Genomic DNA, 52827 nt, shown 5'->3' with positions numbered 1-52827 from the left:
GTATGAATCTACACCATGTACAACCATAGAAACAAAATGATGTACCCCATTTATGTACAATGAATCACAATGCAGTCTTTAAAAAATTAAAAGATAAATTAAAAAAGAGAATGGCAAGTTTGCTGAATAGAAAATCTGCATATAAACATTATACCTGTATATACTAGCTCTTGCATATTCAGATTCAAATATAAAAGTTCAAAAATGATACAATTTTCAATAGTATCAAATACCTAGGGAAAAATTTAACAATGCACAAAGCATCATTGGAGAAATCTGTAAGTTTACTGAGAATGTGAAGTTCAATATTCAATATAACAATAACCTGACTGGCTTCTGCTTATCTTCACTTATACCTCTGGTTGCCCTTTGCCTATAATATAAACATAGCAGTTGCAAATATTACTTCTCAGAACTTTATTTACATGAAATTAAAGGCATAGAAACAACACCAGAGATTTGGTTCTCTAAAGCAGACTCAATCAAGAACTCAATCACTGTTTTGCTAGGCCTCTGTAGGGACTTTGAAGGAAAACTTCCATGCACATATATTACTGCTATTCTTACAAAACACCATAATTTTTATTGATAGAGGAAAGCAAGAGACTGGGTTGTAAATGCATTAAGTGAGATGAACTTGTCTTCATAAATGAAGGTAATTTTGAATAGAGAGCAAAATTTTAGATACCTCTACTAAAAATTTCATGTAGCAAAAAAAAATCTGTGAAACAAAAGGAATTAACCAAAAAAAAATCATGTAACACAAATGCTTTACCTGGAAATAATAGTTTGAATATAAGGTAGCTAAATCAGTTAATGTCACATTTGGAACTGCATAACTGATGTGAAGAGACGTTCAGTATTGCATTTGTCTTTCTCTACTGTGGAAAATAGTTCATTTCTGTTAGTTTACCTCCAAGTGGTTTTTAAGTAAGGTAACATGATTCTTCAGTTTTCACCTGCACAGTCCACCTTGTAACTATGAATAGAGACTCTTTACATTTGAAAACATTCTAGTTTGTAAAATAAATTATATGTACATAATTGTTTTCAGGACTTACCATTTAACTATCAAAATGTGAAGAAGACATAAACCATATCTTATAGTAGGGCACATAATAAAAGAATGACTATACAGTTCCATAAATAAGAAAGAAATAGAAGGAATAAACTGAGGAGGAGGGAGAGGGAGAGAATGATACTTGGAAATCCCAAACCTTTGTATGTAAAAATGCTTTAGAGGGACGACTGACAAAATTCAGAAGTTCTTTCATTATATTTGCTATGTTTAGATTCAGGTTCTACTGGGATATAACATATAATGCATATTTTCTCCAGCATCAAACATTTCATTCAAACTTTGAGAACTCAGATTTCAAAATGTAGTCCCTTTCAATGACATAATATAATTAACATATGTTAATATTAATCATTGTTGGAATTATTCCATTTTATTTAATGTTATATACTCAGCATAAATTTCTTTATTCAAAAGCTATGTTGTTGGACAGCAATCTTGTCATTGATTATTTGGATTTACTATTCAATTTACTAAAAAATAAACATACAGTTCTTTTATTAAGCACCATTTCTCTTTCCTTGGGTTTATTCTTTTGCTGTTATATAAATTTTTACACTGAAGTTTCACATGATATGTTATCAATTTTAACAATATTCATTTAAAAATAATAGTCCATGGATTATATTTTAGTCATGTTCAGAAATGTCTGGGAAGTGATCAGAGAACAATTTCCCAATGGAAGGATTCTAACAGAATGGTTCAACACTGTAGAGAAAAAGCATTCGAAAGACCAACTCAAGGTAATTTCTTCCTTAAATTTCTTCATTAAATTCAGAAGCCAGTGAAAGTAATGATCATCAGTTTGTAAGATATTTTTTTATACAAACATAACGAAAGCCAGTAAGAATCACCCACAATGCTACAACCCAGAAAGACCCACTGATGTAACGAGATACAGGAATTCTGCTTCCAGTCTTATTTCTACACATCTTATTTTATAAAGTCACATTGTACTGCAACTGTTTTGTAATTCAAAGAACACACCCATGTGTAGTGAGCAGTTTTTCTTGCTAGTTGCTGTTCTTCCACATTACCTTTTTAAAGAGCTTCATAGTATATCATCACATGCATACTAAAATTTCAACAGCAATTCTGAGACTTGCAGGCTGCAGTGGCCAGTGGCAAATGATGGGGTCTGAAGGCTCTTGCTTCCCTGGAGCTGTTACCTTTGCTGATTTGCTCTGGATTCCTTAGATGGTTAAACTGTTTTGTTTTTTCTCTGTTCCACATGCAAGCCCTCATTGCCCAGTTTTATATCTACCTACTGTGTGCATCTCAATTTCCCACCAGGACTCAACACCCTTGGTACAGAATGTTCAAGAAGTAAGGACAATATTAAAGGATTGTAAAATAATCAAAAAGGACTTTCTTGGGAAGTTAGATGCAGTTTAAGTGGGAGCTACTTTTTTCCATTCAGAAGCACAGTGTTTCGTCCCTTGTAATGCATGATTTTGTTCACTGTGGTTTCAAGATCTGTGGAGAACATAAGAATAAACATGATGCGTATCATGATATTATATGTATCATTTATGTGGATACGCACGTGTTTTGGTACTAACCATGATTTGGGCACCCACTAGGAATCTGGGAATGTGTCCCCCATGAATAAGGTGGGATTACTGTACATGTGCTGTTTTGAAAGAAAAGAGGAGAAAGTGAATTGTGAAGGCTTGGGCTTAGTTCTCTTGGCAGCACTTTACCTAGAAATTGCTGTTTCTGTTAGCCCCGGGCAGCAGAGATCAAGAGATCAAGGTTTGGTAACAAATTAACCTTGAAGTCTCTGTGGTTCAACAACAACAAAAAGTGTCATTTATTGTTCACCCACAAACAGATAGGGACTCCACTTTATCCCAAGATTGAACAATGGAGCCTCCCTCCACCTGGGCTGGTGCCATTTCAACATGTGGCTTCTGCAGTTGCTGCCAGGGGGAAAGAGACGGCTGTAGTGTCACATCAGATCTTAATGATCTCTGCCTCCTAGAAGTGACACTTACTTCTTCAGTCTCTAGGCCAGAACTAGTACCGTGGGGTACGGAGATGCCAGAGGTTCTGAGTTTCAAGTTCTGAATGTCAGAACTCCTCCGATCTCAGTGTGGTCCTCTCTTCTCTTTTGACACGTTCTTTCTTCAGCACTCATCAAGGTCTAGTGTTTTAAATGCCATGTGTAGGTCACAACAAACCCACTGCTTCTTTAATCAAGCTCTTCTTCTGGCCTTCAATGGGAACTACCTCTGTGGCCATCCATCTGGATATTTTATGAATATTTCAAACTTGATACATGAAAAATATAACTACTGATTCTCTTTTCATCACCTCCTGCCCCAAAGGCTTACTGTCCCTGATCTGCTCTTGTATGGTCAATGGCACCACCATCTGTCTACCTGTTACTTAGCCCCAAACTCCTGGCCTCCTTCGACCTCACATCAGTTGCTCCAGACTTGGATAAGGAACATAAGTGTTTCATCCATTGGCCTTTCTCAAATCACTGGCACATAGAAAATGCTTCCTAAATACTTGATAAATGAATGAATGATGCAGAATGATCACCTGGGAGAAATACCAATGACCCACATAATTTACTTAGCATTCACCAAGTGCTAGGTATTTTAAATATTAACTGTATTCCTAAGAACCACCCCTCAAGGTAGCTAGCCAGGGAGACAGGCTCATAGAGCTCAGAGTTTTGTATGATTTTGTTTTTATTTATTTATTTTCGTCACTTCATATGGCTAATTGATTTTTTATGGTACATATAGTTAGTGCTAAGTGTTTTATATATGTTATCTCATGCAAATTTTACTGATAACCTATAGAGTAGTTTTTTTGTTGTATTTAGTTATACATGACAGCAGACTGCATTTCAATTCATTGTATACAAATGAGTACAACTTTTCATTTCTCTGATTGTACATGATGTAGAGTCACATCATTTGTGAAATCATACATGTATATAGGGTAATACTATCTCTCTTGTCCCCATCCCTGCCCCTTACCTCATTCCCCTCTGCACAATAAAAAGTTCCTCCATTCTTCCCTCACCACCCCCTCAGTTAAGTATCAGTGCCCACTTATTAGAGAAAACATTTGGCCTTTAGTTTTTGGGGATTGGCTTATCTCACTTAGTAAGATATTCTCCAACTCCATCTATTTACCTGCAAATGCCATAATTTTATTCTTCCCCCTTTACAGCTGAGTTATATTCCACTGTGTATATGTACCACAGATTCTTTATCCATTCATCTATTGAAGGGCATCTAGGTTGGTTCCATAATTAAACTATTGTGAATTAAGCTGCTATAAATATTGATATGGCTGTGTCACTGTAGTATACTGATTTTACGTCTTTTGGGTATAGGCCAAGGAGTTGGATAGCTGGGTCAAATGGTGGGTCCATTTAAAGTTTTATGAGGAATCTCCATACTGGTTTCCAGAGTGATTGCACCAATTTGCAGTCCCACCAGAAATGTATAGATGTACCTTTTTCCCCACATCCTTGCCAACATTTATTGTTGCTTGTATTCTTTTTTTTCATTGTAAACAAATGGGATACATGTTGTCTCTCTGTTTGTACAAGGAGTCAAGGCATTCCATTTGTGTAATAATAATTTACATAGGGTAATGTTGTTTGATTCATTGTTATTTTTTTCCTTCCCCCTCAACTCTCCCACCCCACTTTTCCCTCTATACAGTCCTTCCTTCCTCCATTCTTGCCCCCCTCCTTAACCCTAACCCTAACCCTAATGCTAACCCCTCCCACCCTCCATTATATGTCATCATCCGCTTATCAGCGAGATCATTTGTCCTTTGGTTTTCTGAGATTGGCTTATCTCACTTAGTATGATATTCTCCAATTTCATTCATTTCCCTGCAAATGCCATAATTTTATCATTCTTTATGGCAGAGTAATAGTCCATTATATATATATGCCACAGTTTCTTTATCCATTCATCAATTGAGGGGCATCTAGGTTGGTTCCACAATCTGGCTATGGTGAATTGAGCAGCAAGGAACATTGATGTGGCCGTATCTCTGTAGTATGCTGATTTTAAGTCTTTTGGGTATAGGCCAAGGAGTGGGATAGCTGGGTCAAACGGTGGTTCCATTCCAAGCTTTCTGAGGAATCTCCATACTGCATTCCAGAGTGGCTGCACTAATCTGCAACCCCACCTGCAATGTATGAGTGTACCTGTTTCCCCACATCCTCGCCAACACCTATTGTTGCTTGTGTTCTTGATAATCGCCATTCTAATTGGGGTGAGATGGAATTTTAGGGCAGTTTTGATTAACATTTCTCTTATTACTAGAGATGTTGAACATTTTTTCATATATCTGTTGATTGCTTGCAGATCTTCTGTGAAGTGTCTGTTCATTTCCTTAGCCCATTTGTTCATTGGATTATTTGTATTCTTGGTGTAGAGTTTTTTGAGTTCTTTATAGATTCTGAAAATTAACACTCTATCTGAAGTATGATTGGCAAAGATATTCTCCCACTCTGTAGGCTCTCTCTTCACATTGCTGATAGTTTCCTTTGCTGAGAGAAAGCTTTGTAGTTTGAATCTATCCCAGTTGTTGATTCTTGCTTTTATTTCTTGTGCTATGGGAGTCCTGTTAAGGAAGTCTGATCTTAAGCCAATAAGTTGAAGATTTGGACCTACATTTTCTTCTGTAAGATGCAGGGTCTCTGGTCTGATTCTGAGGTCCTTGATCCATTTTGAGGTGAGTTTTGTGCAGGGTGAGAGATAGGAGTTTAATTTCATTCTGTTGCATATGGTTTTGCAGTTTTCCCAGTACCATTTGTTGAAGAGGCTATCTTTTCTCCATTGCATATTTTTGGCACCTTTGTCTAGTATGAGAAAATTGTTTTTATTTCGGTTTGTGTCCATATCCTCTATTCTGTACCATTGATCTACCTGTCTATTTTGGTGCCAATACCATGCCGTTTTTGTTACTATTGCTTTGTAGTAGAGGTGAAGATCTGGTATTGCAATACCCCCTGCTTCGCTCTTTCTAATGAGGATTGCTTTAGCTATTCTGGGTTTTTTTTCTTCCAGATGAATTTCATGATTGTTTTCTCTATTTCTGTAAGGTACATCATTGGGATTTTAATTGGAATTGCATTGAATCTGTATAGCACTTTTGGTAGTATGGCCATTTTGACAATATTAATTCTGCCTATCCAAGAAGAGGGGAGTTCTTTCCATCTTCTAAGGTTTTCTTTAATTTCTTTGTTTAGTGTTCTGTAGTTCTCATTGTAGAGGTCTTTCACCTCTTTTGTGAGATTGATTCCCAAGTATTTTATTTTTTTCAATGTTATTGTGAATGGGGTAGTTTTTCTAACTTCTCTTTCGGAAGATTCATCACTTATGTATAAAAGTGCATTAGATTTATGAGCATTGATCTTGTAACCTGCTATTTTACTGAATTCACTTATGAGTTCTAAAAGTTTTCTGATGGAACGTCCAGGTTCCTCTGAATATATAATCATGTCATCAGCTAACAGGGATAGTTTGAGTTCTTCATTTCCAATTCGTATCCCTTTAATTTCTTTGGTTTGTCTAATTGCTCTGGCTAGAGTTTCAAGGACGATGTTGAAGAGAAGTGGTGAAAGAGGGCATCCCTGCCTTCTTCCAGTTTTTAGGGGGAATGCTTTCAGGTTTTCACCATTTAGAATGATATTTGCCATGGGCTTAGCGTAGATGGGCTTTACAATGTTAAGGAATGTTCCCACTACCCCAATTTTTTCTAGCGTTTTGAGCATGAAGGGATGCTGTATTTTATCAAATGCTTTTTCTGCATCTATTGAAATAATCATGTGATTCTTAACTTTAAGTCTGTTGATATGGTGAATTACATTTATTGATTTCCAGATGTTTTACCAACCTTGCATCCCTGCAATAAAACCGACTTGATCATGGTGCACTACCTTTTTAATATATATTTTGTATGCAATTTGCTAAAATTTTGTTGAGAATTTTTGCATTGATGTTCATTAAGGATCTTGGTCTGAAATTTTCTTTCCTTGATGTGTCTCTGTCTGGTTTAGGTATCAGGGTGATATTGGCTTCATAGAAGGAGTTTGGGAGGGTTCCATCCTCTTCTATTTCATGGAATACTTGAGGAGTATTGGAATGAGCTCTTCTTTAAAGTTTTTGTAGAACTCAGCTTAGAACCCATCTGGTCCCGGACTTTTCTTTGTTGGTAGGCTTTCGATGACCTCTTCTATTTCATTGCTTGAAATTGATTTAATTAAGTTGTGTATGTCCTCCTCGTTCAGGTTAGTTAATTCATATGTCTCTAGAAACTTGTTGATGTCTTCAAGGTTTTCTGTTTTGTTGGAGTATAGATTTTCAAAATTGCTTCTAATTATGTTTTGTATTTCACTCGTGTCTGTTGTGATATTTCCTTGTTCATTCCAAATTTTAGTAATTTGAGTTTTCTCCCTCTTTCTCTTTGTTCGTGTGGCTAACACACTATCAAATTTTTAACAATTTTGTTTATTTTCTCAAAGAACCAACTACTTATTTTGTTAATTTTTCTGATTGTTTCTTTTGTTTCAATTTCATTGATTTTGGCTCTGATTTTAACTATTTCCTGTCTTCTACTACTTTTGGTGTTGGTCTGCTCTTCTTTTTCTAGGGCTTTGAGCTGTAGTGTTAGGTTGTTTGTTTGTTGATTTCTACTTCTTTTGTTGAATGCGCCCCATGAAATATATCTTCCTCTAAGTACTGCTTTCATAGTGTCCCAGAGATTTTCATGTGATGTGTCTTGGTTCTCGTTTACTACTAAGAATTTTTTTATTTCCCTCCTGATGTCTTCTGTTATCCATTCATCATATAATAGTGTATTATTTAATCTCCAGGTATTGGGGAAGCTTCTGTTTTTTATTTTGTCATTTTTTTCTAACTTCAATCCATTATGATCTAATAGAATACAAGGTAGTATCTCTATCTTCTTGCATTTGCTAACAGTAGCTTTGTGGCATAAAATATGGTCTATTTTAGAGGATCCGTGTGCTGCTGAGAAGAAAGTGTATTCGTTCTTTGATGGATGGTATATTCTATATATGTCCGTTAAGTCCAAATTGTTGATTGTGTTATTGAGTTCTGTGGTTTCTTTATTCAATTTTTGTTTGGAAGATCTGTCCAGTGGTGAGAGAGGTGTGTTAAAATCGCCTCGTATTACTGCATTGTGGTCTATTTGATTTCTGGAATTGAGAAGGATTTGTTTGACATACATGGATGAGCCAATGTTCAGGGAATTGATATTTATGATTGTTATGTCTTGCTGATTTATGCTTCCCTTAAGCAATATGTAATGTCCTTCTTTCTCCCTTCTGACTAGTTTTGGCTTGAAGTCCATATTATCTGAAATGAGGATGGATACTCCAGCTTTTTTGCTGTGTCCATATGCATGGTATGTTTTTACCCATCGTTTCACCTTTCGTCTATGGGTATCTCTTTCTATGGGATGAGTCTCTTGCTGGCAGCATATTGTTGGATTTTTATTTTTAATCCAATCTTCCAGTCTATGTCTTTTGATTGATAAGTTCAGGCCATTAACATTCCGGATTATTATTGTGATATGATTTGTATTCCCAGTCATTTGACTCATTTTTTTTTTTACATGATTTGGTTTCTCCTTTATATGGCTATTCCTTTAGGCTAGTTCCTCCCATTGCTGATTTGCATTGTTGGTTTTCATCTTTTCCTCATGGAATATTTTGCTGAGAATATTTTGTAATGCCAGCTTTCTTTTTGTTAATTCCTTTAGCTTTTGTTTATCGTGGAAGGATCTTATTTCATCGTCAAATCTGAAAATACGTTTTGCTGAGTATAAGATGCTTGGTTTGCATCAGTTTTCTTTCAGGGCTTGGTAAATGTTGTTCCAGGCCCTTCTAACTTAGAGGGTCTGGATTGAAAAATCTGCTGATATTCTTATTGGTTTCCCCCTGAATATAATTTGATTCTTTTCTCTCACGGCCTTTAAAGTTCTGTCTTTATTTTGTATGTTAGGTATTTTCATTATAATTTGCCTTGTTGTGGGTCTGTTGTAATTTTGTATATTTGAAGTCCTATAAGCCTCTTGTACTTGTTTTTCCATTTCATTCTTCAGATTTGGGAAATTTTGTGATATTATTTCATTGAATAGATTGTTAATTCCTTTGGTTTGTTTCTCTAAGCCTTCCTCAATCCCACTAATTCTTAAATTTGGCCTTTTCATGATATCCCATAATTCTTGTAGATTCTGTTCATAATTTCTTATCATCTTTTCTGTTTGTTCAACTTTGTTTTCAAGGTTAAGTATTTTGTCTTCAATGTCTGAGGTTCTGTCTTCCAGGTGTTCTATCCTATTGGTTATGCTTTATTTGGAGTTTTTAACTTGGTTTTTTTGTTTCCTTTATTTCAAGGATTTCTGCTTGTTTTTTTTTTTTCAGTATCTCTAACTCTTTATTGAAATGATCTCTTGCTTCCCACATTTGCTCTTTTAACTGTTGATTGGTGCGATCATTTAATGCCTGCATTTGCTCTTTCATCTCCTTGTTTGCTTCCCTGATTGTTTTAATTATGTACATTCTGAATTCCCTTTGTGACATTTCTTCTGCTGTGCTGTTATAGAGTTTTATTGACATAGTGTCTAGGTTTCTTTGGGACATATTCTTCCCTTGTTTTCCCATACTGGTCAGATGTCAGTGGGACTCTGAGATATTGCAGATTTCCTCTATTGGCTTATAGTGTCCCTGTAGATTTCCAGTGTATCACCTCCCAGCCTTCAGTAGCCTGAAGTCTTGGAGTAACTTGATAATGCAGTGCTTCCAAAGAAAGCTGCCCCTAGCCCACTACTGGTTCCACAGCTTGGAGCTGGCTCTGTGTAGAAAGGCTCTCACTGGGTACCTGCTCTGAGAAGCTGGCCGTGTGGGAGGAGCCCACCGCCGGACTGCCCAGGGCTGCCTAGAGAAGACTCTAGATGCCCTGCCCTACTCTATTAAGCCTACCGAATCTGGGCCTGCCGCCCGGGCCGAGCTTCACCTGGTGGGGGAGACTCACCCCATGGCTCTATTTTAATCCAAGTCTAACGTAGTCTAAATGCCTCCCCTTCTTGAATCCTGGAGTGACAGGTGATGCAGTCACCCTCTAGTCCGCCATCTTGGATCACCACGTGGAAGGAGCCTTGTAAGATATTTTCATAAAACATAATGATATTGATGACACAGGTGGTCATATAGTATCTGAACTTCAATTGTCTCCACTATTATCTCAATGCAGTAGATTTTAATAAAGAATACACGCTATGGGGGACATGATTAACTCATATGCTGACCCCTGCCTTACTAGAAAACAGAACTTCATTACCTGCCTGAGTTTCCCTTCTTCTTTTTGTGGCCCTGGAGCACAGGATACACATCTGACTCACCTTCACTATTCTCTGCAAATATTATGACTGCTTTATACAATATGTGTTAATAAATGTTCCTATATGTGAACTGAATAAATTCATGATCCAGGCCAAGAAAGTGGCACATATGTGACATTGCAGCTACTCTTTGGATGAGTTAGGAGGATTACAAGTTCCAGATCAGCCTGAGCAGCTCAGGGAGATCAAGTCTCAAAGTTGAAAAAAAAATGAACATCTAGGGATGTTGTTCAGCAACCCCAGGTTCAATCCCCAGTACTACAGAACAACAGCATCAACAACAGCAACTCCTGATCAGTTGCCCACAGAAAAAAAATTTAAGAAACTGTACCTCTAGAAGTCTGAGAATTGGGCCAGAAATGTACATCACACACCTCTTTCTGATACCCTGCTTGAGCATCTCTGATCTCCATATACTCTTCCTGCATCATAGGCCACAGAAACTATAAACTCTACTGCCTTGCCATGTTATTATTCTGTCATTCAAGTATTGCTGTTATCACTACACTATTAAGATAAAATATTATGGAATATTATTCTCCATAAGTTTGCAACATAACAGGTTGCATATCTGCTTCTGGCACTCGAGTGGGCTCTAAACTGTTTACAAAAATCCCCTTTGACATCAAGATCATCTCTTTTTTTTACCTCCAGTATTTATTAAAGATAGTTCCTGGACATCACCTTCCAGAGCATCCCCTTAAAAGTAGAGTTTCTTGAGTGAATTCAGCAAGATGGAGGTACAAGAGTCTCAGTTATTTATTTGTTCCCTTCCATGCAGTGAATAAACATCTAGAGACATGTCAATTCCCCTTCAGAGAAATCCAGAGACTAATTGAGAGAGTCCCACATACTAGAACATAGTGAAAATAACCACTTATGAATGGATAGGATAACTGGAAACATTCTCATCATAAACTCCACCCAAGGTTCAGCACCTTAGAGTCAGGAGGAAACACCCAAATCTCACCTTTTCCCAAAGGAGATCACAAATATAACCCCTTTATTTTACTCTTCCCACTCAGGGACTGGCTTTCTAACTCACATCTTGAAATACAATGGTTCAGAGTTCCCTGAGATAAATATGTAAAACAGTGTTTCAATCAGGCATAGAAGTACACATCCCATGTCCCCAAACATAGTGCAGAGTAGGCAGGCAATAATGGCCAGCTCGCTGTTGCTCTCTTGTTGATATTCTCCTATTCATTTTCCCACCTGCTGCTATAGAATTGGACTACTGAATTTAGCCTCCATCTAGGATCCAGTGGGTCAGAGAAACAATAGATGACCAAGAGCCTGAATGGGCATGTAGGTACTGCCCTTGCCTTCCTCACCAATCCCTATTCTGGGGATTAAAATGATTTCAAACTTCTCCCAGGACAGAGTTTGTACATGTATCAAGTGCCCCAGGTTTTGCAAATCTTAACCAGGGAAGAAGCTCCAGAATCACCCTTGTGTGGGAGTTGACAGTGCTCTGCATTCATAGTCCCCTGACCGCAGGGAATAAAATACCTCCTTGCCAATGAATGGTGTAATGTGTTAGACACTATTTGTCCTCCCAAAGCTCATATGTCAGAGAATGTTAAGAAGCTCAGAGGTAAAATTATTAGATTATGAGCATTGTAACCTAATCAGTAGTTTAAACCTCTCATGTGGGTTATCTGGGTGTTAATTTTAGGCAGGCAGTGTGTGGCTGGAGAAAATAGGGGCATGCTTTGGAGTTTATATTTTATCCCTGGTGAGTGGAACTGCGTATGCTTCCTGAATGTCATGTCTTGAGTTGCTTTCCTCCTCCAAGCCATTCTGCAATGATGTGCTCTGGGCCAAAGATATGGTGTTGGACAACTATGAATGAAATGTCTGAAACTGTGAGCCAAAATAAACTTTTGTTCCTCTCAGATTTTGGCTGCAATCATGCAAAAGTTGACTAAAACAAATAGGCAAAGAAATTGTGGTGGATACATATGGGTACTAATGAACCTAGTCTCCATTATGCTAAAAGAAATTAGGCACATAGACACAGGAAAATACTACCTAATCTAACTTGTAAGTGGATTCCAAAAAGAGTTGAATGCATAGTAGCAAAATAAAACAGGATTACCAGGAGTGGGGATGAGGGGGAGAGAAAATGTTAGTCAAAGGGTTCTAAATTGTATTTATGTAGAATGAATGAATCAGTCAAGATACTGAAAGTACAACATGATGATTACTTAACATTTTCTTGTAAACGGAAATTTTCAGAAATTATAGGTTTCATGTGCTCTTAGACACACTCATTCAAATTATAAAAAATAACTGTGTGAAGAGATTAATCAGTTAATTTGAATGACTACAGTAATCATTTCACTGTTTATGTTCATCAAAACATCTTTTTTATTTCAAATTTACACAATCAAAACAAAAGGATAATAAGGTTTACAAAGTACAGAGTTAAACATGTAATGTGAATTCAGGAATGATACTGTTCACCACATGTGGTGAATTAAAACCTGTAGGCTGATGTAGTAGTGTATTATTTGCCCTATATGCATTACCTAAGAGCATAACAAGAGGACTCTGTAAGAAGTAAAGCAGTATTTTGCAAATACTACCCTTTTCCTTTTTCCAGCACTGCAGACAACATAGTTGCCTCCTTTGTACTTACCTGTTATTTTATGGAACATGTTAATTCAGAGATTTGGAGGTCTCTCTGACTAGATTTTGAATCCAAGTTGAAAATATTTCTCTTAATACTCAAGCTCTCACTGCCTAATATGTAACATGTTACTAGTAAGCACCAATAAATGCTGAGTGAAAAAAATCTTAATGCCTAAATTTCAATAAATAATATCAAGAATCAATAAGTGGCATGACAACCAAATAAAAAGTTTCTGCAGAGTGAAGAAAACAAGAGTGTGAAAAGAGTCTGTAGAATGGGAGAAAATCTTTTGCCAGGTACTATTCTGACAAGGGATATTAATCCAGAATATATAAAGAGCGCAAGAGAGTTATCACCCAAGCAAACAACAACAACAAAAAAACCCAATAAATAAATGGGCAAATGAAGTAAACAGACATTTCTGAAAAGAAGGAGTACAAGTGACTGACAAATATATGAAAAATATGTTCAACATCCCCAGAGAAATGCACATCAAAACTACATTAGGATTTCATCTCACTTCAGTCACAATACAAGAATTCACTCAATAATAATATATGAATGATAAGTGCCAAAGAGGAGAAGAAAATGATACACTTATACATTGTTGGTGGGAGTTCAAATTAGTACAATCATTATATGGAAATCAGTATGTAAGGTCCATAAAAACCTAGGAATTTTAGTTGCATGTGACCCAGCTATCCCACTCCTTGATATTCATCCAAAAGAATCAATACTATTGGTCAGCATTCTACAGAAATTCATGCATATCAATGTTTATAGAATCAAAACTCTCAATAGCCAAGTTCTGTAATGAGCCTATATAGCCATCAACAGACATGGTGAAAGAAAATATGTGTGTATGCATATATAATGGAGTTTTACTCAGCCATAAAGATAAATGAAATTCTCTTATTTGCTGATGAGTCAATGGAACTGGAGAGCATAATGGTGACTGAAAGAAGCCAGACTCAGAAAGTGAAGGGCAAATGTTTTCTCTCATACAGAGATACTAGAGAGAACAAAGGAACAAAAACAGAATATCATGAAAATAAAAGGGAGACCATTATTACAGTAGAGTAAGGGGATTGAGAGAGGGAGCGTGAGGGTAAAGGTAGGTACTAGGTAATAAAATAGATCAAATTATAGTATGTCCATGTATGAATATGCCAAAACTAATACACATTTGTTCCTGAATGCTTGGTGCTTATCCCTGATGCCAATTCAATAAAGAGGATATCATTTTGAGAAAAAGAAAAACAGGTTTTTACTTTTCTAACAAAGGAGAAGCAGAGGGTCTCCTGTCCCAGAGGCTGTGATTCTTCCCATCAGGGAGAACAGAGGTTGCCAATTTGTTACCAAAAGCTTGGTCTTTGACCCTGATGCCAATTCAATAATGATGAAAAGGTTTTGAGAAAAAGGAAAAAGAAGTTTTATTGCTCTGCTAGGAAAGTAGAAGCACAGGTGACTCCTGTGCCAGAGGCCATTATTCTCCCCATCAGGGATAACCAAGCATTTTGAAAAAAGAGATTCACTCAAAATCGTGTATATTCACAAGACTGGGATCCTAATTAGAGTGAAATGTATTCCATGTTTGCATAAATATGAAAAAAATTGATTATACTGTCATTTATAACTAAAAAGAACAAATATTCTTTAAATGATCAAAGAAGAAGGAAGAGGAGGAGAAGAGAGTCATACCATGTTAAGGGTTGTGATTGTCTTGTTAAATTGGGAGACAGTCATTCCTTAGATCTTCTGTGCCATCCTTGAAGTCTGAATTACCTGGTTCCTGTGGTGATTTGTGTACTCAAAGACAGAAAGCTTGGCCTAGGATTGGGAAAAGGTAATTCTGTTTCCCCGCCCCATGGAGGGGAGAAGGAGAAGAGGAAAAAACATGTGTCCATTTTAAAATAAGCCTCACTCATACAGCAGTAATGGCTAAATACAAAACATGAGGTGAACCACTGTGGCATTTCCTCACTGTGAATTCTACATTCCATTTCTATAGAAAAATGGGTGACAGCATCTCCAAGCTGCTTCCTGCTGAGAGATGGTGAAATTAGGGTGAAATGACCTGAAGTCCTTGTTCGCCATTAGGTGGGGCATGGACAGTAAAAGGTATTTAGCATCAATTCTGTCCAGAGGCCCAAGGTGGCAGTCGGTGGGTGATTAGACAAGGCATGAATACAGCAAGGATCATGCTAGGAGAACAACAACAAAAAGGTGTCAAACCATTACTTTTTTGTAAACAATTAGCACAAAAGCAATTAGTACTTTGCCTGTGAAATTAAAGACAAATCCATGACTCTACAGTGTTATGTGACAGTAATTATTAAGCACTCCCACATAATAATTCTTACTTTACAGTCTCCAGTTTTACTTGCTTTTTGTAGAGCAGACATAAGTGTACATCTCAAGTTACTCTTAAATGTCCATGTAGGACTGTACTTGGTTATATTCTCCTGCCAGGTGTTTAAGATGAAGTTGATCAAAACTGACCTTGTTCCTATCTACTACTTACTAAGAGTCAGCTTAGAATTTTTAGGATTACTCTTGGGGACTTAGAAGAAGTCTCTTGGCTCCCTTTCCTTTGCCAGTCATGCCATCTGCCAGGATGGGTCATAGTCTTTCTTACTACATATGGCTTCCTTTGGAAGCATCAGGGACATTTCCCTGTCCAGTGAAGGCCACATTGAAGATGCAAAGACTCTTAGGGACCTCTCACTGCAAAAATCAGCAGGGCCAAGACATAGGCACCTGCATACATGGGGAGTCCAGAGTTGTATTTAACTCTGTGGGTAACAGGCAGGACTGCACACAGAAGTGTTCTCTGTAAGATCTTAAAAGTGGAGATCATTTTGTCCCCAGGTTATAATCTGACAGTGCTGGAACCCACTGCCATGTCTTTCGTGACTGGCAGCTTTCATTCCTGAATAATAGTCAAGTAATCAGGGTAATGAGCCCTAATTAAGTATTTTTTTTTAAACTATAAAGACAACCTGGTGAGGTTAAACATTCCAGTCAACTCCTTTATCCTGGAGCTGTGGGAAAATGGAAGTGGGGGTGGACCCCAATGGAGGTTACAGAAAAATTTACTCAAGGCACAGCCATTAGTAAGTCATAGGCCAATCCAATATACTTGGTACACTCCAAGCACCTTTAACACAAATTCTAACCATTAGCCTTAATACTTTTTATTGTCTGTTCAGCATGGACTCTGATCAGTGCCTTTATCCAGAAGCTATAAATCCCCAGGTTAGTACCCAAGTGAAAAAGCCTCCTGCCACTTTCCCCCTCACATCATGGGAGATCCATCTTTTTCTCTCAAATTTAAACACATTTTGTATTTTTACTTGAGTTCTCTGTCACAATTCATGTATTTCATTATTTGAAACCATGAGACAGGGACCCAGAAAGGAATCAGTGAGGCCTGCAGCCCACAAAGACCCCCACGTGCCAGGAGAAGAGGTGAAATGAAGCCTGATCTCAAATTCTAGTTATATTCTTATTATTACAGAATTCATGCTCACATAGACAGGGCAGGGGGCATTCAACAGGAAGAAGTGTTTATTTTGTGCCAGCAGAGACTCAGTGGATCCTCATCCACAGTCCAAGCCCTGAATGCAGTGGAGCTTCACCTTTTATAGCCCCTGCCAGTTCCCTCCTCCCTCTGCCTCCAGTTACATATTAGTTCCTTTTTCTTCCCTATATGGAAAAATACATTTTCCATGGGTATTCTCTACCATAAAATCATAAGAAGTTACCATAGAAGTGTGCAGGGATGCTGAGGGGGAGTTGGCAGGATTGTGCCTGCTCCTTGCCTGTCAGAGAAGTTGTGCATGGGTGCTGAGTGTGCCACATCACCCTTCATTTGTCTGAGAAACACACATTTATGGTTACTGAAGGCACCACATTGTCCAACATAGTGGTGCATGTGTGCACAGATTCTGGCCACACTATGTTGTTGGACAGAGTTGTGCATGTACACAGATACTAGCCACATTGTGCCGTTTGTCTTTATTTGAAGAGGGCTCCAACCACTTGCCCCTTTTGATGCTCTGATTCCTTCAGGATCAAAGAGCATCATACTGACTTAATGGCTTATATTTCTATATCATCATGACATGCACTACCATCTTTTTTTCAACCATAGCTTCCATGAGGCTGGAGACAAATCTTATGACCAGGGGCAACAGGCAAGGCAGGAGTAGGCAGGCCCCCACATTAAAACTGTAACACTTATGAGATTTTTGAATCCTCCAAAAGTTGAAAACCATTCTCCAAATAATTCCCTGGTGTTCCAGCCTTTCCAGGTCTGTACTGGGACATGGGTGATCTTTCTCACACAATCTGTAATTTCTTCTATGATCTTGCCTTCATCAATCTTTAAGCAATAGTTGCTCAGGTTAAATTTCCTACATACTCCACCTTCAGAAGCAAGCAAGTAGTGATAGCATGATAGTAGTGATAAAGTCAAGCAGTTGTGATAGCATTGCAAATTTGAGTACTTTGGCCAATAAACTGAGGGCTTGCATGGTCTCATTAGTTATAATTTCAACAGCTTGTTGCCTAATGATAGAATTTAACACGTAGAGGGAGTTTGATACCCCCAGGACCTGTCCTCTTACTGGTGATTGAATCATAATAGTGAATTTTCTGCTCAGGGGACCATTTGTCATCTTTCTAGTTACCTTTTGCCAGGGCTTGCCACTCTCTTTGGGCCCTCAGAATTGATGTACTGGGACCCCCAATCTCTCCCCTTTGGCTAATGGAAGGAGGAAAAAGGAGGAGAAATTGTCCTAAGTCCTTGTGTCCTTGTGTCATACACAAGATATGAACCAGAATCAGGAAAGTTTAGCATAGATGGCCCTTCCACATATCCAGTATAGTCTGGTTGAGGTTTGACATTTAATTTCTAAGGCAGCATTATCCCAGGCCTGTTCAAGTTTAGAAAATTTGATAAGGGGTGGGGATTCAGTTGTGTGTGACTAAAGGTTGACCACCACAGGTTTTCTGGGTAGTTATAGAATTTTTGCCCCAGACATGTTAGTGTCCCAACTGAAATGTTTGACACTTTAGCCTCTGGAGCAAGACAATATTTTCCAATAACTGAGGTTTTGAGGAATCAAACACCACTAGTTGACTGGGGAGACATGGTCCCACTATAGGGCTCATGGGTATCTACCTCTTTAGTCTCCCATGGCCACTGGTTCCCCATATTAGTTCCTCCACACACATAACAAGCAGAGATATTCAGAGATTGAACTAGACTCTGTCAAGGTTAGGAATAGGTTTCCAAATGTGGTATAGATAGAAGGTGGGCTTTTCTCTACTTCCTCATAAAAGGAATGAAATACCTGGTGGGAGGAAAATTTAAGTGAAGTTGCGAACCTTTTGAAGTATAGTTCCTGGGTCAGTATCTCATCCAGCTACATGTATGCCAATTCGGCAGCCTGTGAAATTAACAGTTATAGGCTCCCAGTATACATTCAGGTGCAATGACAGTCTTTTGAAGTATGGCAATTTTGCTCTCACTCTGCTAAGTGGCCCATGTAACACAACTCTAAGAGGGACAAAACAACTCAGCATAATCAGTACACATGGACTATATACAATTTACAGGCTGTTTGCACATATACTTTTCATTGAGCCTTTCCCAGATAAGTGTCCATATGATATGGTGAACATACATATGGTGGCTCACAGCAAGTGCCCAAGTCTCGATTATGACCCCACATGCATCAAAATGTGCTGACACTGGTTGCTTTATATTAGTAAACTGAACTTTGTAAATTAATGAGCCCTATTACAAAATTGCCTTTCTGTGACCTTTGGACTTCCAGCCATTCCTCAGTTGGGGAATACTGTGGATCCATACAAGTATATTGATTCCCCTGTTGGCAGATTTTAAAAAAAGGTGGCTTTATTATACCTGCATATCCCTGAGATTGTACCCTGGCAAGAGAAATGGGTATGATAAAGTAGGGTTGTGGCAAAACCTTGGCCTGATTGAGTTATGTGAAAGCATGGGTCATAGGAAGAGGGGATTAAGTCTGCAAATGGGAGCCATATCAGACACAGCCAATAGCAATGAAACTCCCTATCAAATGGAGGCAAAAGACTGCTAGTAGAAATTTTTCAATCCAGTGCCAGTCAGCCAGAGCAGTCTCTGCTGATCCTACAGTGAAAATTCAGGCTAAATCATGACAACAGAGAGGTAAGGATTGAACAGTGTCAAAGCATTACAGTAAAAAGACTAATATAGGAAAGAAAAATAGTCTATTTATTTTGGCAGGCAGTCGATTCCTCAAGCTCTGCATGAGTAGATTAGTCAGCTTTTGGGGTAGCTAAAGCAGGGCTGTTGTCCTCAGGAGTCTCTCGGGTTGCAGCTCGCTTGTTTCGAATGGTCAACTTGCATGGTGCAGCTGGATCAGGAATGCACTCCCAGTCATGAGAAACTGGTTTCACTCTGCTGTGCTGAATCCAGGGGACCACCTCGGCCTCTTTCGCTGCAGTAGGGGTGAATAAAATGACAGTGAACAGACCCCTCCAAAGAGGCATTAGGGGTTGTACATTCCAATATTTAACCCAAACAGGATCTCCTGCTTTAAAGGGTGGGAATCAGTGGTCAGGCTATACACCTTGATGGTATATATTGTCAGGGTTGAACCAAGAACCTGTGTTTGCCGCCTCATTGTAATGTTGCCCAATTCTTTTTTGTTTTAAGTTCATACAAATTTATAAAACAACAAAGTTAATAATCACTTGGTACACTTGTGTGCTATTTTGCTTACATATTCAAATCTAGATGAACTTCCTTCATTTTGTAAACTTTCATACAACATGTCCTTAAACAAAAATTCTTGAAAACACACATCGGTATGTTTCAGTTAGAGCCAACACAAAAGTTAAGACAAGACCACAAACTCAAAAATCAAGTTTAGAAGATTACTTCTATCTCCCTCCCCTAGAAAGAAGTCATTATTTTAACAGATTGTATATGCCGTTATCACACAAGTAACCATGAAGACAAAAAAATGATGTTCCCATAATCGGAAAGAAAATGACAACCAAATCATACTGTTTTCAGTTATCTACAACTATATGGTTTAAAATGAGAAACAGGACAATGCTTAGATTAAAACAAGGGAGATTAGAAAATAGTAAATGATTTTAGAGAGAACTATTCCCCCTCAAAGCTGCAAAGATCTGACTCTCGAGAACTCAAAATAATTGTCTAAGGCAAATAAAACTGATGAAACCTTCAAAAACATTCTAATCATGTTCAATATCTAGTTATAAAAGCTGAAAATGACACCAAGAGGATATTTATTATACAAAATCAACAAGGACATCAAAAATAATGAAATAAATGCACATTTATTTCTATAAAAGCAGTGTATGATACAGAATTAGAAGGGAACAGACTAAGATTTACCTATTAAAATATACAGATTCTTACTGAAGAGTATAGGGTATTTAAAAAAGATGACAAGGGTTGTTAATCTTTTATTATTATTATTTTACATATTTTGGAACCTCACATAATTTTGATAAATAACTCTTAAAAAATTACGGAAAAAGTATAAGAATGTCTGGTGAACAAAGTCTGTATTTTCCAAAAAGATTTTTTACAACATGCAATTTTTAAGGCAGCATCCTCCTTACAAGGAAAGGTAATCCTTTTATTCATCAAGAAATCTGCAAATAATAGGCAAAGAAAGCTCCGCTTCTTCCATTAATGCCTTTTGTCTTTCCTGTCTGATTGTCAATCTCTTTCACTTCTTGAAGATCTTTTGCCTGATCATCTAACTGCTCTCTGATGTAGACTTCTTTCTGTCGGACTGGGAATTCTTATCCTTTGATCCTTTTGTATCTCTACTACTACCACCTTTTGAAGATTCGTGACTTCTTTCTAGTCCTGAAGTATCCCTTTACTTCCAATCCACGCTCCTTCTGTGCTTTCTATCTCTATTATGCCCCTGGCCCCTACTTAGAATTTTTCCCTCACTATCACTAGTAGTGCTGCTGCTGCTATCTCTGCTGCTGCTACCACTTGTACTGGAGTTACTACTGGAACTGCTTCAACTACTGCTACTGCCACTGCTGGAACTGCTTCAACTGCTGCTACTGGTTGAACTGCTACTAGTACTACTACTGCTGCTGCTACTTTGACTTCTGCCCTTGCTTGTTTTATTTCTAGCTAGGCCTCTATTTCTGCTTCTAGTTTTGGTTTTGCTTTTGCTTTCTGAATGCGCTGTCAAGATTGGCTCTACTGGCACCTCAGTGAGTTTGACAGTCTCTAAAGAAAACTCCTTCCACTCAGGTAGTAAATTCCCTTGCTCCTGAGTAACCTGAGGTGGTGGCTGTAAAACAGCTAATGGCAAAGTCTCAGGCTGAGAGAGAGGCTGGGGTTGAAATATTGATTGGGACTGAGGCTGATATTGGGTTTGGGGTTGGGGTTGGGGCTGGGGCTGGGGCTGGGGTTGAGGCTGAGGTTGAGACTGAGATTGGGGCTGGGGTTGGAGTTGGGACTGGGGCTGGAGTTGAGACTGAGGTTGAGCCACAGGCTTAGGTTGGGGTTCAGATTCTTTTTCTTCTTTTTCCTCAGATTCCTCTTCCATTTCTAAAGCACTAACATTCTCTTTTCCAGGAGACAGAGATTTACATCCTTTATCTGGCTCAATGTCAAATTCCATCTCTGGCTCCAATTCTTTGCTAGTTTCATTTTCTGAAAGCTCTATACTTTCATCTTGATTAGTTTCCATTACTTCCTGCTCAGCAATTACATTTTTGACATTCTCAACCATCTCTAGCACATCCATAACTTCTTCAGGCTGACTATCTTGCTGCTTCTCACTTTCCCTTACCTCAGGTTCCTCCTCCATTTTTACCTCCATTTCCTATTTTTGTTCCTCTTCCTCCTGTTCTTTCTCTACATCCCTATGAACTACACCTACTTCCTTTTCCTCTTCCTCTCCTGCTTCCTCTATTTCTACATCATTGTGCTGAATACCTGTCTCCTCCAACTCTTCCTCTCGCTGAGCCACCTTACCCTCTTCTTGTTCCACCTTCTGTTCATTATACACCACCTGATGCTCTTTTTCCTTCATTGATTGTCTTCTAGGCCTAGCCTCCATTTTATTTATATGTTCTGCAAATTTCATGTGTCTACCTTCAAATAAAGCATTCATTTTTCTCTGTGATTCTTCTATTAGTTTTTGGGTAGCTGGACACATTCTGCCAGGTATATAGAATAAATGGGGCTTTGTCTTAGTTCTTATGTATTTAATTATCTTGGCATTATGCTCATTCCACTCTTCTTGCAGCTGCGCAAGCTCAACCTTCTGTTCCAAAAGCCACAATTCTGTCTGTTTAGCATGTCTCTCTTCAAATAGTTCTCTCCTCTCATTTTCAACTTCCTTTCTCTCTTCTTCAGCCTGAACTTCAAGTTTTTGTTCAATTTCCTGGCATCTCTTTTGCCTTTCAGTAACAACAGTGGACTCTTCTTTAAATTTTTGAAGGGTGCCCATCAACAAGCCAAATATTCGTCAGTTCCTTTGCTTTCCCTTTTCATCCATAGTTTGATTCTGGATAAGGTCTCAATGTGTGTGCTCTTTGGAGGTAGCTACAACTGAAGACTGCAGCGCTGGCTTTTTAACATCGTCATCCTCTGGGTCACTTTCTTGGAGTGATTCTCTTCTTGTCCGTCACTCCCTGGCCAGCCTACTGACTGCCCCTTCAAGGTCTCTCTGTTTGGCTGGGGGTCCTTCTCCACTATCTGAGAATTCACACCTCAGCAATAAACTACCACATCCTGTACCTCCACCAGGAACAGAAAGGGCCAGCAATCTGGCTTGGATCAGCCTCATGTCATTCGGATCTCTCTGGGTGAGCTTGTGAATATTCTCATCCACATTCTTTAGGCCCTCTTTGGCTTTTTCTAGCTGTTCCTGCAAAGTTCTCACTGCGACTGCCATCTTCTCTCTGCAGCAAACCTCCTGCCCAATTCTTTTAGATCTCCTCATATACCCCTTATAATGGGAGGAGAGCATCCATAAGACTCTCATAAGGGGAGAACCCTGTCTGCCTGCCTATCTAGTAAGTCTATACCTAATTCATTTTGTTGTAGTTTTTATTTTTTCTGCATTTAAAAATTATTTGTTCTTTTTAGATATACATGATAGTAGAATGTATTTTGACATATTATACATATCTTAACAAAGCAACTGGCAACATTTGGTCCCTATGTAGGTGGATTTCCTGATACGGTTTACTTAGTTGTAACTTTAGAGTTTGGTTCATTCACTCAACCCTCCCAGAGCTCTGGGGATGGTATGTAGTATGTAACTTCCAGGTAATCTTCAAGCCCTTTGCCACTAACTGTATCATCTCATCCATGAATGTTAGCCCATTATTCAATCCCATGGTGATTGGGATTCCAAATCAGAGAATGATTTCCTTTAGATTGGGCCCATTCATATTTATGGCCTTCTCTGTGTAAGGAAGGTCTCTACCCACACAGAGAAAGTACACGCAAAGACCAGCAAATATTTATAATCCTAAACCTGGTGGGGGGAGCTCAGTAAAGTACACAACTATAACTTCAAATGGGGCCCATGCAACACTTTTTACCCCAGGGGAAGCCTTAGGTTCCTGATGGGGGTTATTCCATGCATGCTTTGTATTGTTTGCCCAATACTTGGGCTATGCTGGAGGGCTGGAAATTGTATAAATGATGGCTCAATGTGGCCTTGAGAGCCATCCAGTCACTGTGGGTCTCCCTCCCAGTGGAACTGCTTGACAAAGGCTGGGGCTAGGGTCTCAGAAATTGCTATTCAGCCATATTCAAATCTCTACCATCCACCTGGGAGATAACTTCCATTTTCAGTTTTAAACCTGATGTTCTCATGTTGAAAAATTGGGGTCCCACTCTGCCAATGGGCTAGGTAATAGGATAGCAATCAGGGACATTGGTTCTGCTGCAAACTTTACCTTTCAAGTCTGTTTTACTAATTCCCCAAGCAACTGTGGCATTTCACCTTTGATGTTCCCAACAATGTATGACTGCCAGTTTTTTAGCAACCCATACAGCATCCAAGAGTTCAAGGATTTCTTTGCCATATTTTAAGTCTTTCCCTCCTGAGTTAATTAAACTCTTTTCTTTATATCAAGATCCATATACATAGAGGGTGGGGAGGAATATTTAGAGTCTGTAAATACATTGACACATCCATGCTGCAAGCTGAAGGGCTTGGGTTAGTGTGATGAGTTTCACCTTTTGTGCTGAAGTTCCTTTTGGCAGAGGGTTTGCCTCAATGGTGGAATTTAAGGTCACCACCCTGTACCCAGAAAGGCATTCTCTCTCTGCCATAAAACTGTTATCATCAGTGAATAGTCAGCATCAGGATCTTCAAGAGGCTGATCTGTTAAGTCTGGTTGGCTGGAAAATACCTCATCCATGACTCCAATACAATCATGATCTGGTGGACCTGGCCTGACAGGCATGAAGGTCATGGAGTTTATGGTCCTCACTACTTCTAGGTGGATGCATGGATACTCACACAGAATTCCATGATATCTGACTATCCAGGTGTTAGTCAGTCAACATTGTACCTTTGTCCCATTCTCAGAATTTTCCGGTTGGAAGGTGAAGATTGGGTTGACTCAGGGGGCAGGCAGAAACATAAAAATGCATCCTTGAGGTCCAGACATGTGAAGAAAGCAGCTTCAGAGGGGATGAGGCATAAAAGTGTACAGGGGTTAAGGATGACTGGGTGTAGGGTAACAGTGGCCTGGTTTACTGATCATAAGTCCTGAACCAGCTGATAGTCATCTGTTCCCCAGTTTCTGGACTGGCAGGAAAGGCATGTTCCAGATCAACTGGCAGAGTCTGAGAATTCCATACTTGAGACATCTCTACAGGTGCCTCTCTCACCCAATCTGTGCCTTGTGAGGAATGAAATATTGTTTTAAAGCCCCTGGCTTTAATTTTACTCCACTGGGGATATGTTTCAGTCTAGTCCAGGATTATCTTCAGCCCACACCCCAGACACCTTGAAAGAAAGCTCAGGTCCCTGTTGTGGACCTCTTACAAGACTTCAGAGGTGCAACTCTTCCTTGGAGGACAATGTGAGTCAGGATTTTGCTTCTGGCTTCTGTAGGATCACAGTGGATTTGCCATGAGAATTGAAAATTATCCAGGCCTGCAGTTTTCCCAATAGATCCCAACCCATTAAAGGCAGAGGCAGTCAGAGAGGTATAGGAATTGATGAATAGCTTCTTGGCAGCCTAAATTGCATTGTTGAGGCAGTAAGAAGGGGAAAGCTTGGCTACCTGTAGTTCCCAGAATAGTGGCTTATGCATGCAAAATGGAGTGCAGAGGTTTTGTCACCGTGGAATGTTCTGCACTGGTATTGGCCATGCAGCTATGGGCCAGCCCCCCATAGTCATTCAGACCATAGGCTCCTGGAGGCCTGACAAAATGGAGCAAGGTCTGTCCTAGTCTTCTTCATCAATTCCCAGGACAGCCAATCCAACAAAATTATACTCAGGGGCTTCATATAGTTGCCACAGTGGTTAGAAATGTCCTACAATCACTCAGCCTCCTCCCTCTTTTCCAGGGATTGTACAACAATCCTCTGTTGGGGACACTCATTCTTCCAGTGACCAGTGAGCACACTGGTTCCACCTTAACCTTGCATCTGGGCAAGGTAATCATTCTTCAGCTCCTCTTTTGGCCTTGGCTCCAGGCCATCAGGACAACCTCTCTGGTGGTGTACTGACTATTCCACTATGGCATTGGCAAGCAGAACTACCTTCCTCTTCATTCTTTGGTCTGCATGATGCCAGGCCTCTTGATTTCAGATGACAAGTATTTTCATCACAACCTCCAATATTTGGCTTGCATTCATTTCCAGCATAACCCTCTAGATTCTGCTATTTAGGACAGATGTATCCATGGGCCTGACCAACAAATGCTGCATTAACCATCTGCTGAGTCTCAGCTGATTTTGGGTCAAAAGGGGTGTAAAGATGGATTGTGTCACATAGCCTCTCACAGAATTCACTTGGGCTCTCTTCAGATCCCTGGAGGTCTTGCTCATGTTCATGGCCTTCCTCCCTCCTTCCTTCATGCTGCCCAAAAGAACTCTAAATAGTGCTCAAGCATCCGAACTCCTTGGTCATAATTAGAGTCCCACTGGTGATCTTTCTCAAGGAATTGACTCTCGGTGTACACCTGGGCATTCACAGTTCCTGCCAGCCTGTGTTTCTCCAACCACTTTAACACAGCCTGGGTAATTTATCAGTGTTCTTCAGTGTTAAACAGAGTAGCTGGTGGCAATCAGTTCAAGTGGGTTTGTGGATATGAATGAAGGATAATATTACATCAATCATAGCCTGAGGCTTGTCAATAAAGGAGGGGGTGTGGTTTCTCCTATTCAGGAGATCAGTGGAGGTAAAAAGGTGATATATGAAGGTGCATTGTCCCCTTTGTACCTAATCATCTTGATCATAACAGATGGGCCCCCGAGTTTCTCTCAGTGGCATCTGCAAAGCACCTTGGCATCTATTAAGAAGGGGACCACCAACAGCATACTCCTGGTACTTCCCTGCCAAAGGATATGGGGTTAAAGCAAGAAGCTCTGGGGTGGCTACAGTCAGGGGCCTTTTGAGTGGCCTCATGGGAGGGGTGGCCTCAAGGGTGTGAGCAGCCTCTGGCAGGGTTACAGTTGCAGTAGGTATAGGGAGTGCAGGTGGCAGCAGATAATACAGGGGTGTATAAGGTGGAGGAATCTTCTGTGGTTCCCCGTATAGAGTGGGCTTCTTAGGTTCTGGTGATCATTTTAAGGGAGCCATCACCTGGGCCATCATAATTTTATAGTTCCCTTCCAGAAAAGCCTTTAGCCAATGTGCCCAAGAGAGGACTATTTCTTGCCAACAATTAATATAAGGAAACTGGTCAGGATGACTGGGGTCCCATATAATGACCCTAAACACTTTGCTAACTAGCTCTTTGTCTAGGGACTCCACGGTGGACCAACTTCCTCTGAATGAGGGCCAATATATTTTACAGAGATTCAGATTATTCAAGAGTCACCTTAATTCCATACTCTCCAGAATTTTCCTTTTTGGAATTTTTTACCATACACTTTGGGGGGGTAAGACTATACCGTTTGCCACCCAATTCCTCCCCCTAAAAGATGATAATCAAACACACAAGGTGGGGAGAGAGGGAAAGGAATATACAATCAGTTTCGCTGTCTCTGGCCTCACCCCTCACAGAAATGTTTCAGGTGCCTCTTAACATTGGCAGGTCGGTATATCCCCTCAATCTGGACCAGGCTCATAGAACTGTGGAGAGGCTGGCACTGCCATAAGCCATAGGAGGATTACCAAAGACCTGTGAATCAGGACTCAACACTCACCCTAGGCTTAGCCTGCCTCATTCAACCACCACTGACTTGCATTCAGTCTCCAACCCACTGCCCAATACCTTAGAGTTGTGGTTTCTTCTCGTGCAATTGAGACTACTGGTGCAACTCCAAGAGTTGATAAGGCCCTCTTCTGCCACTTGAACCTGGGTTCCTAGCTGTCTGACAGGCAAAGTTCCCCAAGTTGGTTCCTCTGGTCCCAGTGGGTTCCCTTGTGTTCCTGTGGTTCTTGCACAGATATGCTGGGAAGGTTAGTCCCTTACAGATCAGTTGGTCCACTGGCACCAGGTGAGTCACATCCCCCAGCATCCCAGGGTCCACACCCTGGCAGCAATGAAGGTATAATGACTGCTTCCAAATCCCAGATGTAAGCACCCCCCCAAAAAAAAATGTTACAGGATTCATGCACAGAGAGACAGGGCATGGGGAATTCAACAGGAAGCAATGTTAATTTTGGGCCAGCATAGACTCAGCAGATTCTCATCCAATGGCCAAGCCTTGATGGCAGCAGGGCTTTGCCTTATATAATCCCTGCTAGTTCCTTCCCCAACCCCCATTACATATTAGCTCCTTTGTCTCCCCTAAATGGGAAAATATATTTCATGTGGGCATTTTAGACTACAAAATCATAAGGAAGTTACAACAGAGCTGTGAAAGTGCATTGGCGGAGTGGGGGCTGTTGGCAGTCATGCATGCACCCTGTCAGTGTAGTTGTGCAGGCAGGCTGAGTGTGCCATGTTGACTTTATTTTCTCTGGGAAATGCATGCATACATGGTTATGGAAGGTACAACATCATCTGACAGAGTCACGCATGCACGCACAAATAATGGCCACACCACATTGTTTGCAAAGTCGCAATCCCCTTTGACTCTCGGATCCTTTCAGGATCAAAGAGCATTATCCTGACTTAATGCCTTATATTTCCATAACATCATGACGTGCACAGTCATCTTTCTTTCAACCATAGCATCCATGAGGCTGGAGAGAGAATTTATCACCAGGGGTAACAGGCAAGGTAAGAGTAGGCAGGCAGATACTCGCCATGCCATGACATTTCATCATTGTTTGAAGAGGGCTCCTAAAATGCCATGAGCAAAAAGTATCTGGAAGACAGGGAAGAGGCAATGTCCTCATTGCCCATTTCTCTATATCCTGGGCAGCTTTCCTGAGATTTCTTTTCCTTAGCCCAGGGAAAATAGACCAGGACTGATTTCCCTGACCCACAGCAGGATGACTTGTAACTGCAGGGGTCAGCTGAGAAGCAGTGCTGGGACTGCCAGCACTGGGTTGACTTTTTTTAGCTCTTTCTTCTGGTATCCTCCTATCCTTGCACAGCAGAGGCAGTACAATTTTCCATACTCAGTTTTTGACTGTTCAGACTCCTCATTATGCAAATGTATACACACCTGTACATACAGAATTAGTTTCACTTACTTTACCTTTGACAGAACAACTCCAACTATAAGACTACAATTATTCAGAAAACTATTCAAAGACTACATTGTTATAGTGAAATGTCATCTTTTCTTAGATAGACTTATACCTATAGGTGGCCCATTAACCAAGATCTTTCTTCCCAAAAGACTACCTATAGGATCAATGCAGTATTGCCAGTGTCTTAAGATCCAGTAACAGATACAAATGAAAAACACAAACAGAGAGGATCCACCAAACCATGGCTAACAGATGGAAATCTTTAAAAAGGACAGATCATCAGGGGGAATTTCGCCAACTCGTGCTTAACTTTGACTTCTACACCAGTAGTGCCACAGATGTTCCCATGAAGTGGGACCAGATATTCCCACAAAGGGGAAACAGATGTGTAGAATCAAGCTTCTGGTGTGCACACTGGGGAATTTACCAGATGACCAAGATATCTTGAATATACTGAGTTCAGTTTCCTTTTTCTCAAAGTAGACCAGGAGGGAGGAATCCATATATTTCAGGGAGAGAAGATGGGAGCGCCTTAAAGCAAAAGGGGTTTTGGCAGCTATTGGAACAGTTCCTTAGTCTCTCCCTTTACTCACAAAATGGCTCCTCTGGTTTTACTCAGGCAAGTTCACCCATCTCCTAACTCTCCCAGTTGACTCACAACAAATTAGCCAGCCACCCTGCATCTTCAGCATGGAAGTGAGGTTGCTTGAAGTGCCAGATCTGAACAAGGAAGTTGGGGTACAGGCTGCATTCAGGTCCCATCTGGGATAACAATTTGCTACTGAAAGCCCAGTCTTTGTTGCTGATACTAATTCAATAAAAAGACATTGTTTTGAGAAAAAGGAAAAAGAAGCATTATTGATTTGCTAGCAAAGGAGAAGCATAAGGGACTCCTGTCCCAGAGGCTATGATTCTCCACATAAGAATAGAGGATTTTTAAAGAAGTGATTCTGAGAATAGCAACGCAATATATAAAAATCTATGGGACACTATGAAGGCAGTTCTAAGAGGAAAATTCATTGCATTGAGCTCATTCACTAAAAAAATTAGAAAGTCACCAAATAAATAACCCAAAATTACATCTCAAAGCCCTAGAAAAAGAAGAACAAATCAACACCAAAAGCAGAAGAAAACAGAAATAATTAAAATCAGGGCCAAAATCAATGAAATTTAAATGAAAAAAAAAATAATAAAACAATCAATTGGTTCTTTGAAAAAATAAAAAACATCCATTAAGCCCTTAGTAAAAGTAACCAAGATAATGAGGGAAAAAACACAAATTACTAAAATTCATTATTCAAAAGAAAATATCACCATGGACACCACTGAAATACAGATAGTAATCAGAAGTTACTTAGAAAAATCTATACAGCAATAAAATAGAAAATCACAAAGATATTGAGAAATTTCTAGACACACTTGACCTACCCAAATTGAACCAGGAGGACACAGAAAATTTAACCAATCAATTTCAAACACTGAAATTGAAGACACCATCAAAAGCCTACCAACATAGAAAAACCCAGGACCAGATGGATTCTCAGTTGAGGTCTACAAGACTTTCAAAAAACTAACACCAATCTTACTCAAATTTTTCCATGAAACAGAAAAAGAAGGATCTCTGCCAAATTCATTCTATGAAACTAGTATCATCCTGATACCAAACCCAGATAAAGACATAACAAGAAAATTTCAGACCAATAACTCTGATAAACAGACACAAAAATTCTTGATAAAATACTGGCAAATCACATAAAAACATATTTAAAAGATAGTGCTCCATGATCAAGAGGGGTTCATCCCATTGATGCAAGGCTCTTTCAACACACAGAAATCAATAAATGTAATTCATCACATCAATACACTTAAGGACAAGAACCACATGATTATCTCAATAGCTACATAAAATGTATTTGACAAAATACGGCACTATTTCTTCTAGTGTTCAAAACACTAGAAGAAATAGGGATAGTAGGAATATACCTCAACATTGTAAAGTTATATATGCTAAGCCCATGACCAACATCAATCTAAATGGAGAAAAACTGAAAGCATTCTCTCTAAAAACTGGAACAGGATAGGGATGTCCTCTTTCACCACTTTTATTCAATATAGTCCTTGAAACTCTAACCAGAGCAAACAGACGAATGAAAGAAATTAAAGGGATATGAAAAGGAAGAGTTCAAACTATCCCTATTTGTCAACAACATGATTCTAAATATTTAGAAAGTCCAAAAAAAAAAAAAAAACTCCACCAGAAAGCTTCTAGAACTAAAACAAATTCAGCAAAGTAGCAGGATAAACACCCATGAATCATTTGTGTTCCTATATACTAATAATGAATCAGCTAAAAGAGTTAATAGAAAAACCATCCCATTCATAACAACCTTAAAAAAATAAATGGGAATCAGCAGAACAAAAGAGATGAAAGATCTCTCCAATAAAAACTACAGAACACTAAAGAAAGAAACTGCAGAAGACCTTAGAAGATAGAAAGAGCTTCCAATGTTCTTGGATAGGCAGAATTAATATTGTCAAAAAGGATACTACCAAAAATGCTATACAGATTTAATGCTAATTCTATTAAAATTCCAATGACGTTCTTCATAGAAATAGAAATGGAAGTCATGAAATTCATTTGGAAAAATAGGAGGCCCAGTATAGCCAAAACAATTCTTAGCAAGAAAAGCAAAGCAAGAGGCATCACAATATCAGACCTCAAATTATACTACCAAGCTATAGTAACAAACACAGCATTATATTTACACCAAAAAAGACATAAACAAGAGTAGGAGACACAGAGGCAAACCCACATAAATACAGTTACTCATACTAGACCAAGGTGCCATCAATATACATTAGAGAAAAGATAGCCTCTTTAACAAAGGGTTCTGGGAAAACCAGAAATCCTTACATAGCAGAATGAAATTGAACCCCTGTATCTTACCCTGCACAAAACTCAATTCAAAGTGGATCAAAGACTAGGCATTAGACAACAGATCCCCTGCTTGGTAGAAGAAAATATAGGCCCAAATTTCTATCATGTCAGCTTAGGAACCAACTTCCTCAGCAAGACTCCTAAAGAGCAAGAATTAAAATAAAAAATAAATAAATGGGATGGTATCAAAAAAAGCTACACAGTGAAGCTTCACAGTGAAGAAAACAATAAAAAATGTGAATAGAGAACCAACACAATGGGAGAAAACCTTTCCACCCACACCTCAGATAAGGTATTAATTTCCATAATATACAAATAACTCAAAAACTTAACACCAAAAAACAAACAACCCAATCAGTAAGTGGGCTAAGGAACTGAACAGAAACTTCACAGAAGAAACACAAATGGTCAACAAATATCTGAAAAAAGATCAACGCCTCTAGCAATTAAAGAAATGCAAATTAAAACTATCCTGACATTCCATCTCACTCCAATTAGACTGGCAACAATCAGGAGTACAAACAACAATAAACTTTGTTAAGGATGTGGGGAAAAGGGCACCCTCTTACACTGCTGGTGGGACTGCAAATTGGTACAACCACTCTGGAAACCAGTATGACGATTCCTCAGAACACTTGAAATGGAACCACCATTTGACCCAGTCATTCCACTCCTAGGTTTATATCCAAAGGACTTAAAATCAGCATACTACAATGATGCAGCCACATCAATGTTTATAGCAGCTCAATTCATAATAGCTAAGCTATGGGACCAATCTAGGTGCCCTTCAACAGAAGAATGGATAAAGAAAAGGTGGTACATATACAAAATGGAATATTATTCAGCCATTAAAATGAATGACTCTTCTGGATGTGGTGGCCCACTCCTGGAATCCCAGTGGCTAAGGAGGCTGAGGCAGGAGGATCACAAGTTCAAAGCCAGCCTCCACAAAAGTGAAACACTAAGAAACTCAGTGAGACCCTGTCTCTAAATAAAATACAATATAGGGCTGGAGATGTGGCTCAGTGGTCGAGTGCCCCTGAGTTCAAACCCAGTACCAAAAACAAACAACAACAGAAAGGAATGACTTTATGACTTTTGCCAGTAAATGGATGAATCTAGAGAGTGCCATGGTAAATGAAATAAGTCAATCCCAAAAAACCAAAGGCCAAATGTTCTCTTGGATATGTGAATGGTAACACACAGTAAGGGAGAGGGAAGGAAGAAGAGAAGTTTACTGGATTAGACAAAGGGGAATTAAGGGAAGGGAGGGAGAAAGAATACAAAAGACAGTAGTATGAAGTAGACATATCTTTCCTATGTATATATATGAATACACCACCAGTGAAACTCCACATCATGTTCAACCACAGGAATTGGATCCTAATTAGAATGAGTTATACTCCATGTATGGTACAATATGCCAATATACACTCTACTGTCATATGTCTCTAAAAAGAAAAAATTAAAAAACTTTTTAAAAAGAAGTGACTCATTCCAGGTGTTCCCTGATGGGGATTGGGATTCATTTTTTATTTTGGAAGATAGCCAGTGTTTAGATGTTCTGGAACCATCCCTGAAGTCTGAGTTACTGGGTTCTTGTGTTGGGTGTGTGCTCATAGACAGAAAACTTGGCCTCAGATGGGGAAAAGGTAATCCTGTTCCTGGCTCCCAGGGTAGAGAGGGGAGAGGGAGAAGACAGGAAAAAAAATCATTTCCTTTTTAAAATTACCCTCATTTACAGTGAAATAAGGGATATAGTCCAAGCATGAGGTGGACCAATGATATACTTTAACATATAATTTCAGTGCACTAATTTAGAAAATTAATAGAACAAAGATCAGTAGACAAGAGTGAGGTGACAAGGGAAAGGAAATGTAATGGGAAAAAAAGAGTGTTCAAATTATTTTATATGCTTGTGATATGTCACAATGAATCCTATAATTATAATTATAGTTCACCAATAAAAACCATTAGAAATCTTAGTAAACAACTGGTCTCTTCTCTTTAAAATACTTAATATCATGAAAAACAAAGATAGATTGTAGAATAGGACCAGAATAATTGAGACTAAATATATATGATAACCCAATTCCATGAATTATATTCTCAATTAGAAATTTAGTCTATGAAAATATTTTTGGGACAAGTGGGCAAATTTAAATGTAGAATGTTTGTGAAAATTTTGCATTTTATCATTGCTAAATTTCCTCAATTTACTAATTGTACAAGGTTATACAACAAACTTTTTCTTTGGAAAGTATCATATACTTAGGGTAAAACACTTTCATAACATCTGAATATTAAATGATTCAATATCAATAAAATAAACAATATCAAAAAGAATGTAAAGAAATGGATGCAAATATTGATAAAAAAGAAAGTGGGGAGGAAAGAAGATATTGTCAGTCAGACAGAACAAAAAGGAAGTGAGCAGAAAGGGGGACATGAAACCAACGGCAAAACTTTTGAGCAATTGGCAAATCTAGGTGAAAATATGAGTTTTAATTATACCACTGTTATAATTACTCAGTCAAACATAGTTCCATGAAACTATAAAGCAAAAATCAAAAAGAATATACAATAGTTAGTTCAGGAACACAGGAATTATTTTTGTAACATTACATCACTAGGAATAGATTTCATATTGTTTTCCTGTATTATGAAATCTCATTCTAAAAGGCATTCTGTGTATAAACTCACTACATATTTCTCAGAAGGAATTGTTGAGTGGATGTGTAGGCCTATGACAAACAGAATAGTGACCCTTGTCCTTTTGAAGGCTAATCATAAAGTGGTCTGGTTAAAAAAAAAAAAAAAGGTATGTTTAGTTCCAACAGCCCTCTGTGGAAAATGCCATAAGTCAATCTCACATAGAGCAAAGTACCAAAAGTAACAGCAAATTGATTTGTGACTGACTGCAGTATTATAGTCTTATAGTGACAATAAAGAAGAGCAGTAGAGCAGATTTAATGGACATCATCACCAGTCACATTCTGAAAATCTCTTCACAAGAAATTGTTAAAAGAATCCATGACCTGATTTGTGTACATGTTCACCTTGCAAACACAGTTTTTTGAAGGAATTAATTATTTTACCATAATCTTGGAATACTTCCAAGATTTCTAATCCTATAAGTTTTCAAATACACATTAAGGAAAGTTAAAAAGTACTAATGGAGCAAGCTGTATGTCACTATGCTGAATTATCCAGTTTTTACCAACTTTACGGTAAAACATCAATAAATGAAACAGATGTTATGATTCATTGAGCTCCTTCCTCATTAAACTGTCTCTTCCTGGGCCAGTGCTGAGAGATTTGACATAGATATTTGGGTATTAAGCATTTTAAGCAAAATGGTTTGCCTTTCCTTACAAAGGATAAATAATAAGAAAAAATTCTATGTTGGAATCAAAGTAAGGCTCTGTCTGTCCTAGGCAGTTGCTATAGATAAGATATTAGGGTGCAACCAAAAGCAGATGTATAAGATAATAAAGAAAGTTTAGAGGTTAAATGACTGGCTTATGAGAACCTTAACTTAAACAGTGAATTAATCCACTGATAGGGATTGGCTGAGTGGTAACTTCAGGCAGGTAGCACGTGACTGGAACATGGGTTGCTGGGGACATGCCCTTGGGCTTTATATTTTGTCCATGATAAGAAGAAATCTGCTTCCTGATGGTCATGTCCTGAACTGCTTTACTCTGCCATGCCCATCCTCCCTGATGTTCTGCCTCATCTCTTGCACAGAGCAAAGGAGTCAGTCATCTATGAACAGAACACTCTGAAACTGTGATCACTAACAAAGGCTTCCCCCACTAAATTGTTCTTGTCAGACCATTTGGTCACAGCAGTGAAAAAGCTGAATAAAACTAGGTGTTCTTTGGTCAGACACAACATCTATGTCTTTGTTTTCAACTGGGAAAGAAGTTAACATCCCAATGTACATAAGCCTTTATATTGTTGCTATTTTATTATTATAAGTATGTTGACTAAACAGTCTCTACACAGGCTAGTTAAAGAAGGTTATTCCATTTCTGATGTAATGACTAAAAAATCATGTAGCATTTTATGATTAAAATTAAACACCATTACCTTAGATTTGCTAATGTATAGCCAGCCCTGGAGAGCAAGGTTTCAAAGACCAAAGAGTAAGTCTCTAAGCAAAATGGAACATTATTTATAGCAAGGAAAAGCACAAAGCTGCAAACTGTACTCTCCACTTTCCCATCCAATGTTCAGGAAATGTTTGAAATACTTTTTCCAGTGTTTTCCTTCCTGCTATTATGGGTGATGTCATAATGTGTTATACACACATATACCTTACCCTCCCACATTGTTCTGGCCCACCCCATCACCTTGATCCTCAGGTTGTCCTTCATTTTCTTTCTCCTGAACAGGTGTACTCTCCTGAATTTCTCTTGGAGGCTCATCTTGTTGAGGTGGTTCATCACTGGACTGCTGGGACTGTAGGAGTATGCAAAGAAAAATTAAAAGAATGGCTGATAATACAGGTACTAATTTAGGTATGCATAATAAATTGATATAAGTAATATCAACAGAGACTAAAGACTTTTTCAACCTGATTCTACAAACTTATTTTCAACAAAGCTATACTTCCAATGGTGAGGACACTCCCACAGGAGTTAACTGCAATAATTTTGTAGATATTTTAATCTATTCTGGGCTGACAGTGTATAATCTACTGTTAGTAGGCATCAGTTGGAAGTCATCAAGCATATTTCCTGTGAACGTGCAAGCATCCCACTAGGTCAGAGCAGAGCAGATCCTCCTGTGTCAATGCTTCCTTGATGAAACCAACTGTCACCCCACATCAGCAGGGAAAGTTGTTACAATTATATCTATAAGATCAACAACTTTTCTCACAAATGAGTTTCTATTAATAGAAAATATAAAATACAAAATTACTCACAACCACAGGCTCAACAGGCTGAGAAGATTCTTGTTCATCCTTTCTTTCTCCAGTGTTAGTTCTTGGTCTTTCTTGTCTTCTCATAGTTCACACTGAAATCTAAATAATGTAACTTGAAGCATGCACTTAAGAGGACAACATATTTGACCATTCCATGGAATTAGATAATGTGTAAATTCTTAAAGGAAGAAAAATATTTCAAAATATATTTTTTGCACCTTTATTTTGTCCAGGTTGGCAGAAAATTTGCCATAAGCCACATTGCAAACAACAGAGTGCATTTTGGATTAAGTCTGAGAGAATAAGTACATTTCTCATCATGGAGACATGTAGATAAATTCTAGAGAATTAAAAATTTGAGTGGCTATTGCATGTATCCCACTCCCAGCAACTAAGCCTATTTGCTTCTAAGATATCATTTTGGTGGAATACAGCCTTTTAATTCCATCACAAACCCTTTATGGCCATTTTGGCACCATCCAGTACTGGTGAGATGTTGATGTATAGATGTCTAGGTACGCCACACACTGGTGGTATGCACATCTCAAGGATGCAGTCACAATACCACATTGTCCCCATATTTCCAGGTCCGTTCCTTGCTGCCTGCCCTGTTCCCAGCCAGAGTCCCCCCTGAGAACTTGGGAATCTGTCCTGTGGACCTGGCAAACAATGCCAGGATTCCGATAACTCCATCATTAACCCCAACATTTGCCCATCTATAAAGACCGCCATGCTTACTGCAGATGGCCTTACCGACCCCCCACCCCCACCCCCACCCCGCCAGCCAATCCACTATCTCAAACGCCCGTTGAGATGGCGCCACCTTCGAGAAGGACGACGATCTCCGGACGACGATCTTCTAGGAAACTCTGAGCCCAACCAACTATAATTCTGCTGCCATCTCTTCACAATCCTGCACAGTTGGACTTCTGACAGGACTGATCTAAGGACCCACCTTCTGATACTCACCAAGAAAGGATCAAGATTGCCAAAGAAGGAAGGAAAGATGGGAAGTACAAACTGTCTGGTCACAGCTCCAGGCACAGAAGGAAGAGGGAAGGGCGCATGCGCGGTAACCGACACTTGGCAGTGAGCATGCGCACTGAGTTGCATGCCTGATGTGGGGGCTGGGCTTTTCCCGCCTCAGCAGAGACTTCCTCTCTCGCACAGTGAGATCTTTTAGCAGCCCACCTCCCCTTATTTTCCTTCAGGAACTTACTCTCTACTAGGAAAGTTGAGAATGCACAACCCTGGGTTATCTTTAGGAACAGATATGTTTCAGAAAGATCCATAGTGGCCAGGTTTGGTGGTACCCACAGTAATCCCAGTCGCCTGAGAGGCTGTCAGAAGGATCACGATTTCAAAGCCAACCTCAGTAATTTAGCGAGACCCTGTGCAACTTAACAAGATTCTGTCTCTAAATAAAATATCAAAAAGGGCCCAGGATATGGCTTAGTGGCTAAGCAGCCATGAGTTCAATCACCAGTACAAAAAACAAACAAACAAAACAGAACCACTATGAAAGCAATACTTATCCCCCCACCCACTAGCAATAGAACAAGGAAGCACTCTACTACTGAGTCACATCCCATTCCTCTTTACTTTTTTTTTTTTTTTTTTTTTTGAGAGAGAGAGTCTGGAGAAATTTTGAGGCTGTGCTCTTTTTACTTCCTTGAATTTCTTTATTTGCCCTAGTTATACATGACGATAGAATGTATTTTGACACATCATTCATAGATAGAGTATAACTTCTCATTCTTTTGGTTGTACATGATATAGAGTTACACTGGTCGTGTAGTCATGTATGCACATAGTGTAATAATATCTGATTCATTCTACTATCATTATTGCCCCATATCCCCTCTCCTCCCTTCACTGGCTTCTGTCTAACCCATAGTACCTCTATCTTCCCTAGCCCCCTCCCTTCACAAAACATTTGACCTCATTTGAGATCATACATGAAGTAGAATTATCTGGAAGACCGCTGTATTCTTTTTATAGACTAGTGTCTATAAAATATATGCATTAAAATACATATGTCTCTGTATTATTCCAAGTGGATATTAATCAAAGTTGAAAGCATCATTTTAAGGTTTTCCTCATTTTGCTAGTTGAGAAATTATAACACCCAAAAAATTAGGAAGAAAATAATCTTAGCAAGATGGGAAGTATAAAAGTGCCCATTTCACTGAACCATTATGAATGATATCCACAGAATATTCTGTTTCTTTAAAAAAATCAAATGTTGGAACATTTGATAAATTCTCTTTTTACTATTTAATTTTAAAATTATAAGAAGTTCTGATAATGTGCCCATCGTTTTGTAATTTGAGTTTCTGGGAGGTTAATTTTCTAACTAAATTTTCCCCCATTTGTCTTCCTATTTTCATAACAATTTTAATTTTCATTTCAATGTTTTCATTGAGGGTGTGTGTATAAAAATATCAGCCATTTTTTCTCATTGGATAATGAATAATTTTCCCATTACATTTTTCCAAGGTCATTGATGACTCTCTAATTTTCTTTCCTTTTAAAATACTTTACTCTATTTTTCTTTGCTTTTAATAACTTTTTAATAAAAGGAATTCTTGTTAGTACATGATTCAAACAGAAAAATCATTGTCTTCAACCCTACCTTTGTATCAGAGTTAGCTAGAGAAGAAAACAATAACACAAAATACAGGCAGGACAGGATCTTTTTTTATTTTTACAAAATGCATTTTGATTCATTGTACACAAGTGGGGTACATCATTTCATTTCTATGGTTGTGCACAATATAGATTCATATCATTTGTGTAATCATATATATATATATATATATAGGGTAATGATGTATGTCTCATTCCATCATTTTTCATACACCCCCCTCCCTCTCATTGTTAGATGATAATTGCCTCTATTTATGGGTAAAACTGGATGTTTTGATATACGTGTATAATTTAAAAGATAGGAAAAGCAAAACAGAATGGACAGGATGCAACAAATTGTTTTGGAGTGGTGGTGTTGTGCATAATTTTTATTTTACTTTTCCTTATTTTGTAATTTTTTGTAAAAAGCATCCATCCATCTCATTCTCACTCAAAAAAGTGACATAATTTTACATTAAAATCTTAAATTCATTTGCATTTTACACAAATTATTGACATAAGTATCAATGTGCTCTCATGGCTCCATTTTTAATAAAGTCAGTATTGCTCCTTAGTATACAATTGAGGCATGGAGGATAGGGAGGATGTTGGTTTCCAGTTTTTCTTGGTTATTGTTAATGGAACATATCATTCTGTGCCCACCCAAAGGATAAATTATTTGTTAGACTGCTAATTTCATAACAGTCATACTCTCTTTATATTTATTTCTTTCATAAGAGCAGTAAAAAGGCAAATAAACTTGACTCTCAGTCAACAGATTAGAACCATATTTCATCAGTCTAAAACCCATGGGGGTCTCTACTTCTCAGAGTAGCCACCTGAAGTCTGAGTCTATTTCAAATACATTTCCTCATCTACCATCATTTATGTAAGTTTCAGAAATTAGTCATTTTTACATAATTGTTTCATTTGTCCAAAACTTTTTTAGGTTGGATATCCAATAACTCTTCAGTCTTCTCAACTGTGGTTACTCTGGAGCAGTCCCTTTCTTATGAAGGTAGCATCAGTGCTGTTTCTCCCACTAACAGGTTCTCTGGTGTTAGCTATTACAAAACCATGAAAGAATGTAAAGACTATGACAATATGTTTTCATGGGTACTGAGCTAAGCAATGAACCTGGTTATCTCCTCTTATTTGCTAACTCAAAGTCTCTGGATAACATGTTCATATGAAATTTCTAAAATTGGAATTAAAATCTTATAAAACAAGCCTTGGCTGCAGTTTGCAACTGCATACATTCACAATTTAAACAACTTTTTCCTCAAAATATGTGAAAATTAATGTCTTTACTTTGCTATTTTTCATCCAACTAGTTAATTCTTACTTTAATTTTTCTCCACGTATTTTAGCATCTAACATTTTAATAACTGTTATTATCTTAATCAGAATAAGTTTCTCTGTGCAAAATTCTTTAGGAAAATTAATAATGGAATTGAGTTTGCATATGTAATTTACATGATCTATCTAAGATACAATCATATTTTTAAGTCTATGTATCTTCTTAAAAAAACAAAACTCCTTTGAGGGAAAAAGGCTATCGAGTGTCCTTTTACTTCCTTATTGCTTCAAACACACAAATCTATGATTATGGATGAACCTTTCCAAGGAAATGATACAGATACAGAGCAAAGCTGTACAAAAGATGAAGACTGGCAAAGAAAAGAGGGTACAATAAATGAAAAGTGATGAATATAAATCCAAAAAGATCTTAAAACTAATATAGTACCCTGAATACAAGCACACAGACCAATGAATTAAAATGAGAGCCCAGGACTGAATCCATGCACTTATGGAAAATTAATTTTAAAAAAGTGAACAAGAAACAGAAGAAGAGAGGATATTTTCTTTAATAAATAGTGCTAGGAAAGTTGGATATCCAATGGATTAGTTAAATTTCCATTGTTGTAATGAAACACCTGAGGCTGAGTACTTCATAAAGGAAAGAGGTATTTCTGCTTCAGAGCTTTGATGGCAGAAAGTGCAAACAGCATGTCAACAGTCCCAGCTCCTTGGCTCCAACAGCATGTCAACAGCCCCAGCTCCTTGACTCCATCACCTGGCAGATGGTGGAAGCACATGTGGAAGAGAGATTCCAAAGTGAGACAGATGCTGTAGAATATTAGGGATCATGCATGCTCCCTTACAACTACCCTCTCTCAAGCAATAACCAGGGGCCACATGAGAACTATCTTAGTCTCTTCTGAGGTTAGTGCCACATAACCTAATTACTTGCCACTAGGTCTCGTCACATAATGATAACATCACTTCTTACGTTGTTACAATAAATATCAAAATCCCAAAACACTAACCCCTAGGTGACAGAAAGTGATCAACAGATACCCATATAGTAATATGGGATGACTTTAATACACCTCTCTCAGGTCATCTAGACAAAATAATCAATGAAAACACAACAGAGCTATGCCATACTTAAGATCAAATGGACATAACAGGTACCTACAGAAAATATTATCCAATAGCAAAATACACTTTCTTTCCTGATGCTCTTGGAACATTCACCAAAATAACTCATATATCAGGCCACAAAGTAACTCTTAGCAAATAAAAGTGTTAAATAATGTTTTTGTATCTTTTCAGATCATAATAGGGTGAAATTAGAAATAAACAGTAAGAAAAGGTAGGGAAACTATACAAAAACATAGAGATTGAATAATGCCCCTTTGGATGATATGTATGTCATTGAAGAAATCAGTGGAAAAATTTAAACATTTTTAAACTCAAACTAAAAGAGAAATACAATGTGCCTGTATCTGTGGGGTACATTGAAAGTGGTTCTAAGAGAGAAATATATAGCTGTGAGTGCCTTCAAAAAATCAGAAATAGCTCAAATAAATAACCTAATGATACATCTCAAGGACCTAAAAATGCAAGAAGAAAGTAATCCTGAGGGTAGTGGAAGGAAATATAAATTTCAGAGTTGAACTTAATAAAATAGATAAGAGAAGAACAATACAAAGGATTAATTAAAGAAAGAGCTGGTTTTGTATAAAGACAAACAACACCAATAAACTCTTAGCCCAACTAACAAAAAGGGAGAGAAGACAAACTAATAGAGAAGTAAATCAGGAAATTCAACAAATAACACTGAAATACATTTGATAATTAGGGATCATTTTGAAAACTTGTATTCCAAAAAATTGCAAAATACAGAAAAAAATGGGGACATTTCTAGATTTACAAATATTGAGCCAAGGGATACAGAAAACCTAAACAGACCATTAATAAGCAATGGGATAGAAACAGTAATAAAAAGACTCCCCAAAAAGAAAAGCCAAGGCCCTGATGAATTCACTGTGAATTCTTTAAGACTTGTAGGACAGAACTCACATTGATGGCCAAGAAATTATTTTGTAAAATAGACAGCAAAAGAACATTTTCAAATCCTTTTGGTGAAGTCAGAATCACCCTGAATCCAAACCAGACATGGAATAATCACAGAAAGAAAACTGCAGACCAATATTCTTTTTTTTTTTCAGACCAATATTCTTGATGAGCATATTTGCAAATATTCTTAATCAAATACTTACATAACAAATTCAACAATACTTTAAGTTATCATACAGTATGATCCAACTGGTTTTGTTCCAGGAATTCAAAAATGGCTCAACATACCCAAATTAATAAATGTATTGCACACAGAAAGAGAATGAAAGACAATTGCATGATTATCTCAATAGATGTGTAAAAGTCTGTGATAAATCCAACACCTCTTCATGATAAAAATCATAATGGAATTAGGGATAGAATAAACTGTTCTCTACATTGTAATGGTTATACAGGACAAACCCAAAGATGAATGGAGAAAAATGCAAAGAAATTCATCCAAAATCAGGAACAAGAAGGATGCAAACTCTCTCTACTCCTAATCAGTGCAGTAATTAAAATTTCAGCCAAAGTAAGTAGGTCAAAAAATAAAAAAGGAATATAAATAGGAAATGAAAAATCAAATTATCCCAATTGGCAGATTATATAAACCTGTGCTTTGAAGACCATAAGGGCTTCACCAGAATACTGATAGAGTTGAAAAGCAAATTAATTGGATCCAAGATGGTGAACTAGAGGGAGGCAGCATTTCTTGTAGATCTGGATATTCAAAGCAGAGGATCTATTGTTTGTCTGCGAGGCAGCCATAGCTGCCCACTGATCTACTGTTTACACCCTCTTCATCCACTGCGATCACCTGCCATCTGCCAGCATATTGTCCACCAATTTTTTAAAGTTTATTTTATTTGTTAATTTTTTTATGTGGTGCTGAGGATTGAACCCAGTGCCTCACACATGCTAGACAAGCACTCTGCCACCGAGCCACACACCCAGCCCTCATCAGCCTTTTGAATGAAGATCACTCACTGACTTCCACCTATCATCCTCATTTGCCTGTTTGCATGCCTCTTGCCTGCCCGTCGCCTGTCTTTCATGACCCATCGCTGCCACTGGTGTCCATCTGCTAATGGCTTGCCATTAGCCTGCAGAAAACTAGCAGATCCTCCACTGCCCACTGCCTACTGCTGCTTGAAAGTCCACTGTCACAGTACCCACAGGTTTGGCTACAAGCAGGTGCTGCCATCTTGGGACAGAAGACAGGGCCTGCAGGTTTGCCACTGCCACCACCACCATCTCAGGGTGCAATCGCCTCAGTGTAGGACACCAGCCAGGGATGCAAGGTTGGTTCAACATATAGAAATAAATAAACGTAATTGACCACATGAATAGACTTAAGGATAAGAATCATATGATCATCTCAATAGATGCAGAAAAAGAATCTGACAAAATACAGCACCTCTTCATGCTCAAAACACTAGAAAAACTAGGGATACTAGGAACATACCTCAACATTGGACAGGCTATCTATGCTAAAACCAAGGACAACATCATTCTAAATGGAGCAAAACTGAAACATTCCCTCTAAAACTGGAACAAAACAAGGATGCCTTCTTTCACCACTTCTATTCAACACGGTCCTTGAAAGTCTAGCGAGAGCAATCAGACATGAAAGAAATTAAAGAGATACAAATAGGAAAAGAAAAACTCAAACTATCACTATTTGCCAAAGACATGATTCTATATTTATTTATTTTTTTCACAGAAAATATTTGTTTATTTGTATTAACAAGCAATGTTTATGTTATACAATATATACATATACATAAACATGTACACACACTCATAAAACTCTCCTAAATTATTTTAAGGTCCACTGGACTATAACAGATTTATCAATAGGTCATTTCCAGATCATTGTACACATCTATACATGTACACATACACAAGTAAATAAGTATGAACATATCCAACCTATTTCTACAGTGAGAAACACAGCAAGAAACTCAGGCTTGACAGAGTTTTGGGGGGGGACATTTAAATCTACATATACAATAAAGTCTTAACAAAATGGCTGAATTAAACTATAACTACATAATAAACTTAGTGAGTGAATGGATGAATGACGACATATTGTTGTAATTACTAGTATTATTGACTGAATGATTTAACAGATCTTTTGTGGGGGACAAGCGTGGGTCTTGAAGGGCAAAGCTATTGTGAAGCAGACATTGGGGTCATGGTTCTATGCAGTGGGTGAGCAGCTGGCTTAAGGTAGTTGTCTTAATTTTCTGTAATATTCACCATCAAATCTGCCCCTACTTAAAAAGGTCTCAGTGAATATGTTAGAGGCTTCAGGAGAGAAGGAAAGTCTCTTAACACATTCCAACATTAGAGCCACCCCCCCAAAAGTTTACACTTTTGAAAAATAATTCTAAGACATGATTCTATATTTAGAAGATCCAAAAAATTCCACCAGAAAACTTCTAGAACTAATAAATGAATTCAGAAAAGTAGGAGGAAATAAAATCAACACCCATAAATCAAATACACTTCTATACATCAGTGATGAATCCTCTGAAAAAGAAATTAGGAAAACTACCCCATTTGCAATAGCCTCGAAAAAATAAAATAATTGGGAATCAACCTAACAAAAGAGGTGAAAGACCTCTACAATGAAGACTATAGAACACTAAAGAAAGGAACTGGAGAAGACCCTAGAAGATGGAAAGATCTCCCATGCTCTTGGATAGGCAGAATTAATATTGTCAAAGTGGACATACTACCAAAAGCATTATACAGACTTAATGCAATTCCTATTAAAATCCTACTGACATTATTCATAGAAATTGAAAAGGCCATCATAACATTCATTTGGAAAAATAAGAGACCCAGAATAGTCAAAGCAAGTCCTAGCAAGAAGAGTGAAGCAGGAGGCATCACAATACCAGACCTTAACTATACTACAGAGCAACAGTAACAAAAATAGCATGGTACTGGCACCAAAATAGACATGAAGACCAATGGTACAGAATAGAGGACACAGAGGTAAACCCACATAAATTCAGTCCCCTCATACTAGACGAAGGTGCCAAAAGCATACATTGGAGAAAAGATAGGCTCTTCAACAAGTGGTGCTGGGAAAACTGGAAATCCATATGTAGCAAAATGAAATTAAGCCTCTATCTCTCACCCTGCACAAAACTCAACTCAAAGCAGATCAAGGACCTAGGAATTAGACCAGAGACCCTGTGCCTAATAGAAGAAAAAGCAGGCCCAAATCTTCATCATGTTGGCTTAGAACTGACTTCCTTAACAAGACTCCTAAAGCACAATAAATAAAATCAAGAATCAATAAATGGGATGGATTCAAACTAAAAAGCTTCCTCTCAGAAAAGAAGCAATCAATAATGTGAAAAGAGAGCCTATAGAATAGGAGAAAATCTTTACCACGTGCACATCAGATAGAACACTAATCTCTAGGATATATAAGGAACACAGAAAACTTAACACCCAAACAACAAATAACCCAATCAATAAATGGGTAAGGAACTGAACAGACACTTCCCAGAAGACATGCAACCGATCAACAAATATATGAAAAAAGTGTTCAACATCTCTAGCAATTAGAGAAATGCAAATCAAAACTACTCTAAGATTTCATCTCACTCCAGTAGAATGCCAATTACCAAGAATACAAGCAATAATAAATGTTGGTGAGGATGTAGGGGAAAAGGTACACTCATACATTGCTGGTGGGAATGCAGATTGGTGCAACCATTATTGAAAGCAGTACGGAGATTCCTAAGAAAACTTGGAATGGAACCACCATTTCACTCAGCTATCCCACTCCTCAGTTTATACCCAAAGGACTTAAAATCAGCATACTAGAGTGACACAGCCACATCAATGTTCATAGCAGCTCAATTCATAAGAGCTAAACTATGGAACCAAACTAAATGACCTTCAACAGATGAATGGATAAAGAGAATGTGGCATATATACAAAATGGAACATTACTCAGCCTTAAAGAAGAATGAGATTATGGCATTTGTAGATAAATGGATGGAACTGGAGAATATCATGCTAAATGACATAAGCCAATTTCCAAATACCAAAGGCCAAATATTTTCTCTGATATGCAGGTGCTGATCCATAATGGGGTGGGCCTATAGAAGAATGGAGAAACTTTGGATTGGGCAGAGGGGAGTGAGGAGAGGGCAGAAGGTGTGGGGGTGGTAAGCATGGTGGAATTAGTGGGACATTATTACCCTATGTACATATATGATTGCACGAACATTGTGACTCTGCATCATGTATAGCAGAGAAATGAGAAGTTGTGCTCCATTTGTGTACAATGAGTTAAAATGCATTCTGTTGTCATGTATTACTAATTATAACAAATAAGAAAAGATCCTGACATTTGGGATAACATGAATGAACTCAGTCTCCACTATGCCAAATGAAATTAGCATCAAGGACACAGGAAAGGACCACATGATTTCACTTGTAGATGAAATTTAAAGTAGTTTGAATAAACAGAGACCAAGTAATTCAGGGACTATCAGTAGTGGGGATTGGAGAAAGGGAAAATATCAAAGTAGACTAAATTATACTTACATAGTATGAATTAGTCATGTACAACATGATGATTACTTAACAATGTTGTGTAGTAATTGGAAATTTGCAGAGTGTATGTTTCAGGTGGTCTTACCAAACACACAACTAAATATATAACAGTTCATACGTGAAAGGGTGAACATTATTGACTGCAGTAATAATTTCACTCTGTTCATGTTCATCAAAACATAATTTTGTACATGTCGAATTTATACACTAAAAACAAAAGGATAACAAATTTACAATTTACAGAGAAAATGTGCAATATAAAATCAAGAATGGTACTATTAACCTTGCACTGTGAAATGAAACCTGTAGACTGGGGTAGTAATATATTATTTGCATTATATACATACCCAAAGTACCTAACAACAGGACTCTGGTTTCTCTGAAGAAGCAAAGCATAATTTTGCAACTACTACCATTTTCATTTCTCAAGACTCCCTTCAGACATTTAGTCATCTCCTTTGTACTTACCTATTGTTTTAGTCACCACATGAAATCCATGATTTTGGGGCTCTCTAACTAGATTGTGAGTCTAAGTTTGAAATTATTTCTCTTATTAATACTCAGGCCCATAGCACCTAGCTAGTGTTATATGACATGAGTAGGCATCAATAAATGCTGAGTGAAGAATGTCTTAGTGATTCCTAAAGCTCAATACACCAAACAGATTCTTCTGGGTGAAAGAAATGAGTGTAAAGAAAGTATTGGGAGAAAATATTTTTCTAGTTACTATTCTGACAAAAGAAAGAATTAAGCTAGAATATATAAAGAGTGCAAGAAACTTAACACCAAAACAAAACAAATGCCTCAATCAATAAATGGGCAAATGGAATAAATAAACTTTTCTCAAAAGAAAATATACAGATTACCAACAAATATGTGAAAAAAAATGCTCACTACCTCCAGCCATCAGAGTAATGCAAATCAAAAACTACATTGGGATTTCATTCCACTTCAGTCAGAATGGCACTCAGCAAGAATAAAGATAATAAGCTGGGTACAGTGGCATGTTTGTAATCCCAGTAGTCCCAGAGGCAGAGACAGGAGCATTGCAAGTTCGAGACAAACCTCAGCAATTTAGTGAGACCCTATCTCAAAACAAGAAGGAGCTTGTGTTGTAACTCCATGGTTAAGTACCCCTGGATTCAATTCCCAGTACCAAAACCAACTCACCAAAAAAAACCAAAAAACAAAAAAAGCAAGTAACAATTAATGCTGAGGAGGAGGCAGAGAAAAAGGTACCAAATAGTTTATCGATGGGAATGTAAATTAGTCCAACTGCTATGGAAATCAACATGGAGCTTCCTCAAAAGCCTAGGAATGGAACCTCCATATGACCCAGCCTTTTTATTTATCCAAAAGAACCAAAATCAGCATACTACAAGAAAACACACATATTCATGTTTATGGCAACACAACTCACAATAATTAAGACATAGAACCATCCTAGGGGTTCATTAACAGACTAGTATGTAAAGAAAATGTGTGTATGTATACATACACACACACACACACACACACACACACATACATAGAAGACGGAGTTTTACTTAGTCATAAAGAGGTATGTATTTGTGTCATTTCCTGGTCAATGTATGGAACTGGAGAACAGCATACTACCTGAAATAAGTCAGACTCAGAAAGTGAAGGGTCAAATGTTTTCTCCAGTATGCATATGCTAGAAAGAACAGAAGGAACAACAAAAGTGAACTCTTGAAAATAAGAAGGAGACAGAGTAGAGGAAGTGTTTTGAGAGGTAGGGGGATGGGAAGGCAAGGATAGGTCCTAGGGAATAAACTAGACCAAATTATTCTATGTTCACATAAGAATATGCCACAATGAATCCCACATTTACACATAATTACAATGCACTAGTTTAGAAAAATAATAAAAGAGGGACAACTGGAGAAGAATGTGATCAGTGAGGGAGGAGAGAAGGTAAAGTGGAGGCACTGGGGAAAAGAATATTCAAATTATTTTATATGCATGAGTGGCTATGTCACATGGAATCCTAAGATAATGTACACTTATAATTCACCAATAAGAAGCATTAAAAAGATTTAGTAAACAACTGGTCTCTTCTCATTAAAAATGTCAGTGTCAGGATAGACAAAGAAAGATTACTGAAGATGTCCAGAATAAATATGATTAAATACACATGAAAACAATTCAATGGATTGGATTCTTTATTATAAAAATAGTCTATTGCTGGGCATGGTGGAACTTGCCTGTAACCCCAGAGACTTGGGAGGCTGAGGCAGGAGAATCACAAGTACAAAGCCTGCCTCAGCAACTTAGCAAGGCCCTAAGCAACTTAGTGAGACCCTTTCTCAAACTAAAACAACAAACAAAGAGCTGGGGATACAGCTCAGGGTTTAAGTACCCCTGGGTTCAATCCCCAATTTAAAAAAAAATGCTATAAAGAGATCATTGTGGGGGTGAGGCTGTAGCTCAGTGGCAGAGCATTTGCTTAGCACATGTGAGGCACTGGGTTCAATCCTTAGCATGTCATAAAAATAAACAAATAAAATAAAGGCATGCTATACATCTACAACCACAAAAAAATGTTTTAAATAAATTTAAAACAATTTTTAAAAAACAGATTATTGGGACAAGTGGGCAAATTTACATGTAGAGTATATATGAAAACTTTGCATTTTCTCATTGCTAAATTTCCTCAGTTTAGTAATTAAACAAGGTTTAAAAATACATTAGTTTTTTCTTTGTAGGGTAACACACATAATTAGGATAAAACTTTCAAAACACTTGAATATTAAATGATTCAGTATTAAGAAGAAAAATATTAAGAATATAAAATATGGATAGGAATATCAGTATATGATAGTGTGGAGGAAAACAGATATTGGCAGTGAGATAGAACAATAAAGGAAGTAAGGAGAAAGGCAAACATGAAACCAATGGCAAAACGTATAAGTAACTGGTGAATTTAGGGAAAATACATGAGTTTTAACTATACCACTGTTATAAAAATTTTCTGTAAATTTTATTTCCTTAAAACTATAAAGTAAAAATTAAAAAGAATACATAACAGATAGATTCTAATTCAAGAAGACAGGAGCTATTTTTGTAACATTAACAGCAACTAGGAATTGTTGTTTTCCTCTATTATGAAAACTTATTTTAATGACTGCAAAATTACAGTCTTACCATGACAAGAAATGGAGTAGAGTGGAATTAATAGGCAGTCTCATCACATTCTGGAAAACATTTCAAAAGCAATTGCAAAATCAATCACAAAAGGATAATGAGAAAACACTATATTTGCTCAAAGATTGGTTATTACCCCTCAATTCTCCCTTTTAAGAGAGGATAGCATTAGAGTGCTGAACACCAATGAAATTATCAGCTGTATATTAGTCTTTCTATTTGTCTTCAAACAATCTTGAAATTGCCTCTAGGTATTGTGCTCTTTCTTTGCTGAGAGGAGCAAACAGGAAATGCAGAAGTATAACCCTCCAGTAATCTGATAGCATGACCAGGAAGAGACAAGTGTGCCATGGTCAGCCTCAACATCTAAGCTGGATAATTCAGGATAGTGACATACAGCTTTCTCTATTAGTATCTTTTTTAAGTGGCTTTAATGGGTTATGTTATGTTAGAAGCATGTTGACTTGATACTCTACACAGGATAGTTTAAAAAGGTGCTTCTCATCATGTACAACCACAAGACTGGGATCCTAATTAGAATAAGATATACTCCATGTTGGTATAAATATGTCAAAATACACTCAACTATCATATATATATCTAAAAAAACAAAATTTAAAAATAAAATATATTGCTCAAAAAATAAAAAGGTGCTTTTGCTTCTGATAAAATAACTAGGAAATCATGTACAATTTTATGATCAACATTAAACATCATTTCCTTAGATTTGCTACTGTAGAGTCAACGCTGAATAGCAAGATTTCAAAGACCCATAGAGTAATTCTCCAAGGAAAAGAGAATATTTTTATTGCAAGGGAAAACACACAAAGCTACAAACTATACTCTCCACTTTCCATCCAATGTTCAGGAAATGTTTGAAATCTTTTTCCAATGTTTTCCTTCCTGCTGTCAAAGATAATGTCATAATTCATGATACACACATGCCCTTACCCCTAAACACATTTTTCTTGCCCACCCCATCACCTTGATCCTCAGGTTGTCCTTCACTTTCCTTTTCCTGAACAGGTGTACTATCCTGACTTTCACTTGGTGTCACATCTTATTGAGATGGTTCATTACCAGACGGCTGAACCTGTTAGAGAATGTGTGTATAAATGAAAAGTTTGGTTGATAATACAAATACTAACTTAAATATGCATAATACATTGATATAAGTAAACTGAATAAAGGCTAAATACTTTTTAAACATGATTCTATATATTTATTGTTAACAAAGCTGCTCTTCCCATTGTGGGGTCACTCCACGAGAGTTAACTGTAATGATTTTGTAATGGATTTTAACTTATGTTGGGATGAATGTGTGCAATCTATTGTTAGTAAATATCAAAGGAAGTCATCAGGCATATTTCCTGGGAATATAAGAGCATCCACTGAGGCCAGAGCAGAACAGAACCTCCTGAATCAATGCTTCCTTCAGAAGAGCAATTGTCACCCTTTATGAACATGGAAGAATATTACCAGTATATTGAAATATTCAACATTTTCTCAGAAGTAAGTTTCTGTTACAGAAAATACCAAATATGGAAGTACTCACAATGACAGGCTCAGCAGGCTGAGTAGATTCTTGTTAATCTTTTCTTCCTCTAGATTTAATTTGTGGTCTTCCTTGTCTTCTCATACTTTACACTGAAAGTTAAAAAAATGGGATTTGAAATGTGTTTAAGAGGAAAGCATATTTGACTATTTCCAGTGCACCTAGTTAATGTATAATTTTTTTAAATGTAAAAAAAAATCTTTCAAAGTAAGTCCCAGAGTAAGTGTAATTCACAATGCTTCCCCAGTGTTTACAGAACCTTTATTTTTTGCATGCAGGCAGAGAAATTGCTTTAAGGCATACGGCAAAAGACAATATATTTTTGATGAGGATTGTTCAGACAAGTGTCTTTCCCATAATGGAGACACATAGGAAAATACTCCTGGAGAATTAAAATTCAAGTGATTACTCCTTCTGACACACTCCCAGCAACTAGGTCCATTTGCTCCTAAAATAATACTTTTCTGGAATCCACAGCCTCCTTAATTCCCTCCCACACCATTTTGGTACCATCCATAGCACAGTTGAGATGTTGAGATACAGATTGCTAGGTATGCCACACACTAGTGCTCAGCACATCTCAGGGATGCAGTCACTACCACCACTGTTCCCA

General features: G+C 37.9%; 1 pseudogene across 1 annotated transcript; it reads right to left on the bottom strand.

The window, feature by feature from the left end:
* Positions 1-20871: 20871 nt before the first annotated feature.
* LOC306651130 (pinin-like) lies at positions 20872-23113 on the bottom strand (annotated as a pseudogene). The gene has a single exon. The product of its transcript is annotated as a pinin-like (transcript).
* Between the last annotated feature and the right edge of the window lie 29714 nt (positions 23114-52827).

Source organism: Sciurus vulgaris, assembly GCF_902686455.1.
Source record: "Sciurus vulgaris genome assembly, chromosome: X".
NCBI classification, from domain to species: domain Eukaryota; kingdom Metazoa; phylum Chordata; class Mammalia; order Rodentia; family Sciuridae; genus Sciurus; species Sciurus vulgaris.
Note: the sequence above shows the minus strand (reverse complement) of the source record. Positions and strands in the feature narration are given on the sequence as shown.